The 72,089-nt window shown below is 41.4% G+C and overlaps 1 long non-coding RNA gene across 2 annotated transcripts; it reads right to left on the bottom strand.

The window, feature by feature from the left end:
* Positions 1–32,533: 32,533 nt before the first annotated feature.
* Positions 32,534–68,789, bottom strand: LOC125965058 (uncharacterized). Of its 2 annotated transcripts, XR_007478541.1 has the most exons (5): positions 68,694–68,789; positions 43,289–43,396; positions 40,456–40,504; positions 39,111–39,329; positions 32,534–32,639 (listed from the first exon to the last, which is right to left on the bottom strand). It is a non-coding gene; the product is annotated as an uncharacterized LOC125965058 (long non-coding RNA). The 2 variants fall into 2 exon arrangements; XR_007478542.1 differs by lacking the exon at positions 40,456–40,504.
* Positions 68,790–72,089: the final 3,300 nt, after the last annotated feature.

Below are 72,089 nucleotides of genomic sequence, written 5' to 3'. Positions count from 1 at the left end.
AAACAAAGTAAGGAGATATAAGCTCTTGGGGGTTTGCCCTGGCACATTCCATTCTAATTTGCAGCCTACTAATATGATTTCTAGGAAGGCTCTGTTGCCCAGAAACCCAGAGTTGGAAATGTAGAAATGCTGCCGCCTTGTGGCTGTTTCCCACAAGAGCGGCTTTAAACCCACAGCTAAGGCTCACTTAACATTCACAAGAACTCAGGGCTGCAAAGGACACCTGCCCTCAAGAAATGTCCTGAGCTAGGGAATGGCCAAAAAATTCAAAACAGGCAAATATTTCAAGGATGAAGAGGTAAGAAGAGGTATGAAGAGGTAAGTTTTACTCTTTTTCAAAAGAAAGGAAAATGGATAAAAGCTCAACATCAGGAATTATTACACTCATGCAAATCTAATCTACAAAAAGGTTTCAACTCACACAAGTCAACTACCATCAGCAAAAAGTCTACAAACAATACATGCTGAAGGGATTTTAGAGAACTGTATACTCTCTAGCTGCTGGAGAGATGTAAAGTGGTAACAGCCAATAATGAGAACAGAAAGGAGCTGCATTTAAAAGTAAAAACTGGAGCATCCCTGGTGGCGCAGTGGTTGACAGTATAACTGCTGATGCAGGAACACGGGTTCGTGCCCCGGTACGGGAAGATCACACATGCTGCGGAACGGCTGGGCCTGTGAGCCATGGCTGCTGAGCCTGAGCTTCTGGAGCCTGTACTCCACAACGGGAGAGGCCGCAACAGTGAGAGGCCTGCGTACCGCAAAAAAAAACCCACCATAAACAAAAACAACTGAGCCACCATTCCATCCAGCATGCCCAAAGCTGAGCCTCTCACCTGAGAAGACCAGAATCGAGAAGACACAGGCTGCAACAGCTGCACTGCAGCCATTTTCACAATAGCCAAGACACGGAAGCAACCAAAATGTCCATCAACAGATGAATGGATAAAGAAGTGGTCCATGTACACAATGGAATATTAGCCATGGAAAACAATGAAACACTGCTCTTTGAGGCACCATAGATGAGCCTAGGGATAATCACAGAACATGAGGTAAGTCGGAAAGCAAAAGACATATATCCTATGATACCTCTTATAGATGTTACCTAACAAGTGACAAAAATGAATATATTTACACAGAGAAAGACACTCACAGACTTAGAAAACAAACTATGCTTATCTAAAATGAAAGGTGGGGGAAATGGATAAATTAACATCATGGTTACCATATGTGTACAAATACATATTATATACATATATCAAAAAGACCGACCATATAGCAAGGGAGGTATACAGAACACTCTTCAATAATTTACATGGGAAGAGGATCTGTATGTATGTGTGTGTGTGTGTGTGTGTGTGTGTGTATATAAAATGTACAAATGAACCTGACTGTGTACACCTAGGACAAACAATATTGTAATCATTACCCTGATTAAAAAAATTAAAACAACGAACAAGAAGTAATGTGACATAGACTTATGGGGGTTTCTCCTGGCACATTCCATTGTAATTTACAACCTGGGAACATGACTTCCAGAAAGGCTCTGCTGCCCTAGTAACCAGATTTGGGAATGGAGAAGTGCTGCCGCCTTGTGGCCGTTTCCCACAACAGCAGCTTTAAAACCAGTGCTAATGGTCACTAAATATTCACACTCATTGCAGGCCTGTAAATGACAACTGCCCTCAAAAAAAATCCTGGGGTCGAAAATCGACCAAAAATTTCAAAAGAGGGCAACCTTCCAAGAAGACAATTTCAAGAGATTTATTGTACTCAGTTTTTTTTTTTCTGTTTTTGTTTAACAGAAATCAAAAAATGCCTGGAAAAATGCTGAACATTAGGAATTATTAAAGACATGCAAATGCAAATTACAAAAACCTGTCATCTCACACCAGTCATAATGGCCATCAGCAAAATTTCTGCAAACAAAAAATGCTGAAGGGGTTGTGCAGAAATGCATACCCTCGGTTCTAAGTGGGACGGGGTTAGAGCCAGTAATGAAAACACAATGGAGGTGCCTTGAAAAGGTAAACATTGAGCTACCATGCAATCAAGCATACCCAGTGCTGGGCCTATCGCCTGAGAGGATGAGAATCAAAAGGACACAGGCTGGCAATTCTGCACTCCAGCAATATTTACCTAGCCAACACTTGGAAGCTACGAAAATGTCCATCAACAGAGAAATGCACAAGGAAGTGGTTCATGTACAGAATGGAATATTACTCCACTAAAAAATATAAATTCAATTAAAAAAATAAACATAAGTAGGGAGACATCAGCTTTTGGGGGTTCATCTAGGCACATTCCACTGTAATTTATAACCAAGGAACAACACTGGCAGGAAGGTCTGTTTCCATCGTTACCAGAGTGGGGAAAGCAGAAATGCTGCCGCCCTCTGGCCATTACCTGCAACAGCAGCTTTAAAAACCTGTGCTAATCGTCACTTCATATGCACAAGTACTGGAGGGCTGTATATGAAACCTGCCCTCAACATGTCTTGAGGGAGGTAATGGCCAAAATATTTGAAAATATGGCACATACTTCAAGAAAACAATTTGGAGAGGTAAGCTCTACTCGCAGCTTGAAAAAAAAGGACATGCCTGAAAGCTCAATTTCAAGGGATTATGAGACGCAGGCAAATCCAACCACAAAGAGGTATCAGCTCACACAAGGCAGAATAAACATTAGCAAAAATACAAACAATAAATGCCGAAGGGGTTGTGGAGAAGTGCATACCCGCTAAGAGCCACTAATGAGAACAGAATGTGGGTGCCTTTACAAGGTACTCACTGAGCTACAATGTGATCCAGCAGACCCACTCCTGGGCCTATAACCTAAGAAGACAGAATTGGAAAGACACAGGCAGGCAAATCTGCACTGCAGCAGTATTACAATAGCCGAGACATGGAAGCAACCAAAAAGTCCATCAACAGATGAGTGCACAAAGAAGAACTGGTACATGTACAGATGGAATATTAGCCAAGGAAAAAAATGACGCAATGCCATTTGCAGCACCGTACATGAGTCTAGAGGTAATCATGCACCTTGTAGTAAGTGAGAAAGCAAAAGGCACATATCCTATCATATCACTTATAAGTGTTACCTAAAAATTGATACCAATGAAGATATTTCCACAGAGAAAGGCAATCACAGATTCATTAAACAAACTTATGGTTCACCAATGGAAAGGTGTGAGGATTGGACACATAGGGATATTGGGGTTAACACAGATATACAAACACAGGTGAAATATATAATCACCGAAGACCTACGGAATACCAAGAGAAGACTACTCAACATTGTGTCATAACCTACATGGGTAAAGGATCCGAAGAACGATATATTTATATGTGTTAAGGAACCACATCTCGCACACCTAGAACAAGCAAAACATTGTAATCAAAGTTGCTGTGATAAAACATAAAAATTAAATTAAAAAAACGAACAAGAAGTAGTGAGACATAAGCTTAAGGGGCTTTTTCCTGGCATATTCCATTCTAATTTACAACCTAGAACACGACTTCCATTGAGGCTCTGTTACCCTAGTAACCAGATTTGGAAAAGGAGAACTGCTGCCGCCTGGTGCCCATTTCACACAACAGCAGCTCTAAACCCAGCGCTAATGGGTACTTGATAATCAAAATAATTCCAGCCCTATAAATGACACCTGCCTTCTAAACAAACCCTTGGGTCATAAATCGAGCAAAAAACTCAAAAAACATGCACATTTCAAAACGACTATTTCAAGAGGCATATTTTACACACATTTTTTCTTCTCTTTCTTTCATTTATTCTGTTAAAATAAGGGCATGGCAAAATGCTAAACATCAGAATTAATAAAGCCATGCAAATCCAGTCTACAAAAACGTTCACCTCACAGCCGTCAGTATGATCATCAGCAAAAATCTCTACAAAGAATAATGCTGATGGGGTTCTAGAGAACTGCGTACCCTCTAGCTGCTGGTGGGATGTAACCTGGTAACAGCCAGTAATGAGAACAGAACAGAGGTGCGTTTAAAGGTAAAAATTGAGCTACCATGTGATCTGGTGGGCTCACTGATGGGAGTATCACCTGAGTAGAGCAGAATCAAAAAGACACAGGCTGGCAATCCTGTACTCTAGCAACATGTACCATAGCCAAGACTTGGAAGAAACCAAAATGTCCATCAACAGAAAAATGCACCAAGAAGAAGTGGTCGATGTACACAATGGAATATTAGCCATGGAAAAGTATGAAACAGTGCCGTTGGCAGCACCATACAAGGATCTAGACATAATCAGCCAACTTGAAGTAAGAAAGAAATCAAAAGACAGACACCCTATGACATCACTTATACGTGTTACCTAAAAATTGATACCCATGAAATTATTGCCAAGAGAAGGACACGCATGGATTCAGGAAACACATTTATGTTTAACCAAAGGGAAAGGTGTAAGGAATATATGAATTAGGATATGGGTGTTAACCGACATGTACTAATACATGTGAAATATATAATCACAAAATACCTATGGAATACCAAGAGAGGTCTACTCAACACTCTGTAATAACCTACACAGGAAAGGATCCAAAGATGAATAGATTGATACATAGATATAATGAACCAGATTCTGTACACCTAGAACAAACACAATATTTTTATCAAATTTACTGTGATAATAAAAATTACATTTAAAAAACAAACAAGAAGTAAAGAGATATAAGCTCTTGGGGGTTTGCCCTGGCACATTCCACTCTAATTTGCAGCCTACTAACACGATTTCCAAGAAGGCTCTGTTGCCCCAAAACCCAGAGTTGGAAATGTAGAAATGCTGCCGCCTTGTGGCCGTTTCCCGCAAGAGCGGCTTTAAACCCACAGCTCAGGCTCACTTAACATTCACAAGGACCCAACGCTGTAAAGGACACCTGCCCTCAAAAAATGTCCTGAGGTAGGGAATGGCAAAAAAAATTCAAAATAGGCAAATGTTTCAAGGAGATAGTATGAAGTAGTAACTTTTACTGTTTTTCAAAAAAAGGAAAATGGATAAAAGCTCAACATCAGGAATTATTACACTCATGCAAATCTAATCTACAAAAAGGTTTCAACTCCCACAAGTCAACTACCATCAGCAAAAAGTCAACAAACAATAATTGCCGAAGGGATTTTAGAGGACTGTGTACCCTCTAGGTGCTGGCAAGATGTAATGTGGTAAAGCCAATAATGAGAACAGAAAGGAGCTGCATTTAAAAGTAAAAATTGAACCACCATTCCATCCAGCAGGCCCACCGGTGAGCCTCTCACCTGAGAAGACCAAAGTCGAGAAGACACAGGCTGTAAAAGCCGCACTGCAGCCATTTTCACAATAACCAAGACACGGAAGCAACCAAAATGTCCATCAACAGATGAATGGATAAAGAAGTGGTCCATGTATACAATGGAATATTAGCCATGGAAAACAATGAAACACTGCTCTTTGTGGCACCATAAATGAGCCTAGAGATAATCACAGAACATGAGGTAAATCGGAAAGCAAAGACATATATCCTATGATATCACTTATAGGCGTTATCTAACAACTGACACAAATGAACATATTTCCACAGAGAAAGACACTCACAGACTTAGAAAAAAACTGCTTATCTAAAAGGAAAGATGGGGGGAATGGATAAATTAAGATCAGGTTTACCATACGTGTACAAATACATATTAAATACATATATCAAAAAGACTGACCATATAGCAAGGGAGGTCTACGGAACACTCTGCTATAATTTACATGGGAAGAGGATCTGTACATCTATATATATATATAATGTACAAATGAACCAGATTGTGTACACCTAAGACAGACAATATTGTAATCATTACCCCGATTAAAAAAATTAAAACAACGAACAAGAAGTAATGTGACATAGACTTATGGGGGTTTTTCCTGGCACATTCCATTCTAATTTACAACCTGGGAACATGACTTCCAGAAAGGCTCTGCTGCCCTAGTAACCAGATTTGGGAATGGAGAAGTGCTGCCGCCTTGTGGCCGTTTCCCACAACAGCAGCTTTAAAACCAGTGCTAATGGTCACTAAATATTCACACTCATTGCAGGTCTGTAAATGACAACTGCCCTCAAAAAAAATCCTGGGGTCGAAAATCGACCACAAAATTCCAAAGAGGTCAACCTTCCAAGGAGACAATTTCAAGAGGTTTATTGTACTCACAGTTTTTTTTTTCTTTTTTGTTTAACAGAAATAAAAAATAGGAGGTGCCTTGAAAAGGTAAACATTGAGCTACCATTCAATCAAGCATACCCACTGCTGGGCCTATCACCTGAGAGGATGAGAATCAAAATGACACAGGCTGGCAATCCTGCACTCCAGCAATATTTACCACAGCCAACACTTGGAAGCAATGAAAATGTCCGTCAACAGAGGAATGTAGAAAGAAGAAGGGGTTCATGTACACAATGGAATATTACTCCAATAAAAAATATAAATTCAATTAAAAAACATAAGTAAGGATATATCAGCTTTTGGGAGGTTATCTGGTCACATTCCACTGTAATTTATAACTGAGGAACACCACTGGCAGGAAGATCTGTTTCCATAGTTACCAGAGTGGAGAAAGCAGAAATGCTGCCGCCCTCTGGCCATTACCTGCAACAGCAGCTTTAAAACCTGTGCTAATCGTCACTTCATATGCACAAGTACTGGAGGGCTGTAAATGAAACCTACCCTCAACATGTCTGAGGGAGGTAATGGCCAAAATACTTCCAAATGTGGCACAGACTTCAAGAAAACAATTTGGAGAGGTAAGCTCTGCTCACTGAAAAACAAAGGACACGCCTGAAAGCTCAATTTGAAGGGATTATGAGACGCATGCAAATGCAACCACAAAGAGGTATCAGCTTACACCAGTCAGAATACCCATCAGCAAAAAAACTAAAAGCAGTAAATGCTGAAGGGGTTGTGGAGAAGTGCATACCCTCAACTTTAAGTGGGACGTAACCTGGTAAAAGCCACTAATGAGAACAGAATGGAGGTGCGGTTACAAGGTAAACATTGAGCTATGATATGATCCAGGAGGCCCACTCCTGGGCCTATAACCTAAGAAGACAGAATTGGAAAGACACAGGCAGGCAAATCTGCACTGCAGCAGTATTACAATAGCCAAGACATGGAAGCAACCAAAAAGTCCATCAACAGATGAATGGACAAAGAAGAAGTGGTACATGTACAGATGGAGTATTAGCCAAGGAAAAAAACAGCACAATGCCATTTGCAGCACCGTACATGAGTCTAGAGGTAATCACGCAACTTGTAGTAAGTGAGAAAGCGAAAGACACATATCCTATCGTATCACTTATAAGTGTTACCTAAAAATTGATACCAGTGAAGATATTTCCACAGAGAAAGGCAATCACAGATTCATTAAAAACTTATGTTTCACCAATGGAAAAGTGTGAAGCTTTAATACATTAGGATATTGGGGTTAACAGAGATATACAAACACAGGTGAAATAGAAAAACACCAAAGACCTACGGAATACCAAGAGAAGACTACTCAACATTGTGTCATAACCCACATGGGAAAAGGATCCGAAGAATAGATATATGTAGATGTGTGAAAGAACCACATCTTGCACAGGCGGAACAAAGAAACCATTGTAATCAAATATGGTGTGATAAAAAAAATTAATATAACGAAGAAGAAGTAGTGAGACATAAACTTAAGGGGCTTTTTCCTGGCATATTCCATTCTAATTTACAACCTAGAACTCGACTTCCATTAAGGCTCTGTTGCCCTCGTAACCAGATTTGTTAAGGAGAAATGCTGCCGCCTTGTGGCCGTTTCACACAACAGCAGCTTTAAACCCAGCACTAATGGTCACTTAATATTCAAAACAGTTGCAGGCCTGTAAATGACACCTGCCCTCAAAACAAATCTGGGGTTGTAAATCGACCAAGAAATTCAAAAGACCTCCACATTTCAAGAACACAATTTCAAGAGGCGTATTTTATGCACAGTTTGTCTTTTCCTTTTTATTTTTTTAAAAAAAGAGGGTATGGGGCTTCCCTGGTGGCGCAGTGTTTGGGAGTCCGCCTGCCGATGCAGGGGACGCGGGTTTGTGCCCCGGTCCGGGAAGATCCCACATGCCACGGAGCGGCTGGGTCCGTGAGCCATGGACGCTGAGCCTGCGCGTCCGGAGCCTGTGCTCCGCAACGGGAGAGGCCACAACAGTGAGAGGCCCGCGTACCGCACAAAACAAAAAACAAAACAAACAAACAAAAAAAAAAACAAAAAAAAGAGGGTATGAAAAAATGCTGAACATCAGGAATTAATAAAGCCATGCAAATCCAATCTACAGAAACGTTCACCTCCAAGCCGTCAGAATGATCATCAGCAAAAAGTCTACAAAGAATAAATGCTGAAGGGGTTTTAGAGAACTGCGTATCCTCTAGCTTCTGGAGGGATGTAAACTGGTAACAGCCAGTAGTGAGAACATAATGGAGGTGCGTTTAACGGGAAAAATTGAGCTGCTATGTTATCTGGTAGGCCCTTTGATGCACCTATCACCTGAGCAGACCAGAATCAAAAAGACACAGGCTGGCAATCCTGCTCTGCAGCAACATTTAACATAGCCAAGACTTGGAAGAAACCAAAATGTCCATCAACAGAAAAATGCACAACGAATAACTCGTCCATGTACACATGGAATATTAGCCATGGAAAAGAATGAAACAGTGCCGTGTGCACCACCACAGAAGGACCTAGAGATAAACACCCAATTTGAAGTAAGGAAGAAACTGAAAAACAGTTTGGTGATATCACTTATAGGTGTTACCTAAAAATTGATACCATGAAATTATTTCCAAGAGAGGGACACATGGATTAAGAAAACAAAATTATGTTTAACCAAATGGAAAAGTGTAAGGAATGGATGATTTAGGATATGGGGGTTAACAGACATGTATTAATACATATGAAATATATATCACAGAATACCTATGGAATACCAAGAGAGGTCTACTCAACACTCTGTAATAACCTACACAGGAAAGAATCCAAAGATGAATAGTTAGATACATAGATATAACGAATCAGATTCTGTACACCTAAAACAACATTTTTATCAAATTTGCTGTGATAATAAATAAAAATTAAATTTAAAAAACAAACAATAAGTAAGGAGATATAAGCTCTTGGGTGTTTGCCCTGGCACATTCCACTCTAGCTTGCAGCCTACTAACACGATTTCCAGGAAGGCTCTGTTGCCCAAAAACCCAGAGTTGGAAATGTAGAAATGCTGCTGCCTTTGGCCGTTTCCGGGAAGAGAGGCTTTAAACCCACAGCTAACGGTCACTTAACATTCACAAGGACTCAGGGCTGTAAAGCACACCTGCCCTCAAAAATGTCCTGAGGTAGGGAATGGCCAAAAATAATTCACAACTGGCAAATTCTTCAAAAAGATAGTATGAAGAGGTAAGTTTTACAACTCTTTTTTTCAAAAAAGGAAAATGGATAAAAGTTCAACATTAGGAATTATTAGATTCATGCAAATCTAATCTATGAAAAGTTTTCAAGTCACATCAGTCAAATGACCATCAGCAAAATGTCTACAAACAATAAATCCTGAAGGGGTTTTAGAGAACTGTGTACCCTCTAGCTGCTGGTGAGATATACAGTGCTACGAGCCAGTAATGAGAACAGAAAGGAGCTGTGTTTAAAAGTAAAAATTCAGATGCCATTCGAACCAGCACGCCCACCACTGGGCCTATCACCGAAGAGCCGAATCAAGAAGACACAGGCTGACAAAGCTGTCCTCCAACAATATTCAAAATAGGCAAGACATGGAAGCAGCCAAAGTGTCAGTCAACAGATGCATGGACGAAGAATAAGTGGCACAGGTACCTAATGGAAGATTAGCTTTCGAAAACAATGCCGTTTTCATGACTACAGGTGAGTCTAGAAATTATCATATTATGTTAAGTCAAAAGTGTATGGTATATATCCTATAATATAATTTATAGATGTTATCTTAAGATTCCTACTAATGAACATATTTCCAAAGGAAAGGACACAGACGTATAAAACAAACAAATGGTTAACCAAAATGAAAGGTGGGAGGGTGGATAAATTAGGATTATGGGGTTAACATATATACACTAATGTATGTTATATGTATATAAACTTATATAAAATATATAAATTATGTAATCACTAATACATATAAATTATATAATCACCAAACACCTACCAAATACCAAGGGAGGTCTACTCAACACTCTGTAATAACCTGCATGGTAACAGAATCGAAAGATGAACAGATATATGTATGAAAAATTGATCAGAATCAGTACACCCAGAGAATCACTACACTGTAATAAAATTTACTCTGATAGGGGCTTCCCTCGTGGCCCAGTGGTTGAGAATCTGCCTGCCAATGCAGAGGACATGGGTTCGAGCCCTGGTCTGGGAGGATCCCACATGCCACGGAGCAACTAGGTCCATGAGCCACAACTACTGAGCCTGCGCATCTGGAGGCTGTGCTCCGCAGCAAGAGAGGCCGCGATAAGTGAGAGGCCCACGCACCGCGATGAAGAGTGGCCCCCACTTGCCGCAACTAGAGAACGCCCTCGCACAGAAACGAAGACCCAACACAGCCATAAATAAATTAAATAAATATAAAAGGCAAAGAAGAATGGGGAAATTGTAGATAGAGTAAGGATCTAGTTTAAAAAAAATTTACTCCGATAAAAAACATAAAGAAAATTTAAAAAACAAACATAAGTAGGAGACATAAGCTTTGGGGAGTTTGTCCTGGAACATTCCACTACAATTTGCAACCTAGGAACACAACTTCCAGGAAGGCTCTCCTGCCCTTGTAACCAAAGCTGGGAATGTAGAAATCTGCTGCCTTGTGGCCAATTTCCGCAACAGCAGCTTTAATCCCAGTGCTATTGGTCACTTAATATTCACAAGGACTGCAGGGCTTTAAATGACACCTGCCCTCAAAAAATATCCTCAGGTCAGGAATGAACATTAATATGCAAAACAGTAGAAAATCTGGAGAAGACAATTCAAGAGGTAAATTTCCTCACTGTTTTTTTTTAAAGGACATGAAAAAATGTTCAACATCAAAAATTATTAGGGCAATGCAAATTTAAACTACAAAAAGGTATCACCTCACAATAGTCTGAATGGCCATCAGAAAAAAAATGTCTGCAAACAATGCTGAATGGGTTTCCGAGAATGGATACACCCCTATGCTGTTGCTGGGATGTAAACTGGTAACAGCCACTAATCAGAACAGAATGAAGGTGCCTTTAAAAGGTAACAATTGAGCTACTATGTGATCCTACCAAACCACTAATGGGCCTGTAACCCAAGAACACCAGAACTCAGAAAGACACAGGTACCCAAATGTGCTCTTCAGCGATACTTACAATAACCAGAAATGGATGCAAGCAAAATGTCCAAGTACAGATAAATGGACAAAGAAGTGGTACATGTACACAATTGAATATTAGCCATGGAAAAGATGAAACAATGTCGTTTGCAGCACCACTGATGAACCTAGGGGTAATCATACTACGTAAAGTAAGTCACAAAAAGAAAGAGAAATATCCGATGACATCATTTACTAGTGTTATCTAAAAACTGATACCCATGAACATATTTCCACTGAGAAAGACCCATACAGACTTTGAAAAAGGTGAAAGGAATGGAAAAATTAGGATGTTGGGGTTAACATGCATTTAATAATTCATATAAAATATATAATCAAGAAGGACCTACTGGATGCCAAGGGAGGTCTACTCAACTCTCTAATGACCAACATGGGAAAGAATCTAAACATGCTTAGATATATGTAAATGTGTGAATGAACCAGATTCTGTACACCTAGAACAAACACAACATTGTAATCAAATTTACTCTGATTAGAAATAAAAAGTAAATTCAACAAGAAGTAATGTGACACAAGATTTTGGGTATTTGTCCTGGCACTTTACACTCCAATTTACAACCTCGGAAGAGGAATTCCACTAAGCCTCTGTTTTCCCTAGCAATCGAATTGAGTATGAATAAATTCCGCTGCCTTGTTGCCCTTTCCTGCAACTGCAACTTAAAAAACAGTGCTTATGGGTACTTAATATTCAGAAGAACTGTTGGGCTGTAAATGACACCCACAATCAGGAAATGTCCACGGGTAGGTAAGCAAAATAAATTCCAAAGGAACAGACTTTCAAGATCCTATTTCAATAGGTAAATTTTACACTGTTTAAAAGAAAAGCACTTGAAAAGATGCTCTAATTCCTGTATTATTAGCGTCATGGAAATCAAAACTACAATGAGGGATCACTTCACATGAGTAAGAATAGCCACCATTGAAACGTCTACAAACAGTAAATGCTTGAGAGGTTGTAGAAAAAAGGGAACCCTCCTATGCTGCTGTTGGGATCTAATGTGGTAACAGCCACTATAAATAACAGTATGGAGGTGCCTTTACAAGGTAAAATTAGAGGTACCATATGATCCAGCTGTCCCACTCCCAGGCGTATAACAGGAGAAAACCAGAATTGGAAAACACACATGCACCCATGTGTACCGCAGCACAATTTACAATGTCTAAGACATGGAAGCAACCAAAATATCCATCAGCAGATGGACAGATAAAGAAGCGGTACATGTTCCCAGTGAAATATTACTCAGAAATGAAAAGAATGAAGGAATGCCATTTGCAGCATCATAGAATTAGAGATAATCATACTAAGTGAAGTAAGTCAGAAAGAGAAAGTCAAATATCATAAGATACTACTTATAGCTGAAATTTAAAAATTGATACCAATGAACTAATTTACAAGAGAGAAACGGGGACTTTCCAGGTGGTCCAATGGTTAAGAATCCAAGCTTCCTCTTCAGGGGGCATGGGTTCGATCCCTGGTGTTGGGAGAACTAATATCACACATGCCTCACAGTACAGCCAAACAAATAAAATAAGAGAGAGAAACAGACTCACAGACTTAGAAAACACACTTATGGTTACCCAATGACAAAGGTGGGTGGAAGGAATAAATCAATCAGGAGGCTGGGGAAAATATTTACACACTAATACATATAAAATAGATTATCAACAAGGACCTACTGCATTACAAAGGGAAGTCTACTCAACACTCTCTAATAACCTATATGGGAAAAGAATCTGAAGATGAAAAGACATATGAATATACATAACTGAACAAGATTCTGTACGCCTACCACAAACAGAATACTTTAAATCAACTTTACTTCAATAAAAAAGAAAAAACAAAAACAAGAAGTAACAAAACAGAAGATTTTGGGTGTTTGTTCTGCCACAGCCCACACTAATTTACAATCCAGGAGCCCATCTTCCACAGTGGGTCTGGTTACCCAAGTAACCAGAGAGAGGCATGAAGGAAATCCTACCATCTGTGCCTATTTCCACAACAGCAACTTTAAAACATGTGCTTATGGGCACTTCATATTCACAAGGACTGCCAGGGTGTAAACGACACCTGCCCTTAACAAATGTCCTGTGGTAGTTATCGAGCAAAAATTCAAAATAGTCAGACTTTCAAAAAGCCAATGTCAACTGTAACTTTTTCTCACAGTGTTTAAAAAGAACACAGGCAAAGATGCTCAAAATCTCGAATTATTAGACACATGCAAATCAAAACTACAACAAGATATCACCTCGCACAGTCAGAATGGCTATCATCAAACAGTTTACAAACCATAAATGCTGGAGAGGACATGGAGAAGAGGGAACCCTCCTATGCTGTTGGTGAGATGTAAGCTGGTAACAGCCACTATAAAGTACAGTATGGAGATGCCTTTAAAAAGCAAAAATAGAGCTACCTTTCATCCAGCAGTCCTACTTCTGGGTGTACATCTGCAGAAAGCCAGAATTCAAAAAGACAAATGCACCCAAACCCAAACATGCACTGCAGCACTATTTACAATAGCCAAGACATGGAGGCAACCAAAATGTCCATCAACAGATGAATGGATAATGAAGAAGTGGTACATGTACACAATCAAATATTACTCAGAAATGAAAAAGCATGATCACCTCTAGGTCCATTCCTGTTGCTGCAAATGGCATTATTTCAATCTAAGTGAAGTAAGTCAGACAGAAAAAGACAAATATCATATGATATCACTTACAGTGGAGTCTAAAAAATGATAGAAATGAACAAATTTATAAAACAGAAACAAACCAAAAGACTTCAGATATCCTTCAGGGAGAAAAAATTTTAAATGTTTCCAATCACTAAATGTCAACCTGAAAAATGTAAGCAATAAATAACATTGTAAAGGTATTAATTCTCCCCAAATTAACCTATACCAGGCATTAGCAAACTAAACCTGGAGATCACATCCAGCCTATCACCTTCTTTTGTAAATTAAATTTAATGAATGACCCACAAGAAAACCCATAATGAGACGTCAGGTCACACCTCTCAACGTGGCTATTATTCCAAAGTCTACAAATATGAAATGTTGTTCATGACATGGAGAAGGGAATCCTAGTACACTGTTGGTGGGATTGTAAATTGATACACCCACTATAAAAAGAATATGGAGGTCCTGAGAAAAGCTACAAGTAGAACTATCATATTAGCCAACAATTCCACTGCTTGGTATATGTCCAAAGAAAATGAAGACACCAATTTGACAACATACATGCATCCCAATGTTCACAGCACCATTATTTACAATTGCCAACATATGGAAGCAAACTAAATGTCCATCAACACATGAGTGGATAAAGAAGAGGTGGTATGTATACACAATAGACTATTACTCAGCCATTAAAAAGGATCAAATTCTGCCATTTGCAACAACATGGATAGGCCTAGAATATTTATACCTACTTAAATAAGTTAGAGAAAGACAAATACTCTATGTTCTCACTTCTCTGTAGAATCTAAAAATGCAAGAAAGGAATGTATATAACAAAACAGAAATAGACTCACAGAGAACAACTTAGTGGTTACTGGTGGGGCGAGTGAAGGGGGGAGAGAAATACAGTAGTTTGTTTCTCTAAATCCAGTACCCCTATGTATGAAATAAACAAGGATATATAGTACAACACAGGGAAATATAGCCATTATTTTGTAATCACTTTAGTGGAGCATGATCTATAAAAATATTCAATCCATATGTTGTACCCCTGAGACCAATGTAATATTGTAAATCAACTATACTTCAATTTAAATAATCCATAGGGTGGCTGAATGGATTAAAGAAAGTTCAATTATACTGTGTGCAAGACATTCATTGTTAGGGCTTCCCTGGTGGCGCAGTAGTTGAGAGTCCGCCTGCCGATGCAGGGGACGTGGGTTCGTGCCCTGGTCCGGGAAGATCCCACATGCTGCGGAGCAGCTGGTCCCGTGAGCCATGGACGCTGAGCCTGTGCATCTGGAGCCTGTGCTCTGCAACGGGAGAGGCCACAACAGTGAGAGGCCCGCCTACCGCAAAAAAAAAAAAAAAAAAAAAAAAAGATTCATGTTAACTTCTAATCCATATATAGCATAAAATTGAATGATTGGGAAAAAAATACTCCATGAAATGATACTTGCCTGAGTAGTCTATTATGAGGTAAAAAAGACTTGAAGTCAAACCTCTCAAAGGAAAGAAGGTTATCATATAATGATAAATGGATTAATTCATCAAGAAATCATGACAATTATAAATATGTATGTATCCAGCTTTGGAGCCTCTCAACATATAAAGAATATATTAACCCACGTGAAGGGGAAAACGTGCAGAAATAAAATAATGGTAAGAAACATCAATACCCAACTTTCAACACTGTATAGATCATCCGGACAGAATATCAATCAGGAAACACTGAACCTGAACACACACTTGATATCAAATGAACCTAACATATATCTACAGTATATTCCACTCAACAGCAGCAAACTTTCCATTGTTCTCAAGTACACATAGAACATTGCCTAGGGTAGATCCTATGTTAAGCCACAAAACAAGTCTTCAAAACTCCAAGAATACTGAAATCATATCAAGGATCATTTCCAACCACAATGGTATGAAACTGAAATTCAATATTAAAAAGAATAATTGAAAGTTAAAGAACACTTAGAAATTGAACAATAAGCTCCTGAATAGCCAATGCATACAGGAATAAATCAAAACGGAAATTTAAAAGAAATCTTAAAGCGAACAAAATTGGAAACACAAAGTACCTAAATTTATGGAATACAGGAACAAGACTGCAATTCAAAGAGTTATGTTTACAGTAATAAATGCATATATTTTCAAAGAATTCTTGAGAGGGGATTACGATGATAGAGTGGGAAGATACTGAGCTCCCCTCCTGCCACGGACACACCCAAATTACAACAACTTACACGGAAATTATCTCTGAAGACTAGCAGGGAACGTTTTCCACAACTAAAGATATAAGGAAGGAGAAACCACAAGGCAGGTAGGAGGACTGGAAACACAGTCTAATTGGAACCCACACATGGAGCACAGTGACCCACAGCTGGAAGACATCACAATTGCATAGGTCCTCCACATGGAGGGAAGGGTCTGAGCCTGACATCAGGCTGCTCAGCCCAGGGTTCCTGCACTGGAAGAAAAGAACACAGCAGGTCTGGCTTTGAAAACATGCAGGGCTTATTTTCAGGAAAGCTGGAGGCTAAAGGAAACTGAGAATTTGCTCTCATAGGGCACACACAAATCTCACATGTTCTCAGTCCCTGTGCAGAGCCAATAGTGTGAAAGACATGTGTTCAGACCCACTTGCTAATCTCGGAGACCTTCTTGGAAAGGCAAGAGGCAGCTGGGACTCCCACTAGGAACTGAGACATTGGCAAGCAACATTTTAGAGTCTTCCCTGGAACTGATTAGAATCAGGGGCCTACCCCATCTACCACGAGGCCCATAGCACTTCTGCGCCAGAAGGCCTCGCAACCAGTCCCACTGGGGGCCTACCCTGTCTGCCTGTGCACCTGGAGTACCACACAGCCACCCATAACGGAGGGCTGCCTTGGCTATCAGCACACCCACAGCAATCACATACTGCAGGGTTCACAGCCATTAAGGCCAGGGTCCAACACCGCCTACCAGCTTGTCTACAGCAGTTGGCCCTGCTGTAAGAGAAAGGTGTGTGCAGCCCACACAGGGGACACCCCTGGAGCATGTGGCTCTGCTGGCCAGAGGACAATGTGCTGCTGGGCCGTATCAGTCATCTATATAAGGCCACTTCTCTGAGACCCGGGAATGTAACAACCTGAACCTAATGAATAGAAATGCACAGAGAATTAGGAAACATAAGGAAATAGAGGAATATGTTACAAATGAAGTAACAAGACACGACATCAGAAAAAGAACTGAATAAAACAGGGATAAGCATTCTACCTGATAAAAAAAGTGTCACAGTAATGATTATAAAGATGTTCACCCGAGTCAGGAGAAGAATAGATGGACATAGTGAGAATTTCAACAAAGAGTAATAACATGTCAAAAAGAACCAAACAGTGAACAATACAATAAAAGAGCTTAAAACACACATACACACACACACGAGAGAAGTCACATTATATTATATAATACAGAAGAACAGATCAGTGAAATGGAAAACAAAGTAGTGAAAATCACCCAAACTGAACAGCCCAAAGAAAAAACAGTTAAGACTATAGGTAAAGGGACCTCTGAGACAACATCAAGAATATTAACATGAGGGGCTTCCCTGGTGGCACAGTGGTTGTGAGTCCGCCTGCCGATGCAGGGGACACGGGTTTGTGCCCCGGTATGGGAGGATCCCACATGCCGCAGAGTGGCTGGGCCCGTGAGCCATGGCCGCTGAGCCTGCACGTCCGGAGCCTGTGCTCCGCAATGGGAGAGGCCACAACAATGAGAGGCCCGTGTACTGCAAAAAACAAACAAAAAACAAAAAAAAGAATATTAACATGAGCATTACAGGGGTCCCAGAACGAGGAGAAGAGAGAAACGGGCAGATAACTTATTGGAGGATAGAGTAACTGATAACTTTCCTAACCTGGGGAAGGAAACACACATCCAGGTCCAGGAAACACAGAGTCCCAAACAAGATGAAGACAAACAGGTCCACACCAAGACATACTATAAAGCGCCAAAAATTTAAAACTTTAAAAAATTAAAGAGGGATCACAGAAACAGTGAAATAAAAGGGTCTAGTTATGTTCAAGATATTCCCATAAGACTGTCAGATGACTTCTCAGCAGAATTTGCAGGCGAGGAAGGAATGATAGGATATATTCAATGGGCTAAAAAGAAAAAGTCTACAACAGGAATACTCTACCAGCAAGATTATGATTCTGAATTGCAGGAGAGGGCTTCCCTGATGTCACAGTGGTTGAGAATCTGCCAATGCAGGGGACACGGGTTTGAGCCCTGAACCAGGAAGATCCCACATGCCACAGAGCAACTAAGCCTGTGTGCCACAACTACTGAGCCTGTGCTCTAGAGCCCATGAGCCACAACTGCTGAGCCTGCGAGCCACAACTACTGAAGCCTGAGCACCTAGAATCCATGTTCCACAAGAGCCACCACAATGAGAAGCCTGTGCACCACAACAAAGAGTAGCCTCCACTTGCCACAACTAGAGAAAAGCCCATGCAATGCAATGAAGACCTAACACAGCCAGAAATAAATAAATTTATGGGGAAAAAAAGAAGGAAAGATCAGGAGTTTCCCAGACTAGCAAAAGCTAAAAGAGTTCATCACTAATAAACCAGCCTTGTACACAACATTGAAGGAATTTACTTAAGCTTAAAAAAGTCTCAACAATTATTGATAGTAACAAGAAAACAAAAGTAAAAATCTCACTGCAAAAAGTATACATAGAGTAAGGGTAGCAGACCAAACATTTATTAAGCTTCTGTAAAGAATAAAAGACAATAGTAGTATGTTTTTTTAAAAAAGAGAGGGCCCAAATAAATCAGAAGTGAAAGAGATGATGTTACAACAGACACCACAGAAATACAAAGTATCCTAAGATACACATAGGGTAACTCAGGGATCAGACTGGACAGAGCCCACTCTCCATTCCCCTGTACATGAGTTACAGGAGCCTCAGGAACTAAGGAAGGGGTCCCTGAGGGGAGGCACAAGATAGAAGATGTTAGGCATTAACCTGACTATATTTATGTTAAACATGCCTGAACTACATTCACACGAGATGATTTTGTCCTGTATGTACCTCAGCACCTCTAGTCAGAACTATAGATCTTTGGCTTCACCACCTCTACTGACAGCATTAGCTTCACCTGCTGTGGACCATCTCCTATAGGATTTCTAGAACCACAAAACATCGAAGCTTCACAGGACCCAGAGTCTGTGCGACTCCACTCAGTCTCAGAGTCTCAACTCCACTCAGAGCTGTAGAGTCACAACAGAGACTCCACTCTTGGAGGGCACACACAGTAGTGTGCACATCAGGACCCAAGGGAAGGAGCAGTGACCCCATAGGAGACTGAGCAGACCTACCTGCTAGTTTTAGAGGGTCTCCTGCAGAGGTGGGGGGTGACTGTGGCTCACCGTGGGGACAAGGACACTGGCAGCAGAAGTTCTGGGAAGTCCTCCTTGGCATGAGCCCTCCCAGAGTCCGCCATTAGCCCCACCAAAGAGCCAGGTAGGCTCCAGTGCTGGGTCGCCTCAGGCCAAACAACCAAAAGAGGGGGAACACAGCCCCATGCATCAGCAGACAAGTGGATTAAAGTTTTACTGAGCTCTGCCCACCAGAGCAACACCCAGCTCTACCCACCACGAGTCCCTCACATCAGGAAGGTTGCACAAGCCTCTAAGATAGACTCATCCACCAGAGGGCAGACAGCAGAAGCAAGAAGAACTACAATTCTGCAGTCTATGGAAGGAAAGCAACATTCAGAAAGACAGACAAAATGAAAAGGCAGAGGAATTTGTACCAGATGAAGGAACAAGATAAAACCCCAGAAAAACAACTAAATGAGGTGGAGATAGGCAACCTTCCAGAAAAAGAATTCAGAATAATGATAGTGAAGATGATCCAAGACCTTGGAAAAAGAACGGAGGCAAAGATCAAGAAGATGCAAGAAATGTTTAACAAAGACCTAGAAGAATTAAAGAACAAACAAACAGAGATGAACAATACAATAACTGAAATGAAAAATACACTAGAAGGAATCAATAGCAGAATAACTGAGGCAGAAGAACGGATAAGTGACCTGGAAGACAGAAAGGTGGAATTCACTGCTGCAGAACAGAATAAAGAAAAAAGAATGAAAAGAAATGAAGACAGCCTAAGAGACCTCTGGGATAACATTAAACACAACAACATGTGCATTATAGGGGTCCCAGAAGGAGAAGAGAGAGAGAAAGGATACGAGAAAATACTTGAAGAGATTATAGTTGAAAACTTCCCTAGCATGCGAAAGGAAATAGCCACCCAAGTCCAGGAAGCACAGAGACTCCCAGGCAGGATAAAGCCAAGGAGAAAAATGCCAAGACACATAGTAATCAAACTGACAAAAATTAAAGACAAAGAAAATATAATTAAAAGCAACAAGGGAAAAATGACAAGTAACATACAAGGGAACTCCCATTAAGGTTAACAGCTGATTTCTCAGCAGAAACTCTACAAACCAGAAGGGAGTGGCATGATATATTTAAAGTGATGAAAGGGAAGAACCTACAACCAAAAGAACTCTACCCAGCAAGATCTCATTCAGATTCAATGGAGAAATCAAAAGCTTTACAGACAAGCAAAAGCTAAGAGAACTCAGCACCACCAAACCAGCTCTACAACAAATGCTAAAGGAACCTATCTAAGTGGGAAACACAACAGAAGAAAAGAATCTACAAAAACAAACACATAACAATTAAGAAAATAGTAATAGGAATATACATATCAGTATTTACCTTAAATGTGAATGGATTAAATGCCCCAACCAAAAGACACAGTCTTGCTGAATGGATACAAAAACAAGATCCATATATATGCTGTCTATAAGAGACCCATTTCAGACCTAGGGACACACACAGACTGAAAGTGAGGGGATAGAAAAGGATATTCCATGCAAATGAAAATCAAAAGAAAGCTGGAGTAGCAATATTCATATCAGATAAAATAGACTTTAAAGAATGTTACAAGAGACAAGGAAGGACACTACATAATGATCAAGGGATCAATCCAAGAAGAAGGTGTAACAATTATAAATATATACGCACTGAACATAGGAGCACCTCAATACATAAGGAAACTGCTAACAGCTGTAAAAGAAGAAATCGACAGTAACACAATAATAGCAGCGAACTTTAACACTTTACTTACACCAATGGAGATCATCCAGACAGAAAATTAATAAGGAAACACAAGCTTTAAATGACACAATAGACCAAATAGATTTAATTGATATTTATAGGACATTCCATCCAAAAACAGCAGATTACACATTCTTCTCAACTGCACACAGAACATTCTCCAGGATAGATCACATCTTGGGTCACAAATAAAGCATCAGTAAATTTAAGAAAACTGAAATATCAAGCAGCTGTTCTGACCACAAGGCTATGAGATTAGAAATCAATTACAGTGAGAAAAACGTAAAAAACACAAACACATGGAGGCTTAACAATACGTTACTAAATAACCAAGAGATCACTGAAGAAATAAAACAGGAAATCAAAAACTACCTAGAGACAAATGACAACAAAAACATTATGATCCAAAACCTATGGGGTAGGGGGCGGAGGGGAAGATGGTGGAAGAGTAAGACACGGAGATCACCTTCCTCCCCACAGATACACCAGAAATACATCTACACGTGGAGCCACTCTTACAGAACACCTACTGAATGCTGGCAGAAGACCTCAAACCTCCCAAAAGGCAAGAAACTCCCCACATACCTGGGTAGGGCAAAAGAGAAAAAGAAGAAACAGAGACAAAAGAATAGGGACGGGACCTGCACCAGTGGGAGGGAGCTGTGAAGGTGGAAAGGTTTCCACACACTAGGAGCCCCTTTGCGGGTGTCGGATGGGGGGAGCTTCAGAGCCGCGGAGGAGAGCGCAGCAACAGGGGTGCGGAGGGCAAAGCGGGGAGATTCCTGCACAGAGGATCGGTGCTGACCGGCACTCACCAGCCCGAGAGGCTTGTCTGCTCACCCACCGGGGCGGGCGGGGATGCGAGCTGAGGCTCGGGCTTCGGGTCGGAGCGTAGGGAGAGGACTGGGGTTGGCTGCGTGAACACAGCCTGAAAGCGTTAGTGCACCATGGCTAGCCGGGAGGGAGTCCGGGGAAAAGTCTGGAGGTGCCGAAGAGGCAAGAGACTTTTTCTTTCCTCTTTGTTTCTTGGTGCGCGAGGAGAAGGGATTAAGAGCGCTGCTTAAAGGAACTCCAGAGACAGGCGCGAGCCGCGGCTAACAGCGTGGACCCCAGAGACGGGCATGAGACGCTAAGGCTGCTGCTGCCGCCACTAAGAAGCCTGTGTGCGATCACAGGTCACTATCCACAACCCCCTTCCGGGGAGCCTGTGCAGCCCGCCACTGCCAGGGTCCCGTGACCCAGGGACAACTTACCCGGGAGAGCGCACGGCGCGCCTCAGGCTGGTGCAATGTCACGCTGGCCTCTGCCGCCGCACACTCGCCCCACACTCCGTACCCCTCCCTCCCCCCGGCCTGAGTGAGCCAGAGCCCCCGAATCAGCGGCTCCTTTAACCCCGTCCTGAGCGAAGAACAGACGCCCTCCGGCGACCTACACGCAGAGGCGGGGCCAAATCCAAAGCTGAACCCCGGGTGCTGTGAGTACAGAGAAGAGAAAGGGAAATCTCTCCCAGCAGCCTCTGAAGCAGTGGATTAAAGCTCCACAATCAACTTGATGTACCCTGCCTCTGTGGAATACCTGAATAGACAACGAATCATCCCAAATTGAGGAGGTGGTCTCTGAGAGCAAGATTTATGATTTCTTCCCCTTTTCCTCTTTTTGTGTGTATGTGTATGCTTCTGTGTGAGATTTTGTCTGCATAGCTTTGCTTCCACCATTTGTCCTAGGGTTCTATCCGTCCGGTTTTTTTTTCTTAATTAATTTTAATAACTTTATTTTATTTTACTTTATCTTCCTTCCTTCCTTCCTTCCTTCGCTCCTTTACACAACGAATCATCCCAAATTGAGGAGGTGGACTCTGAGAGCAAGATTTATTCCCCTTTTCCTCTTTTTGTGAGTGTGTATGTGTATGCTTCTGTGTGAGATTTTGTCTGTATAGCTTTGCTTCCACCGTTTGTCCTAAGGTTCTATCCGTCCGTATTTTTTCTTAATAATTATTTTTAATGTAATAACTTTATTATATTTTACTTTATTTTATTTTACTTTATCTTCTTTCTTTATTTCCTTCCTTCCCTTCTCCCACCGTCCCTCCCTCCCTCCTTTCTTTCCTTCTTTCCTTTTCTCCTTCTTTCTTTCTTTTCTTTTCTTTCCTTCTTTCTTCCTACCACTACTAATTCTTTCTCTCTACTTTTTCTCCCTTTTATTCTGAGCCGTGTGGATGAAACACTCTTGGTGCTGCAGCCAGGAGTCAGTGCTGTGCCTCTGAGGTGGGAGAACCAACTTCAGGACACTGGTCAATGAGAGACCTCGCAGCTCCACATAATATCAAACGGCGAAAATCTCCCAGAGATCTCCATCTCAACACCAGCACCCAGCTTCACTCAACGACCAGCAAGCTACAGTGCTGGACACCCTATGCCAAACAACTATCAAAACAGGAACACAACCCCACCCATTAGCAGAGAGGCTGCCTAAAATCATAATAAGTCCACAGACACCCCAAAACACACCACCAGACGTGGACCTGCCCACCAGAGAGACAAGATCCAGCCTCATCCACTAGAACACAGGCACTAGTCCCCTCGACCAGGAAGCCTACACAACCCACTGAACCAACCTTAGCTACTGGGGACAGACATCAAAAACAACGGGAACTACGAACCTGCAGCCTGCAAAAAGGAGACGCCAAACACAGTAAGATAAGCAAAATGAGAAGACAGAAAAACACACAGCAGATGAAGGAGCAAGATAAAAACGCACCAGACCTAACAAATGAAGAGGAAATAGGCAGTCTACCTGAAAAAGAATTCAGAATAATGATAGTAAACATGATCCAAAATCTTAGAAATAGAATAGTCAAAATGCAAGAAACATTTAACAAGGACCTAGAAGAACTAAAGATGAAACAAACAATGATGAACAACACAATAAATGAAATGAAAAATACTCTAGATGGGATCAATAGCAAAACCTATGGGATGCAGCAAAAGCAGTTCTAAGAAGGAAGTTTATAGCAATACAAGCCTACCTCAAGAAACAAGAAAAATCTCAATTAAACAATCTAACCTTACACATAAAGGAACTAGAGAAAGAAGAACAAAACCCAAAGTTAGTAGAAGGAAAGAAATCATAAAGATCAGAGCAAAAAAAACTGAAATAGAAACAAAGAAAACAATAGCAAATATCAATAAAACTAAAAGCTGGTTCTTTGAGAAGATAAACAAAAATGATAAACCTTTAGCCAGACTCAAGAAAAAGAGGGAGAGGACTCAAATCAATAAAATTAGAAATGAAAAAGGAGAAGTTGCAACAGACACCACAGAAATACAAAGCATCCTAAGAGACTATTACAAGCAACTCTATGCCAATAAAATGGACAACCTGGAAGAAATGGACAAATTCTTAGAAAGGTATAACCTTCCAAGACTGAACCAGGAAGAAATATGAACAGACCAATCACAAGTAATGAAATTGAAACTGTGATTAAAAATCTTCCAACAAACAAAAGTCCAGAACCAGATGGCATCAGAGGTGAATTCTATCAAACATTTAGACAAGAGCTAACACCAAACCTCCTCAAACTCTTCAGAAATTTGAAGGAGGAGGAACACTCCCAAACCCATTCTATGAGGCCACCATCACCCTGATACCAAAACCAGACAATGATACTACAAAAAAAGAAAATTATAGACCAATATCACTGATGAATATAGATGTAAAAATCCTCAACAAAATACTAGCAAACAGAATTGAACAACACATTAAAAGGATCATACACCATGATCAGGTGGGGTTTATCCCAGGGATGCAAGGATTCTTCAATATACACAAATCAATCAATGTGATACACCATATTAACAAGTTGTAGAATAAAAATATCATCTCAATAGATGCAGGAAAACCTTTTGAAAAAATTCAACACCATTTATGATAAAAAGACTCCAGAAAGTGGGCACAGAAGGAATCTACCTCAACATAATAAAGGCCATATATGACAAACCCACAGCAAACATCATTGTCAATGGTGAAAAACTAAAAGCATTTCCTCTAAGATCAGGAACAAGACAAGGATGTCCACTCTCACCACTATTATTCAACATAGTTTTGGAAGTCCTAGACACAGCAATCAGAGAAGAAATAGAAATAAAAGGAATATAAATTGGAAAAGAAGAAGTAAAATTGTCACTGTTTGCAAATGACATGATACTATACATAGTGAATCCTAAAGATGCCACTAGAAAACTACTAGAGCTAATCAATGAATTTGGTAAAGTTGCAGGATACAAAATTAATGCACAGAAATCTCTTACGTTCCTATACACTAACAATGAAAGTTCAGAAAGAGAAATTAAGGAAACAATCCCATTCACCACTGCAACAAAAAGAATAAAATATGTAGGAATGAACCTACCTAAGGAGGTAAAATACCTGTACTCAGAAAACTATAAGACACTGCTGAAAGAAATCAAAGATGATATAAACAGATGGAGGTATAAACCATGTTCTTGGGTTAGAAGTATCAATATTGTGAAAATGACTGTACTACCCAAAGCAATCTACAGATTCAATGCAATCTCTATCAAATTACCAGTTGCATTTTCTACAGAGCTAGAACAAAAAAATCTTAAAATTTGTATGGAGACACAAAGACCCCGAATAGCCAAAGCAGTCTTGAGGGAAATTAAGAGCTAGAGGAATCAGACTTCCTGACTTCAGACTATACTACAAAGCTACAGTAATCAAGACTATATGGTAGTGGCACAAAAACAAAAATATAGATCAATGGAACAGCTTAGAAATCCCAGAGATAAACCTACGTACCTATGGCTAACTCATCTATGACACAGGAGGCAAGGATATACAATGGAGAAAAGACAGTCTCTTCAGTAAGTGGTGCTGGGAAAACTGGACAGCTACACGTAAAAGAATGAAATTAGAACACTCCATAACACCATACACAAAAATAAACTCAAAATGGATTAGAGACCTAAATGTAAGACCAGACACTATAAAACTCTTAGAGGAAAACATAGGCAGAACACTCTATGATATAAATTACAGCAAGAATCTTTTTGACCCACCTCCTAGAGAAATGGAAATAAAAACAAAAATAAATGGGACCTAATGAAACTTAAAAGCTTTTGCAGAGCAAAGGAGAACATAAACAAGACGAAAAGACAACCTGCAGAATGGGAGAAAATATTTTCAAATGAAGCAAATGACAAAGGATTAATCTCCAAAATTTACAAGCAGCTCATGTAGCTCAATATCACAAAAACAAACAACCCAATACAAAAATGGGTAGACCTAAATAGACATTTCTCCAAAGAAGACATACAGGTTGCCAACAAACACATGAAAGGATGCTGAACATCACTAATCGTTAGAGAAATGCAAATCAAAACTACAGTGAGGTATCACCTCACAGCAGTCAGAATGGCAATCATCAAAAAATCTACAAACAATAAACGCTGGAGAGGCATTTATTGGAGAAAAGGGAACCCTCTTGCACTGCTGGTGGGAATGTAAACTGATACAGCCACTAGGGAGGACAGTATGGAGGCTCCTTAAAAAACTAGAAATAGAACTACCATATGACCCAGCAATCCCACTACTGGTCATATACCCAGAGAAAACCATAATTCAAAAAGAGTTATGTACAACAATGTTCATTGCAGCTCTATTTACAATAGCCAGGACATGGAAGCAACCTAAGTGTCCATCAACAGATGAATCGATAAAGAAGATCTGGCACATATATACAATGGAATATTACTCAGTCATAAAAAGAAACAAAACTGAGTTATTTGTAGTGAGGTGGATGGACGTAGAGTCTGTCCTACACAGGAAGTAAGTCAGAAAGAGAAAAACAAATACCATATGCTAACACAGATATATGGAATCTAAAGAAAAAAAAAGTTTATGAAGAACCTAGGGGGAGGACAGGATTAAGGACACAGACGTAGAGAGAAGACTTGAGGACATGGGGAGGGGGAAGGATAAGATGGGACAAAGTGAGAGAGTGGCATGGACATATATACATTACCAAATGTAACATCGATAGCTACTGGGAGCCAGCCACATAGCACAGGGGGGTCAGCTCAGGGCTTTGTGACCACCTAAAGGGGTGGGATACAGAGGGTGGGAGGGAGACGCAAGAGGGAGGGGATATGGTGATATATGTATATGTATAGCTGATTCACTTTGTTATACAGCAGAAACTAACACACCATTGTAAAGCAATTATACTCCAATAAAGGTGTAAAAGGAGAAAAAAAAAAAGCCCAGAGATAAACCTACACACCTATGGTCAACTAATCTATGACAAAGGAGGCAAGACTATACAATGGAGAAAAGACAGTCTCTTCAATGAGCTGTGCTGGGAAAAATGGACATCTACATGTAAAAGAATGAAATTAGAACACTCCCTAACACCATACAGAAAAATAAATTCAAAATGGATTAGAGACCTTAATGTAAGAACGGACAGTATAAAACTCCTAGAGGAAAACTTAGGAAGAATACTCTGACATAAATCACAGCAAGAGCTTTTTTGATCCACCTCCTAGAGTAATGCCATAAAAAAGGACACTAAACAAATGGGACCTAATGAAACGTAAAAGTTTTTGCAAAGCAAAGGAAACTACAAATAAGACGAAAAGACAAACCTCAGACTGGGAGAAAATATTTGCAAACAAATCAACAAAGGATTAATCTCCAATATATATAAGCAGCTCAATATTTAAAAAAACAAAAACCCAATACAAAAATGGGCAGAAGATCTAAATAGACATTTCTTCCAAGAAGACATAGAGATGACCAAGAAGCACACGAAAAGCTACTCAACATCACTAATTATTAGAGAAATGCAAATCAAAACTACAATGAGGTATCACCTCACACCTGTCAGAATGGGCATCATCAGAAAATCTACAAACAGCAAATGCTGGAGAGGGTGTGGAGAAAAGGAACCCTCTTCCACTATTGGTGGGAAAATAAATTCATACAGTCACTATGGAGATCAGTATGGAGGTTCCTTAAAAAAACTAAAATTAGAATTACCATATGATCTAGCAATCTCATTACTGGGCATATACCCAGAAAAAACCATAATTCAGAAAGACACATTCACCACAATGTTCATTGCAGCACTATTTACAACAGCCAGGTAATGGAAGCAACCTAAATGCCCACAGACAGACGAATGGATAAAGATGTGGTACATATATAAAATAGAATATTACTCAGCCATAAAAAGGAATAAAATTGGGTCATTTGTAGAGACGTCAATGGATCTAGAGACTGTCATACAGAGTGAAGTAAGTCAGAAAGAGAAAAACAAATATTGTATATTAATGCATATATGTGGAACCAAGTAAAATGGTACAGAAAAACTGGTTTGCAGGGCAGAAACAGAGACACAGATGTAGAGAACAAATGTATGGACACCGAGGGGGGAAAGCCGTTGGGGAGTGGTGGTGGGATGAATTGGGAGATTGGGATTGACATGTATACACTTATATGTATAAAATAGATAACCAATAAGAACCTGCTGTATAAAAAAATAAATAAAATTCTATAATTAAAAAAAACAGAAAAAAAGTTCTTCCCTTTGCATAGATGTATTTATATGAATGAATTATTTCCATGCTTATATCTATAAATACAAAAAAGAGGAATAAAACCTACCTTGAACCAAAAAAGAAGAAAAGAAGAAAAAACAGAACCCACCAGTTATACAGAGGAAAACCCTATCAGGGTACTTGCTCCAGTGGTAAACAATTCTGAAGTTGGTCAGAGGTGGGGAATCGTCTCCCATGCAGCCAGCAGCCCCCCGGCAAGGAGCGTCCTCATTGCAAAGCTGGGGCACCGTGCCGAGGCGTCTGCGAGTAAACGTGAGCTAAGCCCCAGGCCAGTTGCTGCGGAACTGTTCCCACCCTTCCCAGGTAAAACACCTGAATGTGTGCAAGGACTTGGAAGCCTAGAGGAAGGGCCGTGGAGCCACACCAGCCACAGCACGCAGGCCGACTTGGTGCCTGCAGGCCAGCCAGGATTGTCCTGGCCCCGGGCGCTCTTCTGGAAGCTTTCCATTTCCCTGCCTAAGATACCCCTCCTGTCCCGGCCCCCAGTGCTTTTTTCCTTCCTTACCTCTGCCCGGGGAGAAATTCCAGCGGCAGGTATGGGTGACACATCCTCTTCTTTAACAGGTGGCAGCTTGGCAACTCCTGCAGAAAGTCCAGCAGAGCCCCACTCACACCGGGCCACCCACAGAGCCGTAGCCCCTCACTCCCTCCCACCAGCCCAGCCCCGACACTGCTGACGGGGCAGAGAATATGGCATCAGGCACAGCTGCAGGAGCTCTTGCTGCCTGGAGCGGTGTTTATATTGACCTCAAACCAGGCACACCTGGGGAGGGCTGGCCAGCAGGGTCAGGCTGCCCAGGTCAGCCAATCCTCGCCCCTCAGGGGCTCACACTGCAGAAATTGGACCTTGCTGAACCCGCCAGGTCCAAGGAACAGGTGTGGGCTCCTGAGAGTCAGGATAGACAAGGGGCTGCCAGCCCTGGCTTGTTTTCTAATCATTTTATCTGGCCCATGAGTGGGAGACAATTTCAAGACCCTCTCCTAATGAGAGGAACCCAGGAGTCAGGGAGAGGAGGGGTGGTGGGTGGAGACAGAGGCCTGGTGCCCCGGCTGCAGTGGAAGTCTCTGGAAGACCAGGTGGAGGGAGGCCGCAGAGTGACGCCCAGGGTCACAGACCTGTCGGAGCTGCTGTTTGTTAGTTCAAGTCCTGCTCTGAGGTGCTCTGTGTCAGCTCTGAGTGACAGGTGTGCTGGGGGTGCTCTGCAATTAGGGCTATGCGCACGGTTCCTGTGTGCCCAGGCTTGCTGGGTGCCTGCCCAGGTGAGCTCCATATCCTGGGAGGGGCCTGACCACGAGAGCCCCATGGGCTGCTGGGTAGCTGCACAGGTGAGCTCCATATTCTGAGAGGGGCCTGACCACGAGAGCCCCGTGGGCTGCTGGGTACCTGCCCAGGTGAGCTCCATATCTTGGGATTGGCCTGACCACGAGAGCCCCGTGGGCTGCTGGGGACCTGTTAAAGGATGTCAGGACAGTCAGTGAAGCCACCGAGGATATACATCCAGTAGTTCCTAATTCCTACACACTGCTGGTCATTCTACCATCCACCAGGACATGGTATTCTCTATTAGACTTCAATGATGCCTTCTTCTGTATTCCATTAGTCCCAGAGTCACAAGAAATTTTGGCTTGTGATTGGCAGGACTCAACATACAATGAAGACAATACTGCTGGGGCCGTCCTGCCCCAAGGGTTCAAAAATTCCCACATGACCTTTGGGGAAAATTAACTAAAACCTAAAAGATCGAACTCTGGAGAAGGGAACCCTCCTTCAATATGCAGACGACATTCTGATCGCCAGCCCTGCTAAGGAGGCCTCTGAACTACCTAGCCAATAAAGGATAGAAGGTGTCCAAGAAAAAGGCTCAAATATCACAGACTAAGGTGACCCGCCTGGGCTTCATTCTCACAGAAGGTCGGAGAAGCCCATCCCAGGAAAGGGAAGAAGCCATTTGCAGCCTTACCCCTTCTAAAACTAGAAGACAGCTTAGGGGTTCCTGGGCAGGCCGGGGTTTGCTGCATCTGGATCCCTAACTATAGTCTAATAGCTGGGCCTCTATATGAAACACTGAAAGGAAAAGATGATGATCCTTTCAAATAGAATCCAGAAGTGGCCTTTCAAGAATGGAAAGAGCAGTGAATTCAGACCCTTGCCCTGGAACTCCCTAATTTAGCTAAACCCTTTGACCTTTACATTCCCAGTGAAAGGTGAATCGCCATTGGAGAATTAGTGCAAAAACTGGGACCACTTGAAATGGAACAACGCAAGAATGCCATCCAGGTAGGATAAACTAAGGTCACCAAGGGCTTGGCCCGCCGCCCCATCCGACCAGGGTACTGGGGGTATCTAAAAACCTGGAAATCAGCAACCTGCAAGGCCAGCTCCCTCCTAAGAGAAAAGGACCCCACGTGGTGATCCTAACCACCAACCATGCCCTGAAGTTGCAGGGGTCGCTCCGTGGGCACACTGACCTCGAGTGAGGAGGCCCTCCAACTCCAACCTTCAGAGAGATAACCGGGGGCATCGGGCCCCCACGACGACTCGTGTGACCATCACGTGACCTGGAACTTCTCTCAGAAAACAACAAGAGTGTGCCCCAAAGGAGCAGACTACTGCCTGCAGGACTTACTGCACCCAGAGGGGAGCTAATAAGTTTGGCGGGGGAACCATATATCACGCTGTCACCATAGAAAAGCCTACAGACACCGCGGTGACGGCGGCCAATAAGACCGGCTGGACTCCTGGCTACTTCAAAAGGCTGTTGACTCAGTGGCCATCATGGTCCTGGATCACCACCGGCCCTGGACTGAGAGTTGAGCAGGCAGGGCTCTGACACCTGGTGCTGTTTGTACGTTAATTCAGGGGCCTAACTGAAGAAAGCACAGACTACTGGTCAGAGCATCTAGGCTGGCAGAAACCGTCAGCCTAAGGTGGCCGAACAAATGTGGAGCGGGGTAAAACCGGACCCCCCAGCGTCTCTGCACCTCTCTTTCCTGGACCCTTAAAGGTCATTAGAATCTATAACACTTCCAATGCTGGTGCTCAGGCGGACGAGCAGGGAGGCAGGAGGCCTGGGGACAATCAACCTCACCTGGAGGCTGCTGGGGAGAAGTTCTGCCCCTCCCCCCCCGGGTATGAGGACTCCCAACACAGCACGAAGCAGTTACAGAAGAGGGGTCTGCACCCTCAGCGCCCCAAGAATGAGGAACGGGACAATAGGCAGAGGAGGGTTTTGTCAACGGCAAAGCCCTTAAAAATTTCCGGGAGATAAAAATAGAATCTGGGCAATAAAATAACGTCTAACCTTTTTTCCTTTTTGCTTTGTCTAATTTCACGTGCTCCTAGGGTTCCGCATGCAGAGGTCCCACACCCGGCACTTTAGCCCAGATTTCCTAGTGCAGAATGGCTGGGTCGACACCTCAGCTCGCGGGGCCCCTGTGCAGACTCCGCGACATAGAGCCCGAGCTGCAGCCAACCCGGCCCTCGAGAGCTCCGCCCCCTCCCTCCTGCTGACGCTGACGGGATCCCTACACAGCAGCCCGGCCCACAGCCCGCGGGGGAGCGCACGTTCTCACCTCTCCATTCTCTGATCAAAATATAAAGTTTCCTTTGCTTCTCAACCAAACTCAGTCTCGATCTCTTGGCTCCAATGACACTGGGCAGGGGGACACTTGTTGGGGTCCACTCTGGAGGATCAGTAACAGAATTTGAGAACATTGTAACTTCAGTGAACAGATGTGTGAAGCAAACTGTAATGAACGGAGAGCAGTGTATAAGGCTCGTGTAAAATAAGATGTTTCTAACACTTGCATTTGATATTTCCATCACTTGATTATAAGCAAGTTCAGTGGAGGGTTTTTGTCTTATTTGTCAGGTCAAGTTTAGAGAAATTAAGTGATTGCTTTCCAAGGATGTACATCTAATGATCTTGGCTGAAGCTTCAATCTTCTTTTGAATGCTTTTCCATTGAAAATGATACCATTCTTTAAGCTCCCCCATTTCTGAGGAATATAAAATCTTGTAACTTATTGTTACCAAAGGGGAAGGGTGCGGGGAGGGATAATTTAAGATTTTGATATTAACACATACACAACGCTATGTATAAAATGGATAATCAACGAGGGCATACTGTATAGCACAGGGAACTACACTCAATATTTTGTAATAACCTATAAAGGGAAAGAATATGAAAAAATAGATACCTATATCTACATCATCTACCAAGGCCAGATAAAATGTAACTTAAGGGAGGCCAACGGTGACCGCTTCTGACCCTCAATCATCTCAAGCTTGGACTCTGCCTACTGCCCAAGGCCCTTCATGAACATACATGCATGTACCCGTAGCTTAAAACTTCCCCAGTTTTGGGGTTCTGGGAGACACAGATTTGGAAAGATCCCTGGTGTGCCCCTTACTTGCAGGGGACCCTTCCTACTGCTGAAACACGCCTGTCACACCCAGAGGATGGTACACTGTCTGATCGGGAAGAGTTTGGAAAAAGCACCTCATCTCCTCATCTCCAGGTGCTCGGGTTCCCCCCCCACCAGCCGCTTTCCGAACAATCTCCCCACTTAATGAAGTCAGCAGCTTCAACATCCAGTTTCGCACAGTTTGGAATTTGTCCAGAGGATGAAGGGGAAGGGGGAGAACCATGAGAGACAAGCCCTAGGTGTTTGGACAGGAAAATGCCACTTTAATTTCCATTTAGTAAGAGGAATTAACCAAAGGTTCACCTTGCCCCGGAACCAGAATAGGGCTTGAAGCAATTCTGCTGTTTTGTTGCTAGATCTCAAAGAAACAAGTTGAAAAATGGAGGTCAGGAGCACTGCAATTCACAAACCTGCAGGGTTTAAAATGATACCTATCATCGAAAAATGTCTTCAGGTAAGTCATGGAGAAGGATTTTAACGAAAGGCAGAATTGCAGGAAAGGAATTTCAAGAGGTAGATTGAACTAGCCATTAAAGCACATGAAAAGTGGCTGAACTTCACCAATAACGCAGTTGGCCAAAAAGGGCGTATGCGTTTTTCCTGAATATATTCAGGAAAAACGCATACGCCCTTTATGGCCAACAAAACAGGCTGGCAATGCAAATCAACACTACAAAGAGGTATCAGTTCGAATCAGTCAGAAGGGCTATCCTCACAAAATGTAAAAACCAGAAATGCAGGACAGGGCTTGGAGAAAATGGAACCCTGCTACACTGATGGTGGGAATGTAAATTGCCAACGGCCAGGCTGCAGAAGTGTATTGTGTTTCCTACAAAATTTAAAAAACAGAGCTACAGAGCATATGACACTTGCACTCATGGGCGTATATCCTGTGAAAACCAAAAATCTACAGGACACAAGCACCCCAAAGTTTAGTGCTGCTCTGTTTACAAGAGCCTCGACTTGGATACAACATAAATGTCCTTGGGGAAAAAAAATGGATAAAGAAGAAGTGGTACTTAGAGACAATGGAATATACCTCAGCAAGGTAATCAATGAAATATGGCCAGTTGGAGCAACTCGTGTGGACTTAGGTACGATCATTCTAAGTGACATAAGTCAGACAGAAAAAGAGACTTATCATGAGATATCACTTACAGGTGGAATCTAGAACTGGCTACAAATGAACTAAATTACAAAACAGAAACAGAGTCACACATTTAGAAACCACACTGATGGCTGCTAAAGGTGAAAGGTGAGGTGGGGTGAGGCATAAACCATGAGGTTGAAATTAGCACAGATACGGTTCCAAACCAAATAGCTAATCGACAAGACCTACTCTATAGCTCAAAGAACTGGACTTACAACACTCTAGTCACCAGAAAAGAATATATACGACTGGTAAGGATCTAAAAATGAGTTTATTGAGGTCTCTCAGTAAGTGAATCAAGAAGATGTACAGCAGCAAGAAACACAACATTGAAAACCAGCTGTACCCCATTATAAAAATAAATTACAAAAAATAATTTAAAAAAGACAGTGAGAGAGAAATTCCTACAGAATTCCTTCAGGGTCTCTGATGCAACCTGGATTCACCACATCTAGACCCACAGATAGATGGGACTTAAGGATGGATACTCATGGAGTGAGAAAATTGGTGAGGATGGGCCAGCAAATGCAGCACCTATAGAATAATACTGCCTGGCCCCATTCCAAGCGTCCCAAATCTCCAGGTGCAGGGGAACCTTCCTAGAGCTAAAATATGCATGGGACACACAGAGGATGGTACACCGTCTGTTCGGGAAGAGTTTGGAAAAGGCACCTCCTCTCCTCATCTCCTGGTGCTCGGGTGCTCCAGCCTCTTTTCTAACAATCTACTCACCAGGGGAAGTCAGCACCTTCAACACCCTGTTTCGCACAGTTTGAAATTTGTCTGGAGGATTAAGGGGAAGAGGGGCTGAGAGGCTTGGTGAGCATGAGTCAGCAAATACAGCCCCTTTAGAGTAATACTGCCTGGTCCTGATTCCATGGGTCCCAAATCTCCAGATGCAGGCCACCCTTCCTACAGCTAAAACATGCATGGGACACCCAGAGGATGGTACACCATCGGATAGGGAAGAGTTTGAGAAAACCATCTCATCTCCTCATCTCCTAGCGGTCAGGTTCCCACCTCCAGCCTCTTTCCTGGCAATTGCCCCACTTGGGGAAGTCAGCACCTTCAACACCCTCTTTCGCACACTTTGGAATTTGTCCGGAGGATGAACTGGAATGGGGGGAACAATGAGAGACAACGCCTAGGTGTTTGGACAGGCACATGCCACTCTGATTTCCAATGAGGAAGAGGAATTGACCAAAGGCTCAGCTTGCCCTCAGAACCAGAATAGGGCTTGAAGCAATCCTGCTGTTTGGTGGCCAGTTCCCAAAGAAACAAGTTGAAAAATGGAGCTCAGGGGCACTGCAATTCACAATCCTGCAGCATTGTAAAAGATTCCTAATGTGGAAAAATGCCTTGAGGTAAGTCACGAAAAAGGACTTGAAAGCAAGGCAGAATTGCAGGAATGGGATTTCAAGAGGGAGTTTGGTCTCACCTCGAAAGCACATGGAAGGGGGCAGAACTTCTTCAACGACTTGGATACAACCGAAATCTCCTTGGAAGGAAAACATGGATAAAGAAGATGTGATACTTATGTACAATGGAATATAACTCAGCCATGAAGTCAATGAAATAAGGCCAGTTGCAGCAACTCAGGTGTACTTAGGTACGATCATTCTCAGTGACATAAGTCAGACAGAAAAATGAGACATCATCAGGTATCAGTTATAGGTGGAATATCAAAATTGTGACACATGAACTAAATGACAAAAGAGACACAGAATCCCACATTTAGAAAACACACTTATGACTGCTAGAGTGCAAAAGTCGGTTGAGGTGAGGCATAAACCAGGAGTTTGAAATGAGCACAGATACCATTCCATAGACCAAATAGGCAATCAACAAGGCTTACTGTAAAGCTCAAAGGACTGGACTCAGCACACTACACACCGGAAAAGATTATATACGAATGGTCAGAATCAGAAAAAGAATTTATCGATGTCTCTCTGTAAGTGAATCAAGTGGATGTACAGCAGCAAGAAACATAGCACTGAAAATCACCTACACCCCATTATAAAAATAAATTCAAAAAAAAAAAAACCAAAAACAAAAACAGTGAGTGAGAGACAAATTTTTACAGAATTCGTTCAGGGGCTGTGATGCAACCTCAATTGAACACATCTAGACCTAGAGTTGGATGGGACCTAAGGCTAGACACTCGTGGGGCTGTGAGGCTTGGTGAGGATGGGTCAGCAAATGCAGCCCCTTTACAGTAATATGCTTGTTCCCCCTTCCATAGGTCCCAAATCTCCAGGGGCAGGGGACTCGTCCTACAGCTAAAAGATGAGTTGGACACCCAGAGTATGGTACACTGTGTGACCGGGAAGAGTTTGGAAAAGTCACCTCATATCCTCATCTCTTGGTGGTCGGCTTCCCGCCTCGAGCCTCTTTCCTAACAATCTCCCCACTTGGGGAAATTAGCACCTTCAGCATCCTGCTTCGCACAGTTTGGAATTTGTCCGGAGAATGAAGCCGAATGGGGGGAACCAATAAGAGACAAGCCCTAGGTTTTTCAACAGGCACATGCCACTCTAATTTCCAATAAGGAAGAGGATTTGACCAAAGGCTTACCTTGCCCCCAGAATCAGAATAGGGTTTCAAGCAATGCTGCTGTTTTGTGGCATGTTCCCCACAAAATATGAAAAATCCACCTCAGGGCCCTGCAATTTTCAAACCTTCAGGGTTGTAAAGGATATCTACCGTCGCAAAATGTCGTGAGGTAAGTCATCGAAAAGGACTTGAAAGCAAGGCAGAATTGCACAGAGGGATTTCAAGAGGTAGATTGGACTCGCAGTTAAAGCACGTGAAAAGCGGCTGAACTACGCCAATGATCCATTTGGCCAAAAAGGGCGTATGCGTTTTTTTCTGAATATATTCAGGACAAATGCATACTCCCTTTTTTGCCAACCAAACAGGCGGGCAATGAATATCAACACTTCACATCAGTCAGATCGGCCCTCATCACAAAGTGTAAAAACCAGAAAAGCAGGACAGGGCGTGGAGAAAAGGGAACCCTGTTTCGCTAACGCTAGGAACGTAAATTGCCAACGGCAACTCTGGAGAAATGTATTGTGTTTCCTAAAAAATCTAAAAAACAGAGCTACAGAGCACACGGCACTTCCACTCATGGGCGTATGTCTTGGTAAAAACAAAATTCGACAGGACACAGCGAACCCAACTTTTAGTGCATCTCTGTTTACAAGAGCCTCGACTTGGATACAACCTAAATGTCCTTGGAAGGAAAAATGGATAAAGAAGATGTGGTAATTATGTACAGTGGAATGTTAATCAGCCATGAAATCAATGAAATAAGGCCAGTTGCAGCAACTCGGGTGGACTTAGGGACGATCATTCTAAGTGACATAAGTCAGACAGAAAAAGAGGCTTATCATAAGATATCACTTAGAGGTGGAATCTAAAAATGGCTACACATAAACTAATTTAAGAAGAGAAATGGAGTCACACATTTAGGGCTTCCCTGGTGGCGCAGTGGTTAAGAATTCACCAGCCGATCAGGGGAAACAGGTTCGAGCCCTGGTCCGAAAAGAACCCACATGCCGCAGAGCCACTACGCCCGTGCACCACAAATACTGAGCCAGCATTCTCTAGCTGGCAAGTCACAACTACTGAGCCCACGTGCCACAACTACTGAAGCCCGCACGCCAGCGCCCGTGTTCTGCAACAAAAGAAGCCACCCAATGAGTAGCCTGTGCACTGCAACCAAGACCCAACGCAGCCAAATAATTAATTAATTAATTTAAGAAAACAAGTTGCCGTCTGACTTAGTGCCTGGTGAGGGCCAAATTTCTGGTTCATAATGTGGGTCTTCTGGTTCTGCAATTAAATGATGTAATGGGCATAAGATCTTTTGTGTGCTACATTTATTAGGTCACTAATCCCATATTTGAGGTTTCTGGCTTCATGACCTAATCACCTCCCAAAAGCCCCACCTCCTAATACCATCAACAAGGGAGCTGGTTTTCAAAATCTGAAAACTAGAGGCACAAAATGTTGATACTACAACAGGGACCACATGGTTAATTTATTTTTCCTTTCATGTTAAATGTTTTGCACATATATATTTATTATATAATCCTGAAACCCTTGTGTTTTTTTTTAAGATTCTTTTCCCATATAGGCCAGTACAGAGCACTGAGTAGAGTTCCCTGTCCTATACAGCAGGTGCATACCAATACTTATCTATTTTATATACAGTAGTGTGTATATGTCACTCCCATTCTCCCAATTTATCCCTCCCCCACTTATCCCCTGGTAACCGTAAGTTTATTTTCTATATCAATGACTCTATTTCTGTTTTGTAAATAAGTTCTTTTCTACCGTTTTTTTTTTTAGATTCCTCATGTAAGCAATATCATATGATATCTGTCTTTCTGTGTCTGACTTGCGTCACTCAGTATAACAATCTCTAAGTCCATCCGTGTTGCTGAGAAACCCTTAATTGTTAAGGATAACCCTCAATTTTTTCCAGTGTCATCAGCAATTATTTCTGGCAGATATGTGATAACACTTTTTTTTTTTTTTTTTTTTTTTTTTGCGGTACGCGGGCCTCTCACCTCTGTGGCCTCTCCCGTTGCGGAGCACAGGATCCGGACGCGCAGGCCCAGTGGCCATGGCTCATGGGTCCAGCCGCTCCGCGGCATGTGGGATCCTCCCAGGCCAGGGCACGAACCTGCGTCCCCTGCATCAGCAGGCGGACCCCCAACCACTGCGCCACCAGGGAAGCCCTGTGATAACACTTTTTAAACAGGGATATTGAGACCAAGTCTCCTGACCTGCAAACAACAAAAAAAACATCATTCATATAGTGAAAACTTTGTACATCAAAGGATGACAGCACTTGGTCTCTATCGTTTTGCACTCACTGCTGACGGAGGGCAGAGGAGTTTGAATCACTAACCTTCCTTACGTGCACTTCTTCCTAATGGGGTATTCCACCTAAAATTTATAAGAAGGGGAATGCATCATGGAACACACCAATCTCTACTACAGATTCTGAAGCAGCAAAAAAACAAAAAGAAAAACCATGATGAATCCATCCAAAGGGTTCTCTCTACATTGTTACATTAGTTTCCCTCCCATTTCAAACCCTGTCACTTGAACCTGTTTTTATTTTTCTCAACAAAAATAATGTTAATCTGCAGTTACACGCTCCATTAATATAACACTATCCCTTGTGCAAGTATGTAGGGATTCGAGGAGTTATGGGAGGCTATCATGAGAGGTTGCCTAGAGTAATTAGGACATTTTATTTATGTTGGCTCTTCTCCCTAAGATGTCTGCTGTCCTCTTCTTTTTGTAGCTACTAGCATTGAGAAAGTGACCAAGATAAGGCCCTTCTCTTTTACTGCCCATGAATGCACCCGTGATGAACCCCACAGACCTTGGTGCTGCCAGAATCCCCTGAACCTACTGACCCTCCATGCATGGCATGACGTAGATAAGGATGGTGACGTGTATACTTGTATAGAGCATGCTATAAAATTTTCGAGTCTTCCCTTCCTCATAATTCCAAAGAATAGATTTCTTTGGATTTCTGCTTAATACTGCTGGAGTTGGTACATAAGTTGAGGGAGGTATCAGGGCACACCAAAAGGGAGGGTAACTGCACAGAAAATACAAGCAGGTACATTTCTGTGTAGTTTCAAGCAGCTTATGTGCTGTATCAACCATGGTGACATGTTGACCCCTCCTCTTTCTACTAGTAGTACAACAAACAAATATAAAGGATATTTAGGCTGCTTGTTTTATCCCCACCTCTCTCAATTGATCTGCATTCACATATAGGACAATGAAGGGCCCTTTCTACCATCTTAACCAATACTTGAGAACTAGAAAATGTGCAGATTTTTCCGGGGATTATTGTCATATTCCCCAATCAGGCCTATGAAGGAATCTTACCTATTGTGTTTAATGAAGTCATATCTCTGACAGCATCCCATCATCAAAACTGGAAAGAAATTTGAAGGGTCTTAGATTTTACCATATTTGAAATTCCAGTATTTTAGCCTGACACGTTTTTTGATTTTACAAAAATATATTTTAAATGAGACAAAAAATCATTTTTATGACACAGACAGCAATAGTTTTATATTTTTATCTGTTCCACTTGCACACAAAACTCTCATGGGGTTATGTAAAGCAGTCCTGTTGGGTGCTGTGCTTGGTGCAAGTATGGATTAAAGCTTAGGAATCTTAAGCTTCAGTCACCTGAAACTTTTAAATTAGGATGCAAGCAATCCTGTCCAACATTTGAGCAGAGCAAGACACTGTCTTTATTTTGTCAGGTAATTAATCTGTCTTTTGCCCCAAGGAGAGAAACAACTGGCATCTTTCATCAATGTGTTGTACAAAAATCGTTGAACAGAGAGTGCAAGCAGAGGCTGACAAAAGATGTGAAAAAAAAAAGAGAGAGACCCTTGTGGCATTTTCTCCTAATTTATTGCAATCTCCCATTTAAAATGTGGGAATAATCAATCTTCTGAGGAAAAAGGCCCAAGGAAGGTTTTTGCTTTTGTGGAGTAATGGGATTGCTAAAGATTTCAGGAGGCCAGACGAGTTAGTGAGAATGACCATGAGAAATCAAAGAAAAGTCAGATCCATGGATGAAGTGATGTTTACCTCTGTGAATCAATGAGAGGTAGGAGCAAATGAAGAGGAAGTTGAATACAACATTTTATGAATAAATGTAACCTTTCAGCCATCCTAGAAGAAATTAATTTTCACTATGATACAACATACTTAGTTTAGAAAGTTAACTTAAATTTAAAGCTTAATAATTAGATTTATTGAGGAAACCAAAACATCTTTGTGGTTTAGAATAAATAATGTGCTCTACTACAGATAAGACGACTACATAAATAAATAGAAATATGACTAAATAGGGGCTTCCCTGGTGGCGCAGTGGTTGAGAGTCCGCCTGCCGATGCAGAGGACACGGGTTCGTGCCCCAGTCCAGGAGGATCCCACATGCCGCAGAGCGGCTGGGCCCGTGTGAGCCATGGCCGCTGAGCCTGCGTGTCCGGAGCCTGTGCTCCGCAGCGGGAGAGGCCACAACAGTGAGGGGCCCGCGTACCGCAAAAAAAAAAAAAAAAAGAAATATGACTAAATAAGTAAATAAAGAGGAAAATAACAAATTAGATGTTATTAACATTAAAAACTGACAATCATCTAAAGAAGAAGGAGTGACAGAGAGAAGAACTCATATCAAGCATATATAAAAAACTCCTAAATAAGAAGTCTTCAGATGTTTAAAAAAAACAAAGTCTTCAATAAGAAGATAATGTAAGAGCAAAAATGGGGAAAATATACCAAAAGATATTTCAAAAAAGAGAGTACAGAATGTTAAGTAAACATATCAAAAGATGCTTGGCTTCTCAGTAGTCAATTAAATGAAACAAAAGCAATCCTTGGAATTATCACTCACGAACCACAAAGTTCAAATGAAAACGACAGGTATTATCAAGTTTGATAAGAATGTGTGTAATCCTTGAATCTCATTCACTGCTGCTGAGCATGAAAATTCATACAAATGTTTTGAAAATATTTAGAAGTATCTAAACAGATAAAGATATGAAAGGTATGACTCAAAAATTTTACTACTACATGTATACTGAACAATAATTTATACACACACCACCAAAGCTCAAGTTCTAGAATTTATATGCCAGTACTATTCTCAACAGACACAAACTAAAAATCACTCATATTTTAATACACATTGGAATAAATTACTTAGTAGTTAAATGTTTACACTATGGAATCCTATGCAACAGTGTCAATACATGATCACAACAGGCAACCATATAGGTATATTCACAAACAACATAAGGAATAAAAAACCCCTGTCCAAAAGTGGTTATACTGTGTCATAGCATTTATATAAAATACAAAATACAGGTAAAGTGATCTTTTTGTTACATGCCAGAACAATTGTAAACCTTAAGGGGAGCCACTAGAATGGGACCAGGGGGCCTCTGAGTGTCTGGAAATTTTCTGTGTCTTTATCTAGAAACTAGGCATAGAGTGTACTCAGATTCTGAATTTTCTGAAATTTGTCATTTTCATACAAACTGTGCATGTTTTTAGTTGTTTTTTATACATAACAAAAAATAAAAAATATAGACTAGGGAAGGTAATATATTAGCACTTTAATATCCATGCTTTTCAAGGTGGAAGTGAAAGATATTAAACATTTGACATTGTGATTACTTCTTAAAAGTATGCTGAAAATTTGAGATTAATAAATAAGACATACTTCATATATAATACTCAAAGAGGAGGGGTAGAAAGGAGTTTTTTTTTAATTTAATACAGAATAGTTAAGATAGAAAATAAAGAAAACAGACTAGGTTTAAAAAGGAGCACACTGGACTTCCCTGGTGGCACAGTGGATAAGAGTTTGCCTACCAATGCAGGGGACAGGGGTTCAAACCCTGGTCTGGGAAGATCCCACATGCCGCAGAGCAACTAAGCCTGTGCGCCACAACTACTAACCCTGTGCTCTAGAGCCCGCAAGCCCCAACTATTGAGCCTGCATGACACAACTACTGAAGCCCATGCACCTAGAGCCCATACTCCACAAGAAGAGAAACCACCGCAAGGAGAAGCCAGTGTACCACAACGATGCAAAGACCCCACTTGTCACAACTAGAGAAAGCATTGTGCAGCAACGAAGACCCAACACGATCAAAAATAAATAAAATTAAATACTTCGACTTATGAGATGACTTACTAACGTGGCTGCAGTTGGAGGCCTCAGTTTCTTGCCACATGGATCTCTCCTTAGGGCTGGTTGAGTGTCCTCATGACATGGCAGCTGGCTTACACCAGGATCAGTGATCTAGCAGAAAACAAATCAGAAGCTGCAATGTCTTTTATGACCCACCTTTGGAAGCTGCACTTTGTCATTTCTGCAATGTCTTAATAGTTAAACACTCAACCCTTTTCAAGTTCGAGGGGCCACACTGGTGCATGAAGATTGGGAGATAATAAGGGGATGATTAGGGCCATCTTGGAGGCTGGCTACCAAAGTGGCTGACTAGCCGAAGACTGAATTTTGTTTTCTTCACATCTGGAGAGAAAATGGTCAGTGAATCCCATTGGTGGTCTTTGAGATGTGAGAAAATTACATCTTGCTCTCACCTCCAGCTGTGTGGCTGGAGGGTCTTGGTGCTCCAGGCAGGGGTCAGGCCTGTGCCTCTGAGGTGGGAGAACCAAGTTCAGGACATTGGTGTACTAGAGACCTCTGGTGCCATGAAATATCAAAAGCCAAAAGTTCTCCCAGAGATCTCCATCTCAATGCTAAAACCCAGCTCCCCTCAAAGACCAGCAAGCTCCTGTGGTGGACACCCTACAGCAAATAACTAGCAAGACAGGAACACAGCCCCACTCATTCTCAGAGAGGCTGCCTAAAATCATAATAAGGTCACAGATGCCCCAAAACACACAACCAGATGCGGACCTGCCCACCAGAAAGACAAGATCCAGCCCAACCCACCAGAACACAGGCACTAGTCCCCTCCACCAGGAAGCTTATGCAACCCACTGAACTGAACTTTGCCACTGGGGGCAGACACCAAAAACAACGGGACACTACGAACCAGCAGCCTGCAAAAAGGAGGCCCCAAACACAGTAAGTTAAGCAAAATGGGAAGACAGAGAAACACACAGCAGATGAAGAAGCAAGGTAAAAACCCACCAGACATAACAAATGAAGAGGAAATAGGCAGTCTACCTGAAAAAGAATTCAGAGTAATGATAGTAAAGATGATCCCAAATCTTGGAACTAGAATGGAGAAAATACAATAAACGTTTAACAAGGACCTAGAAGAACGAAAGAGCAAACAATGATGAACAACACAATAAGTGGAACTAAAAATTTTCCAGAAGGAAATAATACCAGAATAACTGAGGCAGAAGAATGGATAAATGACCCGGAAGATAAAATAGTGGAAATAACTATCACAGAGCAGAATGAAGAAAAAAGAATGAAGAGAATTGAGGACAATCTGAGACACCTCTGGGACAACATTAAATGCAACAACATTCGAATTATAGGGTCCCAGAAGAAGAAAAGAATAAGAAAGGGACTGAGAAAGTATTTGAAGAGATTATAGTTCAAAACTTCCCTAATATGGGAAAGGAAAGAGTTAATCAAGTCCAGGAAACTCAGGGAGTCGCATAGAGGATAAATCCAAGGAGAAACATGCCAAGACACATATTAATCAAACTATCAAAAATTACATACAAAGAAAAAATATTAAAAGCAGCAAGGGAAAAACAACAAATAACATACAAGGGAATCCCCATAAGGCTAACAGCTGATCTTTCAGCAGAAACTCTGCAAGCCAGAAGGGACTGGCGGGACATATTTAAAGTGATGAAAGGGAAAAAGCTACAATCAGGATTACTCTACCAAGCAAGGATCTCATTCAGATTTGAAGGAGAAATTAAAAACTTTACAGACAAGCAAAAGCTAAGAGAATTCAGCACCAACAAACCAGTTATACAACAAATACTAAAGGAGCTTCTCTAGGCAGAAAACACAAGAGAAGGAAAATACCTACAATAACAAACCCAAAACAATTAAGAAAATGATAATAGGAATATACATATCGATAATTACCTTAAATGTAACTGGATTAAATGTTCTTGACAAAAAGCTTTTGACAAAATTAAACACCCATTTATGATAAGAACCCTCCAGAAAGTAGGCATAGAGGGAACTTTCCTCAATACAATACAGGCCATATATGACAAATGCACAGCCAACATCATTCTCAATGGTGAAAATCTGAAACCATTTCCACCAAGATCAGGAACAAGACAAGGTTGCCCACTCTCACCACTATTATTCAACACAGTTTTGGAAGTTTTAGCCACAGCAATCAGAGAAGAAAAAGAAATAAAAGGAATCCAAATCGGAAAAGAAGAAGTTAAGCTCTCACTGTTTGCAGATGACATGATACTAGATATATAGAATCCTGAAGAGGCTACCAGAAAACTACTAGAGCTAATCAATGAATTTGGTAAAGTAGCAGGATACAACATTGATGCACACATATCTCTTTCATTCCTATACACTAAAGAAGAAAATTTTGAAACAGAAATTACAGAAACACTCCCACTTACCACTGCAACAAAAAGAATAAAACACCTAGGAATAAACGTACCTAAGGAGACAAAAGACCTGTACTCAGAAAACTATAAGACACTGATGGAAGAAATCAAAGATGACACAAAAAGCTGGAGAGATATACCATGTTCTTGGATTGGAAGAATCAACATTGTGAAAATGACTATACTACACAAAGCAATCTACAGATTCAATGCAATCCCTATCAAACAATCAATGGCATTTTTCAGAGAAATAGAACAAAAAATTTCACAATTTGTATGGAAACACAGAAGACCCCGAATAGACAGAGCAATCTTGAGAAGAAAAACAGAGCTGGAGGAATCAGGCTCCCCGACTTCAGACTATACTACAAAGCTGTAGTAATCAAGACAGTATGGTACTGGCACAAAAACAGAAATATAGATCAATGGAACAGAAGAGAAAGCCCAGAGATAAACCCACGCACACATGGTCACCTTATTTTTTTTTTTTGTGGTATGCGGGCCTCTCACTGTTGTGGCCTCTCCCGTTGTGGAGCACAGGCTCCGGACGCGCAGGCTCAGCGGCCATGGCTCACGGACCCAGCCACTCCGCGGCATGTGGGATCTTCCCAGACCGGGGCACGAACCCGCGTCCCCTGCATCGGCAGGCGGACTCCCAACCACTTGCGCCACCAGGGAAGCCCGGTCACCTTATTTTTGATAAAGGAGACAAGAATGTACAATGGAGAAAAGACAGCCTCTTCAATAAGTGGTACTGGGAAAACTGGGCAGCTACAAAAAGAATGAAATTAGAAGGTGCCGTAACACCATACACAAATATAAACACAGAATAGACTAAAACCTAAATGTAAGGCCAGACACTATAAAAGTCTTAGAGGAAAACATAAGCAGAAAACTCTATGACATCAATCACAGCAAGATCCTTTTTGACTCACCTCCTAGAGAAATGGAAAGAAAAACAAAAATAAAAACATGGGACCTAATGAAACTTAAAAGCTTTTGCACAGCAAAAGGAAAACATAAACAAGACAAAAAGACAACACTCAGAATAGGAGAAAGTATTTGCCAATGAAGCAACTGACAAAGGATTAATCCCCAAACTTTACAAGCAGCTTATGCAGCTCAATATCAAAAAAAAAAAAACCAACTCAATCCATAAATGGGCAGAAGAACTAAATAGACGTTTCTCCAAAGAAGATATACAGATTGCCAACAAACGCATGAAAGAATGCTCAACATCACAAATCATTAGAGAAATGCAAATCAAAACTACAATGAGATATCATCTTACACAGATAAGAATTGCCATCATCAAAAAAAATCTACAAACTCTAAATGCTGCAGAGGTGTGGAGAAAAGGGAACCCTCTTGCACTGTTGGTGGGAATGTATATTGATACAGCCACTATGGAGAACAGTATGGAGGTTCCCTGAAATCTAAAAATAGAACTACCATATGACCCAGCAATCCCGCTACTGGGCATATATGTTGAGAAAACATAATTCAAAAAGAGTCATGTTCCACAATGTTCATTGCAGCTCTATTTACGATAGCCCAGACATGGAAGCCACCTAAGTGTCCATCAACTGATGAATGGATAAAGAAGATCTTGCACATCTTCAATATACAATGGAACATTACTTAGCCATAAAAAGAAATTAAATTGAGTTATTTGTAGTGAGGTGGATGGACCCAGAGTCTGTCATACAGAGTGAATTAAGTCAGAAAGAGAAAAACAAATACTGTATGCTAACACATATCTATGGAATCTAAAAAAAATGAAAAGAAAATGGTTGTGAAGAACCTAGGGGCAGGACAGGAATAAAGACGCAGATGTAGAGAATGGACTTGAGGACATGGGGAGGGGGAAGGGTAAGCTGCGATGAAGTGAGAGAGTGGCATGGACTTATATACACTACCAAATGTAAAATAGATAGCTAGTGGGAAACAGCCGCATAGCACAGGGAGATCAGCTTAGTGCTTTGTCACCACCTACAGATATGGGCCAGGGAGGGTGGGAGGGAGACGCAAGAGGGAGGAGATATGAGGATATTTGTATATGTATAGCTGATTCACTTTATTATAAAACAGAAACTAACACACCGTTGTAAAGCAATTATACTCCAATAAAGACATTAAAAGTAGATAAATAAATAATTTATTCAAAAAACCAAAATTAAATCATTTTAAAAAATAAATAAATAAAAGAGAGCACACAATAACATGGTAACTCTAAACCTAAGTATTTTAGTACTATACTAAATGTAAATGGATTAATATCTCCTGTTAAAGTGTAATTTTTTATATTATGTGCAACTAAATTGTTTTTAACAATATACAGGTAAAATAAAAGAATTAAATTGAAAAGAAGAATACATTCAATGGATTTAAAAACAATAAAACAATTAGTATATAGTATGCATCTTAGATAAAGTAGTCTTTAAGTTCAGAACAGTTTGTCATTATTATAATTATTATTATCCCAATTTCTTAAATAATATTTCAATACTTTTTCTAGATAAAAAATATTTTAATACTTTTTTCTTTGCTTTCTTGTGGTCTAATACATGACAAATATTTAGGTGCTAACATAATCTCAAAATGTATGTTGTTTTTTTACAGCCGACAAAAACTGAATCAAGAAGAAACAGATAACTTGAACAGACTGATCACTAAAAGTGAAACAGAATCTGTAATTTTAAAAAACTCCCTACCAACAAAAGTCCGGGATCAGATGGTTTCACAGGCAAATTCTACCAAATATACAAAGGAGAACTTACACTGATTCTTCTCAAACTCTTCCAAAAGATTGAAGAGTAAGGAATACTTCCAAAGACATTCTATGAAGTCACCATTACCCTGCTATCAAAACCATATTGGGGGGGGGGACTTCCCTGATGGCACAGTGGTTAAGAATCTGCCTGCCAATGCAGAATACACGTGTTCGAGCCCTGGTCTGTGAAGATCCCATATGCTGGTTAGCAACGAAGCCTGTGCACCACAACTACTGAGCCCATGCTCTTGAGGTCAGGAGCCACAAATACTGAGCCTGAGAGCCACAACTTCTGAAGCCCATGTGCCTAGAGCCCATGCTCTTCAACAAGAGAAGCCACCAAAATGAGAAGCCCATGCACCACAACGAAGAGTAGCCCTCGCTCGCCGCAACTAGAGAAAGACTGTGCACAGCAATGAACACCCAATGCAGCCAAAAATAAATAAATAAATTAATTTATTAAAAAGCAAGCAAACAAACAAACAAAAAAAGATGGGGACTTTTCTGGCAGTCCAGCAGTTAAGATTTCACCTTCCAGTGCAGGGGGTGTGGGTTCAATCCCTGGTCGGGGAGCTAAGATCCTATATACCTCACAAACAAGAATCCAAAACATAAAACAGAAGCAATATTGTAACAAATTCAATAAAGACTTAAAAAAAAACACAGAGAAAGACACTACCAAAAAAGAAAAGTACAGGCCAATATCTTTGATAAATATAGATGCAAAAATTCTCAACAGAATATTAGAAAACTGAATCTGACAACACATAACAAGATCATACACCATGAGCAAATTTGATTCACCCCAGAGTCACAAAGTTGTTTCAACATATGCAAATCAATCAACGTGATACACCCCATCAACAAAGGAAAAACAAAAAACAAATGATCATCTCAATAGATGCCGAAAAAGCATTTGAAAAACTTCAACAGCCATTCATGATAAAAACACTTACCAAAGGGGGTATAGAGGAAACATATCTCAACATAATAAAAGCTATTTATGGCAAACCCACAGCCAATATAATACTCAATTTTCATAAGCTGAACGCCTTCCTGCTAAAATCTGGAAAAAGACAGGATGCCCACTCTCACCTCTTCTCTTCAACATAGCATTGCAAGTCCTAGCCACAACAGTCAGACAACAAAAAGAAATAAATTCTAACCAAATTGAAAGGGAAGAGGTAAAATTGACACTATATGCAAAACATGACATGTCATGTTTTGACATGACATCAAAACATTCTTTTGCTGCTCGACAATGCTCTGGATCACACCCCATTCAAGGATGACTTTCATCCCAACTTCAAAGTAGTGCATCTGCCACCGAATACTATGTTGCTCATGCAACCTACGGACCAGGGAGTTAGAGCGACTTTCAAGAAATATTATTTATGTCACACTTTTTGTCAGGCAGTAAAGGTAAGTGACAAATCAGGAACAACCTAGGGACAATTTTGGAAGAACTATAACATCTACAAGGCCATAAAAAACATTGACACTGCTTGGTGTGAGGGTATGGCAGTCACCATGAATGGGGCTTGGAAGAACCTTGCCCACAGTTTGTTCATGATTTTTATGGATTTGAGAAGGTAGATGAGAAGTCCGAAGAGGTCTTCCCCAACACAGTGATCCTCAGCGAGAAGCTGGAGTTAAATCTGCAAGAGGACCATTTCATTGAACTCCTTGCTGTGCAACATGAGGAGCTTACTAATGAAGACGTGATGGAATTGGAGGCCCAGAGAAAGGATGAAGAGGGACAGGAGGAAGAAGAAGAAGTAACTGAAGAACTGAAGAGATTCACAACACAGAAAATGGTAAGGGGATTTTCTTTATTTGAGGAGGCACTGTTAGTTTTTGAGGTAAAGGACCCGAACCTAGAATTGTACCCAAAGTTGCAGCAGCCATTCAGAATGAAATCCAGTGCTACCTTGTCATCTATGATGAGAAAAAAAGAGTTACGACCCAGACATCAATGGATCATTTTTTCAAGAGGGTAGATAGAATTAAATCCAGCAAGGAACCAGAACCTGTGCCATCAGTGTCAGGCATGAGTGAAATTGCAGCTTGCCCTCTGTCTCCTACTGCTGATAATCCTTCACCTCTACCATCTCCCATGTCCTCTCCCTCCTCCAATCAGCAACTTTTCTCGCCTGTTCCCTCGAGCCAGCCCGAGTATCCCAGCTGTTGTACTGTATTACTGTACTTTTCAAGCTACTGTACTGTAAGATTAAAAATGATTTCTTTGTTTTTGTGTTTGTTTTTTATGTATTGTTTGTTTGAAGAGTATTATGAACCTACTACGGTACAGTAACATATAGCCGACTGTGTAAGTTGGGTACCTAGGCTAACTTTGTTGGACTTACAAACAAATTGGACTTAGAAATGTACTCTTGGAACAGAACTTGTTCATATGTAGGGGACTTACTGTAAAAGCAAAAAAGAAACAGGAGCCAATCAAACTTATAAGATTTGCAGAGCAAAGGAAACCATAATCAAAATGAAAATACAACCTATGGACTGGGAGAAAATATTAGCAAATGATGAGACTGACAAGGGCTTAATTTCCAAAATATACAAACAGCTCATACAACTCAATAACAAAATAACAAATAACTCAATGGAAAAATGGGTAGAAAACCTAAATAAACATTTCTCCAAAGAAGACATACAGATAGCCAATAGGCACATGAAAAGATGCTCATCATCACTAATTATTAGAGAAATGCAAATCCAAATTACAATGAGGTACCACTTCACACTGATCAGAATGGCCATCATTAAAAAAACCTACAATTAACAAATGCTGGAGGGGGTGTGGAGAAAAGGGAACCCTCCTGCACTGTTGAAGGGAATGTAAACTGACACAACCACTATGGAGAACAGTATGGGGGTTCCTTAAAATCTACAAATAGAACTACCATATGACACAGCAATCGCACTACTGGGCATATACCCTGAGAAAACCATAATTCAAAAAGATACATGTACCACAATGTTCACTGTAGCACTATTTACAATAGCCAGGACAGAGAAGCAACCTAAATGTCCATCGACAGTTGAATATATAAAGAAGATGTGGCACATATATACAAGGAGTATTACTCAGCCATAAAAAGGAACAAAATTGAGTTATTTGTAGTGAGGTGGTTGGACCTAGAGTCTGTCACACAGAGCGAAGTAAGTCAGAAAGAGAAAAACAAATACTGTACACGAACACATATATATGGAATCTAGAAAAATGGTACTGACGAACCTAGTGACAGGGCAGGAATAAAGACACAGATGTAGAGAACGGACTTAAGGACACGGGGGGCAAGGGGAGACGGGGACGTAGTGAGAGAGTAGCATTGACATATATACACTACCAAACGTAAAATAGCTAGTGGTAAGCTGCCGCATAGCACAGGGAGATCAGCTCGGTGCTTTGTGTCCCCCTAGAGGGGTGGGATAGGGAAGCTGGAGGGAGGCTCAAGAGCGGGGGATATGGGGAATATATGTAGACATAGAGCTGATTCACTTTGCTTTAAAGCAGAAACTAACACAATGTTATAAAGCAATTATACTCCAATAAACATGTATTTAAAAAACCCACAACATTGTAAATCAACTACACTTGAAAATATTTTTTAAATGTAAAATATGTTTAAAATTAATTTTATTGTGTGTGTGTACCACAGGTTCAATATATATGAATTATGTCAAATCGATTACATTGTTTTTCAAAATAAAGGATTTTTGATATTTTACATCAGCTTCATAATATAAATGCAGAAAAACTATATTATTTTTTTCGTAAAGGTCAGAAGTAGCCATTTTGCTCATTCTGTATACTGTAAACCACTAACTTTATTAAAAACGGATTCGTGACCTCTTCCTTCCAAAGAAATATTTCTCCGCTCACACAGGTTTAACAGAATGTTCTGCCATGAACTGACTTCCCACCTTAGAGACATGAGATTTGCATCCTGAAATCTCTTTCTTGCAAAAATGTCCAATTAGCATCCCAGCATTACAGAAAAGAAATGTTTTTTTACAGATCTCAAATTCCAGGCAACTTTACTCAAGATATCATGTATTTTTAAATTATCAACACTCACCTGAGGTCTTTAAAAATCAACAAAAACATAATTTTGTGTTCCCTTTCATTTATTCTGGTTCTAAGTGGTCATTCTAAACGAAAGTATTTGAGTATGTTAATGTCACCATATAACATCATATTTCAAATGACTACCGTCTCTCCAAAGATGAAATATGAGGAACTCATAATTAGGCTCTCCAAAGATTTACTCTCTGAATCTGTATTACCCTTCTGCTGAACTCCACACTGTTCATTATTCTCTGAGAATATTCTTTTTCTTGTATGGCCATCTCACATGTTGTTTCATTTCATGTAGTTTTTCCTACAATTTTATACCTAGTTTATTTCTGAGAAAATGCATTATTTCAGATAGATAATTATAGACACAAACACTTCTCTATAATTCCCTGATTGTTTCAGGAACTCCTTCTTTTTTTTCTAACACCTACATTCTGAAGCTCTCCACAAAGCATTACTAAAATTACATTTACATAAGTATCTACAAATTAATCACACAATAATGCATTTACAGTTGTATTATGCTTTATTGCTAACTTTGGAGCATAGACGTAGCTGTCTTATTTACCACCCTCTTGGAAATCACTTTAATATTTGCACTTAGGACTTGAAAGAGAATGGATAAATAAAAACCTGAAGAATACGCAAATACAATTTGTATATTTCTCATAAAATTAGGTGATTATCTAACCTTTATCCAGAAAAAAGAAGAGCCCAGATACTCTGCAGGCATGATACTCGAGAATGTAGGGTCTTTCAACAGGAAAACATGCAGTAATCCATGTGGCAGAGTTTACCTGTGACCAGCTGGGGTTAGTGACCTATGCATTCCTTACATGCAACATATCAGGAGAGGAAAAAGGGAATTTGTCAGCTGTGGCAATAAGTATAATGAAGTTTTGTAGCAGGTCATGCTCTTATATTCAACACAGGTACAATCAAAATTATACTCAATTCTGGTAAATCTAAGTCTGGATCTGTTACCTTGTCTTTAACTATGAAATGTCGGAACTGACTTACAAAAAAAACAAAGTGTTTTGTTTGTTTGTTTAATTACGGTCATGGTGAGTAAGACCTAGCTCAAAACAGCTAATGTGACTTAGTGATTCTCTCATCAGGAAACAGTTTCTACTTCCCTGTTTATTCTCCACATCCTGCAGCAAGTAAAGTTTCAATGAAGATAAATCTACATGACAAAAAGAAAAGAAAACTTACATGTGTTGATAAGATCATTTTGACAGGTTTTACGACGTATGTCAGTGTTTCTGGGTATGGACACAAGCCAGAGCTCCCTACTCTGACATTTTCACTGATGTCATTCCCCTTGATCCTCAATTTGAAAGTTTTCTATGTTTGCTTCTTTAAGAAATTAAATAAAGAATGCTTTCTAGACATGATCCTCTAATGATTTTCAGTCAGTGGTCATCAAGAGAGGAAAAGCACAGAATCTCATCCCCACAGAAGGGTGACATTCAGTCAGGTAAGAAAATTCTCCCTGAAATCAGAGCTTCATCTTTAACATGCAACCAGAGGCTTTCACAGGGTCTGCATCACTCTGCAGGCAGCCCTACCATATGGGATTGGTTCTGAGAATCTCACATCAGATGACTGACACACATGTCATAGTACACTGATCTGGTACCAGATCCTGCCTCTCTTAATGATCTCCCGCAGGGACACTGGAACATTCTAGGATGTTTCCTGGAGCCATCTACCCTATGCAGGTACACTTCCAAGTAGAAACAGAAGCTTTGATTCTCACTGGGACCCCTGCTCTGTCCAACCAACCTGTCTAGAAATATGATGTTCTAATCTCTCCTGATTAGAACATTTCAAGGTCTCTCCCTGTCCTAATTTACTAAAGGTAAGAGAGAAACAAGAAAGAGCAAACTATGCAGGGAGCAATATATAAGATTCCTTTACTTAATGTATTTATCTGATATACCCAAATATTGAGAAATATAGATTCATTTCATAATGGTCAAGGAAAGAGGAGGAGGAACCTCCATGACAACAGTATATATAAAATGGAATCAATATTGCATAAGCTGCAGCTTAAGCTTAGCTACGAGGTACTAACTCTTCTCATAAAGAAGCAATAGTTCTCCATCATTTGAAGCACACTGAGGACTCAGACAGCTGGACACTGAGGGTGTAGGCTCCTCACTCGAATTCTGTACCTGCATCACAGAGCAATGAAATATTCCCAAAGAATTATTAAGGATAAGGTGGGGAGCCGAAATAAGAAAGATGAATCCATAGTCTGCCCTACCATCTGTTCTGCGGGATATTACCACCATCGTGGCCCAATATGACCTTCCCACTTTTCTCTGGGCCTCCCTACTGTCCACCTCCATCCTCTCATATATCTTACCTACACTTGGAAATGACTCTAGTTTTTCCACTTATCTTTATCAACAAGTAATCCAAAGAGCAACGGCGTATATAACTCCTTAGAAACCTCAGGTCTGACTCAGTAATCCATGACCTTCAGAGTCCAAAGTTTTCCTAAGTCCCTGTATTATTTTTTTTCTAATTTCCACGTACTTACACTCTCTGGACCTCCACTGTTCTCAGGTTCATCTTCCCTCCAAAATCTCAACCTAGACATAGACTTAAGTACCAGCCCCTAATTATCTCATACGGAATCTAGGTTTTAAAAAAGCCTCAGCAAACCTTTTGGACTTTATTAAAGACTCTTTAAGATAACTCACGGGAGATAGGAGTACACCCATAGATATCTATTTAATACACCCTCAGAGTAATTTTTAATTTTTTTATAAAGTCTCTTCTGGCCAATGAAGACTCTCACCTCTTCTTCAAAATATCCAGTGTCTCACCCTTCTGACTACTCTCTGCTCTATCCCAGGCCACTCCCCTTCCTGATATTACATTCTTTCTCAATTTTTTATGTCGATAAAATCAAATAACATAAAATATAACATGTTTATTATTATAAAGTACACCGTTCAGTGATATTAAATACATTCATATTATTGGGCAACCAATATCACCATTTACTTTCTAATTCTTTTCTATCTTTTAAAACTGTAACTCAGTATCCTTTAAATATAACTTTCCTTTTTGTTCCATAACCACCTGTAAAGCATCATTACCCTCTCAATTTCTATGGTTTTGACTATACTAAGTACCCCATATAATTGAAATAAGTAGTTCTATTGTTATGACTCATTAAACGTCACAAAAATGGCATTTTTGGTAGCTAAATTTCCTCAAGATCCCTCCATGTTGTAGCATATTCCTAGATCTTTTCCTTCTTAAGACTGAATAATACTGTATTATATGGGTATACCACACTTTGCTTATCCAGGAACTAGTGGATGAACACTTAGGTTCCTTTCATATTTTAGCTATTGTGATTATTACTGCTATAAACATTGGAGTACAAATATTTCTTTAGGACCCTGATTTCAATTCCTTTGGGTATACCTCATAGTACAATTCCTGGATCATGTAGTAATTCTATTTTTCAATATCTGAAAACTTGCCATACTCTTTTGCAAAGCAGCTGTATCATTCTACATTCCCACTGACATAGCACAATGCTTCCAACTCCCTCACATCCTCACCAATACTTGTTTTCTGCTTGTGTATGTGTGTGTGCTTGTGTGTGTATGCATGCACCCAAATATATAAACATGCATTTAGTGATACGGAGCATCTATTCAAGTGCTTAGTCATTTGTACATATTTTTGAAGAACCATCTATTCAAGTCTTTTATCGATTTTTGAATCAGGGTGTTTGCTTTTTGTTGAGTTGTAGGAGTTCTCTGTATATTCTGAATAGAAATCTCTTGTCAGATACATGGCTTTCAAATATTTTCTCCCATCTTGTGGGTTGCCATTTTACTCTGTTTCCATTTCTTTGAAACACATGTTTTTTAAAAAATTATGTACTGCAAATTGTTTATTTTTTTGTTAGCTGTGCCTTTGTTATTCCTTCGTTTCATATTGAGGAAACACTGCCAACTCCAATGTCATGAAGCTCTGGTCGTGTGTCTTCTTCAAAGACTTTTTATTTTATTAGGCCATATATTTAGTTTCTTAATACATTTTCATTAATTTTTGCCTCTGATGTTAGGTAAGGGTCCATCTTCCTTCTTTTGCATGTTGACAACAAGACGTCTCAGCACCATTTGTTGAATATACTATCCTTCCTACTTTGAAAAGTCTTGGCAACTTGTCAAAAATCATTTGGCCATATATCAGGGTTTATTTGTGGGTGCTCTATTCTATTCTATTGGTCTTGAATAAGGGAGAAAATAGTATAACCTATCCAGGTTGATGAAGAACATAAAGAAAGACCAGGACTGAGAATTAGTAGGGCAATATAAATGAGTAGGGAGTAAAAGACAGTGTGAAAGAAGATCTTGTATTTGCGAGTTCAGGGAAATGTGATCATGCTAAAACCACTAAAAACCTGACTGAACAATACAGTAAATTTTTAGCAAGAAACATAACACTTACCCATCTCTGGGAAATGCAGTATGGGCATAAAGATAAACTACACACAAATATATTAAAAAGGGAAGGGTTTTCATGGTGTGAGAATATGGTGGGATGTGAAATACAACTTACTTCTGTTCTACCATTGTCTCTAAAATTTATCAAAGTGTATATACAAGCAATTCCAATTCTGGTAATGTGCTTGACAGGTTTATATATGAACTTCAGCAGACCAGTAAATGTATATTCATAGAAGGACTGTTCGATAAACAAAAAACCATAAAACAAAAACTGGAAAGACTATAGTTCACCTTGTCAACACACATACAGATGGAATGATGGTTAGCGGTCCCAAAACAGAAGGTGAGCGTGGGTGCAAGAGGTTAATCCCCAGGCTGGGGTGGGGAGCAGAGTCCGAGGGGAACACAGGTAGAAAAGGCTTTTGTCCTATCCTTGATTTTTGAGGTATGGAAACTCACAGGTCACTATCTCCATTTCAAAATGAATGAATGAAACATTTAATTTTTTAAAACAGGCGAAGTGAACATGAGTGAAATAAATTTCAAACTGCCACAAATCAAATAAGATACTAAGAAGAGTTAAATAATATGATTTAAGAATGAAGTGGAGAGATGGTCCTAGATGGTAGCATTCAGAGACCCAGAGCTTGATGCCTCTCATGGGCACACCAGAGTCACAAATATTTACAGAACAGCAATTGATGAAAAAGGCCGGGACCTACCATAAAAGATGTTTTACAGCTAAAGACATAAGGAAGGTACCACGACAAGACAGGAAGGAAGGCGAAAAGTCTCAATATACTCAAGACCCATACCACCACGTGCGTGGCCCACAAATGGGAGAATAATTACAATTTCTGAGGTGCTCCCGGGTAGCAAGGGGTATGAACAGAACAGCAGGCTCCCAAGCCCAGGGATCCTCTGCTGGGAAGAAGAGTTCCTAGAAAGTTGGGCTTTGAAGACCAGTAGTGCTTATTTTCCAGAGAGCCAGAGGGTTGCGGGAAATAGAGATTCCACTCTAAATAGATGCTCACAAAATCCCACATGATCCGAGAATCAGAACACAAGCAGGAATTTGAAAGGATCCTGGGTCACACCTACCTCCTGATCTTGGAGAATCTCCCAGAGAGGCAAGAGGCAACTACAGCACAGCCTCAGGGACACAGACACTGGCAGCAGCCATTTGGGGGAGCTCCTTCTACCTTGTGGCCACTGGTACCAGCAAGCATAATTTCGGAATCCTCCCTCTAGCTTATCAGCCTCAGGACTGAGCCCCACCAATTTCCACCAGACTATAGACACAAGCACCAGGGGGCTTCAGTCCAAGCAGCTGAGCAGGGGCACAGCCACACCCACCAGCCAACAGGTGCCTTCAGACCCTCTCAATGCACAGCTGCCCCTGGACATGGTCCAGCCACCAGAAGCCCCAGGACCAGCCTCCACATGTCAGTGCACAGGCACTAGATCCAAGAGCCCCAGGACCCCTCACACAGAGACCCTGGATCCCAACTCCACCCACCAGTGGGCAGGCACCAGTCTCAGAATCCCTGGCCACTCTGACAAGTGAGCCTGCTCTGTCCTTGGAATCAGCCTCACCGTCAGCGGGTGATTACTGCACAGGGACTGGATGGAGCTTGGACCTACCCAACAGCAAACCTGCTCTAGCAGTGGGATCAGCCTCATACACCAACAGGCACACACCAGCTCCAGGAATACCACAGCCCAGCACCTGTGTGACCAGAACACTCACCTGCAGGCCAGAAGCAGCCATGGACTCAGCTGGGTCCTGACCCTGCCCATCAGAATGCCAACACAAGATTAGGGATACCCCAGACCCTGCAGATAGCTGTGTCAGGGACAGTGATCCAACACCAACTCTGCGACTCCTGGGCCCTGCAGCCAGAGCTCAGGACCTGTGTCTTCCTCCCAGTAGCCAGCATAGCCCCAGGACCAGTGACTGGGCACTAGCCCTGATATCACCTGGACTGCAACTCTACCCATAAATGAACCAGCACTAGATTTGGTGTGCCCCAGAGTTGTGCAGCCAGCTGCCTTAAGATTTAGCCTCACCAAGCAGCACAGACAGCCTCCATACAAGGCAGAGCCTGGCAAACATGCAGTCTGAGGGCAGCCAAGCCTACCAGACCACCCCCAGTAGTCAGCCCACCACAACAGAAGAGCCCAAGCAGCCCACATAGGGGGTACACCTAGAACATATAGTTCTGGTGACCAGGGGACTGTGGGCTACTGGGACACATTGGACCTCTCCTACAAAAGGCCACTTCTCCACAGTCAGGAAATGTAACAAACCTACTACATACATAGCAATAAAAACAGCAAGTTAAGAAAAATGAGGTGACACAGAAACACGATCCAAATGAAGGAACAAGATAAGAACTCAGAAGAAGATCTAAGTGAAGTGGAGATAGCCAATCTCCTCAACAAAGAGTTCAAGGTAATGACTATAAAGATGATCAAAGAACTCAGGAGAAGAATGGACGACCAGAGCAAGAAGTCAGAATTTTTTAAAAGAGTTTGACTCCTAAGAACAACCAAACAGAGATGAGAATACAATAAATGAAATGAAAATTACACTAAAAGGAAACTACTGTAGACTCAATGATACAGAGGAATGGATCAGAAAACTAAAGGACAGAGTACTGGCAATCACTGAAGATGAACAGTAAAACTACAGAATAAAATGAAACGAGGAAAGTTGAACAGACTTGTGAAACAACATCAAGTGTACTAATATTTGCATTATACTGGTCCCAGAAGGAAAAAGGAAAGAGAAAGCAGTGTAGAACATACCTGAAGACATAAGAACTGAAAACTTCCATAACCTGGGAAAGAAAACAGACATCCATGTGCAGTAAACACAGTAAGGCCAAAACAGGATCAACCCAAAGAGGACCACACCAAGACTCATTGCAATTAAAATGGCAAAGAAATAAAGATAAAAAGACACTATTAAAAGGAGCAAAGGAAAAGCAACAAGTTACGAACATGGGAACTTGCATAAAGTTATCAGCGGACTTTTCAGGATAAACTCTGCATGCCAGAAGGGAGTGGCGTGGTATATTTAAAGTCATGAAAGGGAAAATCCTATAACCAAAAATACTCTACCCAGAAAGGCTCTCCTTCAGATTTGATGGAGAGATCTAAACTTTCTAAAGCAAAACTAAGAGTTCAGCATCGCCAAACCAGCTTTATGGGAAATCTTAAAGGGGCTATTCTCAGTGAAAAAGAAAAGGCCACGACTGAATCATAATCATTACGAAAGGAAACTTACTAAAGGAAAAAGCTCATTGGTTAAGGCAAATATTCAATAAAGGTAGTAAATCAACCATGTACACAGCTAATGGGAAGGATGAAAGAAAACATTAATAAAATCACCTATATTCATAATAAGAAGTTAAGGGACACACAAAACAAGTGGATGTAAAATATAAGGTCAAATTCAGTAACTGTGGGGGAGGAGAGTAAAAATGCAGGGTTGTTAATGTCCATTTGAAATTAAGAGCTCAGCAACTTAAAATAATCTCTCTCTCTCTCACACACACACACACACAAAATGAAAGAAATCCAAACATAATATTAAAGATAGTCCTCACATCACAGATGAAGGGAATAAAAGGGGAAAAAAGGAACACTGAAGAAATTAATTAGGGATTCTAAAAATACCCAGAGAGAAATAAAAATGAACACACAATGATCCAAAACCTATAGGACACAGCCAATGCAGTTCACAGGGGGAAGTTATAGTGATACAAGCTTATTCTTAGGAAACAAGAAAAATATCAACTAAACAACCTAACATTACACCTGAAGGAATTAGAAGAAGAAGAAAAACCAAAACTCAAAGCTGTCAGAAAGAAAAATTAAGAAAACAATACCATATGCAATCACACCAAAAAGAATAAGATACCTAGGAACAAACACACCTAAGCAGGTAAAAGACATGTACTCAGAAATCTATCAGCCATTGGTGAAAGAAATTGAAGGCAACAGAAAAAGATGGGAAAATATAGCAGGTGCATGGACTGAAAGAATTAATACTGTTAAAATAACCATACTACCAAAGACAATCTACAGATTTAATGCAATCCCTATCAGAATACCAAAGCTTTTTCACAGAACTTGAAAAAGTAATTTTAAAATTTGTATAGAAGCACAAAGACCCTAAATAGCCAAAACAATCTTGAGAAAGAACAGAGCTGGAGGCATCACGCACCTTGACTTCAGACTATGCTACAAAGCTACAGTAATCAAAGGGAATAGTACTGGAGCAAAAACAGACATAAAGATCACTGGAATAGAATAGAGATCTCAGAAACAAACCCACACACTTATATTTAATTGATTTATGATAAAGCAGGCAATATGGAGAAAAAACTGTCTCTTCAATAAGTGGTACTGGGAAAACGGGTCAGCTACATGGAAAAGAATAAAATTACAATATTTTAGCACACCATATATAAAATAAACTCAAAAGTGAATAAAGACCTAAATGTAAGACAGAAACCATAAAACCCCTAGAGGAAAATACAGAACATTCTTCAACATAAATGATAGCAACAGTTTTAGTTTCAGTCTACTAAGGCAAATGAAACAAAGCCAAAAATAAACAAATGGGACTTCACTAAACTTAAAAGATTTTGCACAGCAAAGGAAACCAAAGACAATATGAAAAGATAACATGCTGAAAGAGCAAAAGTATTGGCACATGATAAGAAGTTAACACAAAAAGAGGACCAATCAAGGGTTAATATCTAAAATATAGAAACAGCACATACAACTCAGTATCAAATAAACACCCAAAATCTTTTTTAAAAAAGTGAGAAGACCTAAATAGATGTTTCCCAAGGAAAAAATACAGATAGACAGCCAGAACTCACAAAGATGCTGAACAAGGCTAATTGACAGTAAAATGCAAATCAGAACTGTGAGATATATCACCTCACTCTTGTCTGAATGGCTGTCATCAAAAAGGTCACAAATAACAAAGGTTAGTGAGGATGTGGAGAAAGGGAAACTCTTGTACACTCTTGATGTGAATGTGAATTAGTGCAGCTACTGTGGAAAGCAGAATGGAGGTTCCACAAAAAACTAAAAACAGAACTACCGTAATATCCAGCAATTTCACTCTCGGGTGTATCAGAAGAAACAAAAACACTATTTCAAAAGAAATAACTGCACCCCAAAGTTCAAAACACTGTTATTTGCCAGAGCCAAGATATAGAGTCAAACTAAATGTTCGTCAATATGTTACTGGATAAAAGAAGTTTTATTATGATGACTTCAAAAAAAATTAAATTTTGCCATTTGCAAGAACATGGATGGACTTGGAGGGTATCATGCTTAGTAAAGTAAGTCACAGAGAAAATAAGCCTGGTATGATATCATTTACACGTGGCATCTAAACAACTGAATACAACAATAACAACAACAAAACAGACTCAAGATTAAAGAACAGACTAGTGGTTACCAGCAGGGAGAGACAGGGTGGAGGAGCAAAATAGTGGTAGGAGATTCTGAGGAAGAATCCACTATGTATAAAACCAATAATCTACAGTGACGTACTGTATAGCATGGGGAATAGAGCCACTCTTTTATAATAAGTATAAATGGAGAACAACCTAAACATTTATGAATCACTATGTTGTACCTCTGAAACTGATATAATAATGTAAATTAAGTATAGATCAATAAAATATAAAGTAAGAAACAATAAAGAGGAGATTATTAGATAGAAATCAATTAAATAAACACAAGTTTTGGAAATCAAGAAAATAAAAAACAACATGTAAGAAATAACATTGGCATTTAAAGTGTACAATCTATTCATTTAAAAGAAATCATTTAAGTGGTAATAAATGTTACCCATTCTCATAATTTTGTATATCTAGGGTAAATTATTATCTACAAAAATATGTTACAAATATTCACTCAAAAAGAGAGAAAACTTGGATTAACCAATTTTAGTGTAGAAATTTAATATCAAAGACTCTATCTAAAATTGATTTGAATAAGTTCTGTCAACGTTGAATAAGTTCTGTTAGCCACTTCTAGTCTCTTTGCGATGTAAAATCTTTTAAAGCATAAAAATCAGCCTTTATACATTATTCCATTAGACATACATAGAAGTTAAAAGAAATGAGAAGAGAGAACAATCAACTAAGAAGGTGAATTTACTGAGAAACAGTCATTCTTTCTCCCCCTTCCTTTTCTTTTCCTCCTTTTCCAGGTCCTTTCGGTTCCAATCAAGAGAAGTCTTGAGAGTTCTGAGAATATTTCTTTCAGGGCTTCAAATCACCATACCTACATCCTCTGCCACAACTACACACACAGGAACAAAAATAAACCTCTGCTATCTACTCATGTAGGAGGGATTCATGCAAAATAAACTCCTACATGGAGACCAACAGGTGAGTTTTCTACCTGTTCTTTATAATGTCCTTCCATTATAGTAAATCCCACACATTATGAGGCAGAAGGGGTTATGTGAGCTCTTCCTTGAAGTCAAAAAATTTGCATTCATTTCAAGTACCTGGTGATCATAGGGTACAGCCAGGGAAGGTGCCATCCCCCTTGGGGGGAGGGCGGTGAATGGGCTCCCACAGCCATGCACCTCCTGATGTACAGATTCTGGAGAAACAAAGGGCGGTCACACCGCAGTCAGCCTGTCAGGCTGTCGGGCCACTGGGCAACCCCACCAGCCTGGAAGTGCCCCATCAGTTGCTGAAAGCAAAACTCTGTCCCCCCTGTGAAGCCAGGCTATTTGGGCCAGAGAGTCAGAGGAGACCGGTAATCAACTCCTCCTCTCTGCTCACCTCCTTGGGGTTACAGCAACCCCATCTCCAAACCCAACTGTGATCCTGGAGTGCCAAAGTGGGAGTGCAGGTGGGCTCTGCCGGTGCTTCAGCGCCCTCTGGAGGCTGTCTTCTCTAATGGCAACTCTCAGCCCTTCCTCCTCCTCCTTCCCTAGTCCTGGGGGCTGCCTTGCCCTCTGCAGCTGCTGGCCTGCTTTCATTCTTCTTTTTTCTCCAATTACAATGAAGTGTCCTACAGAGGTCTGGAATCTCTTGAAGAAGGAAGATCTTTTAGTCAATACACCTTAACCGTGAGAAGCTGTTTTCAAGAATGAACCAGAAATACTGTATTTTTCTCCTGATGATTCCAAGGGGAGACAGCTCAAGTTTTCTAAATCATAAGAAAAACCAAGGTAAATACGATACTCTGAGCCAGAGATGAAGAAGCAGTTTTAGCACCCCCTCCTCATGGCATGTGACTGGATTTAAATCAATCAGCTGCCACTGGTTTTTAAAGCACATGACCCAACTTTAAATCAATCAGCTGCTTCCCTGTAACTCACGTGACTTGGCTTTGAATAGTAAGAAATGCAGAGGTATAAAAATGATGTTCTGAACAATAAATGGAAAAACAACATTTTAGAAAGTTTTTTTCTTTTCGAATGGACGATTCATTGCATACAGAGTAAAGGATTGTCTTCTGGATTTCTTGAACTGTAAACACATACAATGTCTCCGTTGGCGTGGCTGACTTAGTTTTTTTCGTTGTTGTTGATAACATCTTTATTGGAGTATAATTGCTTTACCATGTTGTGTTAGCTTCTGCTGTATAACAAAGTGAATCAGCTATTCGTATACATATGTCCCCATATCTCCTCCCTCTTGTGTCTCCCTCCCACCCCCTAGGTGCTCACAAAGCACCGAGCTGATCTCCCTTGCTATATGCAGCTGCTTCCCACTGGCTATCGATTTTACATTTGGTAGTTATATATTTCCATGCCACTCTCTCACTTCGCCCCAGCTTACCCTTCCCCCTCCCAGTGTCCCCAAGTCCAGTCTCTACGTCTGCGTCTTTATTCCTCAGCAGCGACTCCTGTGAGGGGTGGATACTTCCTTTTATGCTCAGGGGATATCTCCTAGTTTGAATATGATTTAAGTTTGATCCTGTGACACCATCAGAACTTCCCACCAGAGATAAATGAGGAGATCCTGGCCTTTATTAGTATGAACGATGAACACAGGTGTCCTGGCTGTACTTGCCAACCCTCCTATTTTACCCATCTATTTTTATCCACCTTCCTCCCTGTGAGTACCTTTGACCAACCCTGAGCTCAGACCCCTGACTTATTAGAGTGACGTTTTCACTCTTTCTTTAAAAATAGACAGATAATAAAATGAATTTAACCTAGAAGCAGCAGCTCAGTAAGGGAAATAAAATCATCAGAAGTTATATAATCACAGCCACAGCCATCCAGGGCTCTGTCTTATCTGCTGGGGCATAAGAATGCGACCTTCCTAAATCTGAAGGGCATCCAATCAAATAAGTAAAGGTGTTGCTCACCTCTGGCTCTTGGAGGGATTGCTAGGCAGTCTACCCAGTGTATACTAACTGCAAAACACTGTCATGGTTTTGAAACACCTATGTCCCAGGAAAGCTTTCTGAGGTGCATGGAGAAGTTTTATTTATTTTTTTGACATGAAGCAAAAAATAAATCACCAAGCTCTTTGTGCACAGGGGTTCTTAAGAGGGCAGTAGAAGGAAGGAATTGGCAGAAAAGACTAACTCCTCTGAAGTGAAGGTCGTTTCTCCAAAAGAGTAGGATTTAGTCTCAGTTTAAGGAGAAAACTTTTAAATAGCTGGGACAGCTCCAAACTGCAGTTTAGGGAACGAGTGCTTCAAAACAACAGTGCTTTAAAAGTCCTGGCAAGGGAGCAAGAGGATGAAGAGTTGGTTTTGCATAGTTTTGAACACAGGAGTAAAGAAGCAGAGGCATCTCTGACTAAAAGGCCCTGAGATCCTATGGTATAAATGGGTCAGTTGCAGGGGGCAGGGGTTGTGGGGGGCGATATTTCTCTCTCAACGTCTCCCAGGGCAGCAACCCCTCCCTACCCCACCCCCCTACTCCCTTCACCCTTCCTCCCTCCACTGTTGGGTCTCCAGGGACAGCACTTCTTAAGCGGGAGCCCTCAGGCACCATCTCTGCAGTCTGCATTCTTCCTGGAGCCTGGAAAGTTCTGGGACAGGAAGCCAGGTCTGCAAGGCCGCTGGGGTGCAGTCGGACCTGGAGGCCTGGAGGGGAACTGGAGTCCTGAAGTCCACCCACGTCCTTGAAGCCGAGGGAGGAACACATCCTCCTAACAGTACTTCCCAGGGGTCAGCGTGCTCCCTACCGGACGGTGATCCATACTCACTTGAGGCAACAAGGACTGCCTCTAACTGGCCCCCTCGATTCCGCCTTAAGGGTCCTCGCACATATGTGAGAGCGCAGGCTCCAGATCTCTTTAGTCAGCTGAGGCCAGTGCTGCCGGGTTCCCTCCAGTCCCATCCCCCAGCCCCTCCCTCTGGGACTGTATCTAATAGAAGAAAGAGCACAGAGGAATTGGCTGAATCAAGGGACCTGGGAGCCTGGGTATGAGTTTGAAGACCTAGAACCTAAGGCGCAATTACATATTATTGGAAACTCTTGTGGGGTGTGTGTGGGGAGGTTAGGAGGCTGAGAGGCTGAGTCGACCTGGTGAGTCCAGCCCCAGGACACCACACAGCCCCGCCCCTCCTTGCCTGCCATCAGACAAGGGGTGCTGCAACTCCAGCTGGGACTCTGCACTTCCCCCTCCCTGATTCTCCTCCAGAAGAGCAGGTGGCCCCCCTCTGAGGGCAGGGGCAAGACAACTCACCAAGTCCTCCTGCACTAAGGCGCTACTGGAAGCTCTTCCTGAACAGCAGTGCTGGCTTGGAGCGAACCCGTGCACCCCCAAAGTTGGTCTCGTCCTGCAGCTGAGGGACACAGGCTTTAAGTCAGCTGTCGTGGCTTTAAATCAATCAGCCCCCCCTTTAAGTCAGGTGACCCGACTTTAAATCACTGTGTGCCCCTCAAGCCTGCAACTTCAAAAGTTGGGAACTTCACTTTGATCCCAGCAGCTCACATAGCTGAACGCACACTGTAGTCACCCCCAGGCCTGGCTTAGAGGATGGGCGTGCACACATGGTGATGAGGATGTACCTCATGTACCAGAAGGGTCTAGGCACTCTGGGGTACAGCTAGCAGTGCACGATACAGCAGCTCCCTAGCAAAGCTGGTGAGGCACAGGGAGAGCAGGCACACCCAGGCATGCCGAGGTTCCAGGGCGGGAGCTGGGGCACAGCCAGCCGGGATGGTGTGAAAGTGGAGGATCTGAGCCTTCTTGAGAAAGGCAGACACAGAGGATGGATGAGAAACAAAGACCAGATGAAATATGGATTTGAAAAACACACCCTGCTTTTGAAATTGGGGTGCGGGGGCACCCCAGATTTGAGTCTTCTTACTCCCCAGTTGCTAGTGCTTTGTCATTTGCCCAGTTACTTAAAAAATGTGACTGATAATATCTAACCCATAGAATACTGCATTTGTAGTGGTTTTGTGTGTTTATGTTTCTATAGTGGAATAACCTTTTCTACAAGAAAAACGTATATTTTCTGAAATAAATTAAAACGCCTTTTTAAAAAGTACTATATCAGACATCCCTGGTGGCGCAGTGGTTAAGAATCTGCCTGCCAATGCAGAGGACATGGGTTCGAGCCCTGGTCAGGGAAGATCCCATATGCCACGGATCAGCTAAGCCCATGCACCACAACTACTGAGCCTGCAGGCCACAACTACTGAAGCCCGAGCGCCTAGAGCCTGTGCTCCACAACAAGCGCAGCAGGAGAAGCCACCGCAATGAGAAGCCCGCGCACCGCAACAAAGAGTAGCCCCCCTCGCTGCAACTAGAGAAAGCCCATGCGCAGCAACGAAGACAAATGCAGCCAAAAATAAATTTTTTAAAAAAGTACTATATCCTTCTGTACATGTTCTCTGGGAAGAATACAGAGAAGGAGTGGGAGAGTGAGAAAGACCAAAACTTAGTGCACATCCCTGAGGCAGGTGCTCTGCTGGCTCAGATAGTTTTATCCCCACTTTTACAAAGGAGGAAATAAGCTCAGAGAGGTTTAGTAATTTTCCCAAAGCCAAACAGCTACTGAGTGGCAGAACCAGGGTCTGAAACAAGTCTGTTACCTTCAAAGCCTAAGCCCTCATCACAACAAAACTCAATATTTACATTTATCGAATTACATTGCAACCTGGTGATTTCTTGGCATAATCCTGAATAAGCGTGAGAAAGAAAGAACTAGCATTGTTCCTACAGTCAACCAAAATTTTTGGAGCAGCTGCTAGATGCCTGGCCCTTTTTGGCATTCAGCAGTGATCAAGATAGGAAGAGTCCAGCTTTCATGAAGCATGTAGTGGGGAGGAGAGATGGGTGCAACTTGGGTGAGGGATATCACCTTGCTGGGTCTCTGTTTTCTCATCTGGAAAATGGGACGGGTGTTTCTCATTTTGTGGGATTGTTCAACCCTCACATTCTCTGATTCCATAAGAAGCATTTGTTTTCCTGTTTCTTTAAAATTCATTCAGGCCGTTAGCTGTGATGAATGTCGTTAGCTGCTCCCCAAATCACTCTATTTCCACCCATTTCCTGCGATCAGGTCTTTCCCCCAACATGACTCTCAATCAATCAAGTCACAGAACCTAAGGGGCACCCAGCAGAAGAATTTCAGCCCTGGCTTCTCAGGAGCTCTGCGGTCTACCTGCCAGGTAAACTTAACTCACCTGGAACAAGGTGGCCACCCCTAGTTTCGCATCAACATGATCTCAGGCACAAACCTCGTTTTTCCATTTTGTCTTTACGTTACTTGTTGAAACAACTGCACAAATATGAAAAAGATATAATATCAGGCATCCTCTGCCCCCAGTGCCTACTAATACATGATTTTCTGCCACTTTAATGATAAAGAGAGAACATTTCAGCATTCCGCTGCCCTTATTATTTTTCATTTTTGTTGATATTTGTACTGAATACATCTTTCAATATTTTAAAAACGGAACATTTATTCAGGTTGTTCCACACACAGCCTTTAGTGGTAAGCGTTTTGTTGTTATATTTCTATTATGTTTCCTTTAAAAATCATTATCCTGTTTAAATGGATTAAGTCAGTTTTATAGGCATTTATCATATGATATTGATGAAATTAATACATAGAGGGCAGTAGTACAAGTTGATTGGACTTGAGAGCCTCTATTAGCACAGTTAAATATAAATATTATATATATATATATAAGCTAAATTACATGCCGAGTGAGATTCTCCTACTCTTTTCACTCTGTGCCCCTCAAGCCTGTGAGAAATGGAATATTTCTTGCCAGCTCAGTAAACAAAGGATGTCACAGGCATCAGCACTTGCAGCCCTCCAGTGTGAGCCGCGGGCCCTGAGGAGCTCAGGATACGCGAATACAGAATGCAGGCCCCAGAGAGCTGAGGTGCATATGAAAGGAAGGATTTCAGTGAGCCCAGACTCTGGCATCTTCGTATACAAAGAAAAGCGCTACATTCCTCACGTTGGGAGAGCTGGTTTTCCTTAGTTAACAATCACCTTTTAATGTTCCCCATTACCTGCGCCAGTCGCCTGCCCTGTCCCCTCCCCCCGGTACTTTAGCTCAGGGAGGAAGGAACGCAGAGGGACTCGGCTGAATAAGGGGCCTGCGAGCCTCGGGAGGAGTGTTCAGCCGCTTTCCCCGCAGTCAGGAGGAGGGGCGCTGACGCTGCAGCCGGACCCTGCTCCTCCCTTGCCTCGTTTCCCCTCAGGACGCTCAGGCCGACCCACTCCCCACGCCCCCCACGCCCCGCGAGCCAGGCCAAGGGCAGGGGGGAGAGGAGGGACCACAGTTTCCCGGGACCAGGCGCTGGGGGCCGGTCTTTTTGCGCTGCCCCCCGGGCACCAGACCAGGCGGAGGGTCGGCGACCACTTACCGGCCTGCCGTCCGCACGACTGTCGCGGCTTCGGCCGCCGGGGCCCCTCCAGAGCCGGCAGCCCCAGTGAGGCCGCCTCCCCTCGGGATCCGGGGCAGTTCCGTAACGGCGGAGGGAATAGACCCAGAGCTGCGGGAGTCCCAGCTCTGCGGAAACGCGGGCTCCGTTCTGGGCGCAGGGGGTGGGACCGCTCTGCCCCGAGGCCTTCCGGGAGGGAGGGGGGCGCCGGGCGAGGGAGCCGCCAGGAGCGCAGGGACCCGTCGCGGGTCCTGGAGGGGCGGTCCGGCCTGGGAGCCCCTCCCACTATGACCGCAGCCCAGGCCTTTTTCCTGGAATCCTACACAAAAAAGGTAAAAGATGCACGGTCTATAGAAAATATTCACAAATGATTGTTGCTGCTGTGCTTACTATCCTATTAAAGGTGTAAAATCCATAAAACACTTTAAGTTCAAAGTTAACTATGAATTTTTACCTGTCCTTATTATGTCTCTGCTATTCCCAATTGTGGTTAATGAATCATAGACTGTGGCATCACTAGTTAAAAATGAGCTTGTTAAAAAAAATGGAATTCAAGTCCCCCAGAACTACTGAATCAGAATCTGCACTTTTAAAATCTCCCCAGTGTACTTGTGTACCCATTAATAGTTGAAAGTTTCAGTTCTACCTCGACATGTCTTTTCTGTCTGAGAAATACACACATTTTTATCCAGTTTGATATAAATAAAACACTCAAAAATGCATATGCCTGTGTTGAAACCATCATTTTATCATTTCTTTTCCAGATAAGTATAGTCTCTATACTGGTTTTGTGGATCGCATGCCACACTCTTTTCTTGTAGTTAGAAATAAGGTAGAGAAAGTTACTTTGTATATATTATATATATATATTAATGTATGTATGTATGTATAATATATATATATTAGTGGATACTTCAGGACACTCTTCTAAATTAAAACCAGTTCTCTTAACTTGCTGTTTCTTCTTGGGTCACATTATGAACTCTTCCCATGGCCACATGGCATGTGTACCTTTAATTTCAGGGACTGCTGACATTCCAGGATGTGCCCATAGATTTCTCTCAAGAGGACTGGGAATGCCTGGACCAAGATCAGTGGGAATTGTGCAGGGATGTGATGTCAGACAAGTATAGGAACCTGCTCTCCTTGGGTGAGGATACCTTCCTTCCAGAATTCCATATCCACCCACAGGGTTTAGAGTCCTTCATTTGTAGAATGTCTGCTGGAATCTTCTGCTTCCTGCAATAGGGTTTCAGGTTGCAGCGTTTCAGGAAATATTGGGAGTTTGTGGGTATAATTTATCTTATCCTTTTAAAATTGCAGCCTCCCTCAGCCGCATAGCACAGGGAGAGCAGCTCGGTGCTTTGTGACCACCTAGAGGGGTGGGATAGGGAGGGTGGGAGGGAGGGAGATGCAAGAGAGAAGAAATATGGGAACATATGCATATGTATAACTGATTCACTTTGTTATAAAGCAGAAAATAAAACATCATTGTAAAGCAATTATACTCCAATAAAGATGTTAAAAAAAATAATAAAAATAATAAAATTGCAGCCTCCCTTTTAATATACTTTGTAACTGCTTGGGATGTGTCTATATGAACTGTGTACTATTTGCTTCTGTTATTGTCCTTACAATATTTTATTGTCTTATTTTCTGTAACAATTTTCATGGATTCTTTGGGCTTAAGGTATATTAAAAGGGAGACTACGATTCTGGGACTTCCCTGGTGATGCAGTGGTTAAGAATTTGCCTGCCAATGCAGGGGACACGGGTTCGATCCCTGGTCCGGGAAGATCCCACGTGCCACGGAGCAACTAAGCCAGGGGACCACAACTACTGAGCCTGTGCACCACAACTACTGAAGCCGGTGTGCCTTGAGTCTGTGCGCCATTTATTTTTTGGAGAATAAAACCACCTCTGAGTGATTAAAATTTAGACCAGCTAGTCAAAATGCTTTATCACCTGTTCTTCTAAAACACTGATCAACGGAACTAGTTTTACTAGGGATAACAGTGTAATTGTATTCTGGAGTTCATATCGGCAATATGGTTTATGACCTTGATGCTGGATCAGGACATTTCAGTGGTATAACTGCTATTAATTGTCTGTTTGTTCAACTATTAAAGTCTCACGTGATCTGAGTTCAGACTGGAGTCATCCTGGTTGGTTTCTGTCTA

This window comes from Orcinus orca, chromosome 7 (genome assembly GCF_937001465.1).
Source record: "Orcinus orca chromosome 7, mOrcOrc1.1, whole genome shotgun sequence".
Classification (NCBI taxonomy): Eukaryota; Metazoa; Chordata; class Mammalia; order Artiodactyla; family Delphinidae; genus Orcinus; species Orcinus orca.
Note: the sequence above shows the minus strand (reverse complement) of the source record. Positions and strands in the feature narration are given on the sequence as shown.